The sequence below is a fragment of the Taudactylus pleione genome, unplaced genomic scaffold, assembly GCF_031769625.1.
Source record: "Taudactylus pleione unplaced genomic scaffold, aTauple2 ptg000627l, whole genome shotgun sequence".
Classification (NCBI taxonomy): Eukaryota; Metazoa; Chordata; class Amphibia; order Anura; family Myobatrachidae; genus Taudactylus; species Taudactylus pleione.
In genome coordinates, this window is record NW_028285029.1 from 5417517 (window position 1) to 5489605 (window position 72089).

A 72089-nucleotide genomic window follows, 5' to 3' on the forward strand; every position below is an offset into this window, starting at 1 on the left:
GAGACAGAGAAAGATTGGTCAGAGAGGTAGGAGGATAGCCAGGAGAGGGTTGAACATGCGGCAAAGCAGGAGCCTAACCACATATGTCTGGTAGATATTCTGCTCCCACACTTGCTGGCAGACTTCATGCTGGGTCTATGTTCAACATTTAAATAGAACAACTGTGTAAATTATCTTTATATAGGTAAAGATGAATCTGTATGACTGAGAGATAAGAACGCTTAGTTTTAAAACCAGCCACAGTGAGTGGCTGATAAATGCTGGAAAATCTGGTCAATCTAATAGAGATATAAACTATGTAAGAATAGGTATTACATATATTTATCCCATTGTTTATCCAAATGTCTTAATAAAAAAGTGCAATTTGATTCCACACATCCATATGTGTGGAATTAGTTTAGTAAATCTATAGTCCTCATAAAAGGCGAGATGAGGAGTGTGGTTGAGAAGATGGGACCTTATAGTCCCTTTGATCTCTGAGGACTCTTCCCCATCTCCCTCTTGGTGTTATGAGGCAGGTTTTATATAGTGGATACAGATATTTATGATTTGATACTAAAATAGGAATTTATTTAATATTCTAAGCATATCAAGGTCTAAGAAAGAGGAAGGAGAAGAGAGGTATATTTTATCGAGAGCAAGTATATATGCACAGAAGAAAAAGAGAGAAGGGAAGAGGGGGGAACCTATACAATATTATAATCTTCCAACATTAGTGTGACTATGCATGTGTCCAGGAAGAGGGTGAATACTGCGGTGGGGGATAATGGGACCAGACAGTCCCTAAGATCCTACATCTGAGTTCATGTTGGAGGATTAGAATATCTCACCTATTATATCACCTTTTATGAGGACTATACATTTACTACACCAATTCCACACATATGGATGTGTGGAATCAAACTGCAATTTTTATATTAAGCCATTTGGATAAAGAATGGGATAAATATATGTAAAACTTTGCATCTAAATATAAGCTATATCCAAGTATATTTGAAATACACTATGAAATGCAATGAATGTCCACTTTCTAAACTAAATAATTATATATGTATCTCAAACACCTGTATATCTCTAGAAGGAAAGAATCCATATACATGTGTTTGTGCCTTTATGGCACACGTTATACCTAAGGGATGCTTGATCCGCTCCGATTGCTTCTTTCTCTTTAGCAACAGTGTAGTCTAAACTAGATAACATGTGTTCATGTTATTTTTTTTAACCACACTCCATGTGGGGTTAATATCCACAGTAAGAAATCACGACGGGAGTGAGGCTTTCTCCTTACTATTCCAATTGGCAATCAAAGAAAAATACACTATAAGATGATCACCCGGTGATACACTCTCACTCTCTGATGAAGCTGTGATAACAGGGAAAGGTGTTATGCATTGTTGCTGGAGGGATACCACTGCAAGGACCTGCATATTAGTCCCATGAACCTTTTTCCAACATCTGGGGTTCCCCGCCTGCACACTTGATCAGATGGTAGTGGGTCAGCAGTTTCCATGGAGCTTCGTAAACACTTGACAAGCCCGATCATACTCGCCTATTGGAACAGCTACACAGTACCAGGTACTATTTACATTGGGGCATTACAAAACTGCAGACCACAGCTGCTGAAATTCCCTGAACCTGGTATTCACTGTGCCACTGGAGCCCATGATTGCTCCAACCCACGGACTTCCAACACATACAATAAGTGCCAAGAGAAACAGAGTCTCCTCCTTTGGGAGATGGTGAAAAATATCAGAGACCTACTCACCACCTCCATGGCCTTTCTGGGCATCCACTGCTCTCCTCCATCAGGTGTGACTACCTCAGGGCAAACAGGTGCCTATCAAATAGTGTCTGCAGACCTATGTGTGCTACTCATGAACTGTCTAAACAGGGATTTGATACATGGCCCACTCACTGGTACCCCACATCTTTGGTTCTATTACATTTGGGACTTTATCCTAAGTCAATAGACTGAATACATATTGCATTGGTTGGACACTATTCACAAACTTCCCTAATTGCTCTGTGGAATCAGTATTTTTATTATTGCATACTTGAAACCATCTTGGATCTAAACAAATTTGTTCTTAACGTGCATACCCACCAGCAATCTCTTTATGTGCAATTGCTGTGACTTTCATATATTGTTCACCAACCTTGTTATTTATTTATATTTGGGGAATATCTTCCCTTGTTTTATATGTGTAAGTATTTTACTATTATACACTGTTGCAGTATTTAATTGTGTTTTAATACTTTAACATATTAAATTAATTTTATTGACTGCTCCAAGTGCTGCATATCTTCTATGTGATTCATATCTATATTATACCAGGACACTATGTGTTTTTTTGTTTCAGCAGCTGAAGCTATTACAAATAGGAATTGCTAGTTCCTGTATTTAAGAGTACTTATTGTACCACAACATATTGTTTTTTCCTTTTTCTTTGGCATGTAAGGATAGACCTATAGATCAAAACTAGAGAATAATTGTGTAGGATTTAACAGTTTTCCATTTTTACCTAAAATAATATTTCCCCAGAAAAACATTGTGAGCATGTTCCTATATAAAGCATGTCCTCTGGTTCTCACTCTCCATAGTATCATCATCATCATCATCTATATATGAAGATTTACTTTTATCTTAGAAGTGATCTATTATCATTAATACAAGATGTTCATAAATTTAAAATCATTTATTGCCAACCAGATTATCTGACTGTTTTCTCCAGCACAGAGCACAACAGTAATTATACTGAACTTCTTAGCAGCAGTCACCTGATCTCTTGCATTATTGTGTAAATGAAGGAAGTACTGTACATGGCCAGGGTGTTCTCTTTATGAAATTAGAGGAAATAAAGTTACAGATTAAGATTGTTATTGGTGAATGTGTAAATGCTGTGACATCTAAGGGTTTGATTCACATAGCCTTGTTAATTTACAGGAAAATGTAATAGCCTCTGACTTTTACCCAGAGCTCTGGGTTAACATGTTTGCAATAAGGGCAGAAAGCCCTATTTAACGCAGATTTCTGGTTGAGCCTTAGGAGGAGGTGAACAGATATCTGTGATAAGTAGCTGCCATTGTGACTAATGGAATTTGGCCCTTAGAGTAGTTATTTTAGACTACTGTCAACATGAGTATAATAATCTATTGCTCTAAAATTACATTTGTATATTCAACTTTTTGCTATTTCTAACTGTTGTTGCCAAATCTGTGACTGGTTACAGAAATAAACCTTTCAGAAATATCATTGGCTTAAAATGTACACTTCTGTCATTCTGTAAGACATCTGTAATAAATATGTGTAAGAATATAAGTTATTGAATACTCTGGTTAGAGGAAAAGACTTGTTTTGTAAAACTGAACTCTCTCTAATTGTCGCTTAGCTACATATGGCTATTAGTGCATGATCCAAAAATATATAAAATCAATAAAAAATATAAACCCAGCACAAAATCAATTAGGGTACTGTATAATGTCCACTTATGTATAATGAACAAAAGTCAATAGTCCATTTATTTCACAAATCTTCTTTCAGCATGTATCTTCTACCAAATTCTTATAACTTTGGAATAAACGTCTTTCTCCCATCTCTCTGTTTGGAAACTAATCTCTTGACTGAAAATTCATATGTAGATAATGATATCCCTCAAAGAGAATTATAGAAATGAGGACAGACCATAGTGTATTATTGACACCAACAATTTTATTAATACACACAAACAATAAAATGCCTGCGCACCGTAGGGAGCCTCCAGACCAAGGCAAGTGTTAATCTAATATAACAGAGGACTTTAACTCCAGAAAAAAGTAAACGTCAATAGGCTGCTTTCACAATCCCCTCAGGTTCCCAAACAGGCCACAGTACTTGTAGTCCCACTCCTGTAGTCACACTAAAGCGTTTTGGCTCGTTGCCTTTATCAAAGTGTGACTCTTTTCAACAAGTACCAGCTTTAAATACCTATAAAGACACCCCCTATACTGATTAGAGAGACAATCTCATAGGTTGCAGTTCAAGCCAGAAATGGCATCATTATGTCATTATCCGGTTTCTGCAGACATATTATCAAACACATCCTTAAATCCAGAAGAACTTTATGTGTATGACTAAAGTGCTAATTTGCATATTTAAAGCAGCAATTACATACCAATAAAAACTTAATAAAAAACTTAATAAAAAACATTATAGCAGCAAATATACACTTATTAATACCACATCCATTACATATATGAGGAGAAATAACATAAAAAGCATAAAAACAAGCTTGGAGAAAATATTTAAAAATCCACAATAAAACCCAATCATAAAACTCATAGAAACCACTTGATTTCAAAATCATTATTTAACCCTTTAGGTTCCAATGTTTTAAAATCATACATACACTTCATTTCAGCTTGTACTAATGCTCATTCAGTTCCATTAGTTCTCCAATTACCGTTGACTTTTTTTATACCAACCATAAATTTAATATTAAATAGGGAACAATTATGTATCTCTTTAAAATGTTGTGATACAGAATGCTTATCAAAACCCTTCCTAATATTACACAAATGTTCAGACCACCTGTCTCTGAGATTCCTCTTTGTTTTGCCTATGTATTGTAGGCCACAACTGCATTCAATCAAATAAATGCAGTTGGTGCTATTACAAGCCATAAAGTCCTTTAATCTTGAATTAATATTTCGTACTATTACAGACTATACTTTAAATTTTTGTAGGTTGGTGTCTGTGTGAAGTATAGACTTTACAAGAACCACATCTGTGAAACCCTATGGTTTTAATACGTCCTGTTTTTTTCTCTTCTATAGAACTTTTCACAAGGTGATTTTTAAGGTTAGGAGCTTTTCTATATATAAACCTTGGGGCCTTAGGTATAATCTCTTTAAGGGCCGGATCCTGTCCCAAAATGTACCAATGTTTTTTGAAAATGTGTTCAATATTTCGAAACTGAGAGTTAAAAGTAGTTATAAATGGTAGAAAAGTTTGGTCATCCATTTCTGTAGGCTTTTTTTCTTTATATTCCAATAAACTTCCTTGTGGTATCTCTTGCATATCTTCTATTATTCCATTGATAGTATTTTCATGGTATCCTTTCATTACAAATTTGTGTTTTAATTGCTCAGATTGTTCTTTAAAAATCCCATTATTGGTACAATTCCGACGTACCCTCTGCATTTGACTTTTTGAAATGTTTTTTAACCATTTTGGATGATGATGACTCCTAGTGTTGATGTAAGCATTACTATCCGTTGGTTTGGAATAGTTTCTCGTACATAAACAACTTCCTTCCCTATAAATGACCAAATCTAAAAAGTTAACATCTTTCACATTAATATTATATGATAAATGAATATTACAAACATTAGTATTCAATGCTTCACAAAAATCTTCCAACTCTTTTTCACTTCCTGTCCATATACAAAAAATGTCATCATTAAAACGGATCCATAAAAAAATATGTTTTAAAAAAGGGTTGTTTTCCCAAATTACTTGCTCCTCCCACCAGCCCATAAATATATTGGCATAGGCTGGTACAAAACGGGTGCCCATGGCTGTCCCATTTATTTTGCAAAAACTACTGCCCTTTAAACCAAAAGAAGTTATTGGTTAAAATAAATAAAATTGCTTCTCTCATAAAATAAAAAAAAATGAGGGTTAAAATCAAAATCTTTTTCTAATATATGTGTGATGGCTTGTACACCCAGATTATGATCAATGATAGTATATAATGAACATACATCTGCCATCACTAAAAAACAATCTGAGAGGTCTTTAATGTTTTTTATTTTCCTTATCACGTCGATGGTATCTTTCACATATGGTTTAAGTTTATTAACCATAGACTGAAGAAAAAAATCCACATAATGTGATAAATTTGATGTAATAGAGTCTGTGCCTGCAATGATTGGACGTCCAGGAGGGTTGTTGATATCCTTATGTATTTTTGGAAGGACATAAATTACTGGAAGTACCGGTTCTTTATTCGTTAAATATTATCTTACTTTTCCCGATATAGTACCATCCTTTTCGTATTTTTCCAGCATTTGAATGAACGTTTTTTCACTTGGATTCCCTCTTAAAAGGATATAGGTATCTTTGTCATTCAATTGTTTTTATACTTCCTTTTCGTATTTCTCTGTATCCATAATAACCACTCCTCCTCCCTTATCAGCTGGTTTTGTAATAATATCTTTATTTTTTTCCAGTTTTAGCATGGCTTCAAATTCCTCTTTACTCAGGTTGTATTTGATGGATTTCTGTGGTGGAATCCTCTCAATTTCTGAGCATACTATTTTATTAAAAATATTAATAAAACAACATCTATTAAAAACAGGGTTAAAAGTGGATTTAGGTTTAAAAACTCCATTCTTCTCATACTGTTCTGTTCTTTTCCAACAAAATATTTCTTTATGCTCAACTTTCTAATAAATTTCTAAATATCTAAGTACGTTTCAAATTTGTTTCATTTATTTACTGGTGCATACTTGAGGCCTTTACTTAGAACCGCCTCTTCACTTTCAGCTAAAACATGAGAACTCAAATTAAATATTTTTGTGCTGGAATCTTTATCTGTCTTCAATTTCTCCAAGCCTCTTTTATTTTTACTTAAACCCTTTCCCCTCTTTCCTCTGTGGGTATGTTTAAAAACTTTCTTAACTACGTTCTCCTCCATCTGGTTGGTTCCTTCTCCAAAAAAAACTCTCTCTCCAGGGGGTCAAATCTATTTATCACAGGAAGACTATCATGGTATGTTCTTTGGTTAAATCTTTGTCTCTGACAGTTGTTGTAATTGCTATTCATATTGTCTTCCCTCTTAAAATCTTTTCTATTGTATTCGTAGGTATGATTGTACGTATTACCGTACCTTTCTCGGTTGTTATAATTCCTCCTACCATTATTTCTCCCTTTTTCCCAATCATTCCTATAAGGATAATTTTGTCTACGTGATGATTGGTATTTCCAATGGTTATCCTTCCTTATTGTCATTGGTGTATTATGAATAGGACATTCCTGAATTTCATCTGACTCTCCTCCTTCACTTGATATACTAAAAATACCTCCTCTGATATTTTTTAGATCACATCTTTGTTAAATTATCTCTCTTTTGTCCCTATTGAATTTCTGCTGTTTTTTAAGATAAGATCTCTCTCTTTTTTCACAATTTTAAATTCCATCTTTCTTTCCATTGCTTTACACTCTGGCGAGTCTCTAAAGGGTACAATTAATGATGTGATCTCTAAAATTTCATTTTCTATACTAGCCAGTTCCTCCTTTCTTTCCTTTACAATTAGATTCATCAATGAAAGGGAGCATGTTCTCAAAATATTCTCCAATTCATCATTGAAATCAATATTTGAAGATTTAAATGCACACGTATTTTTAATTTGTAACCCCTTGGGAATTAATTGTTCTCCCAAATATCTTTCTAGGGTTACCGCTTCCCACCATATTCTACTTTCCTTGGTTAGGACCTTTTCTAGTTTCCCCATAATACCTTCTAGGTCTTCATCAACCAATATAGTGGATTCTTTGTTATTACTCTGTTCAAAAATGGATTTAACAATAAGTTGTCATTTTTCTCTGTACCCTAACATGGTCAGCAGAATTTAAATGGGTAAGAATAAATGTGTACAAAATGGTAAAATTCTGCGCTCTACACTATAGAAAATGCAGCTAGATTAATATGTGGTCCCCACCACACGGGTTCTTTATTCGTTAAATATTCTCTTACTTTTCCCATTATAGTACCATCCTTTTCGTATTTTTCCAGCATTTGAATGAACTTTTTTTCAGTTTTTCCACTTGGATTCAATTTCAGAGCATACTATTTTATTAAAACTATTAATAAAACAACCTCTATTAAAAACAGGGTTAAAAGTGGATTTAGGTTTAAAAACTCCATTATGCTGAAAGAAGATTTGTGATATAAATGGACTATTGACTTTTGATCATTATACATAAGTGGACATTATACAGTACCCTAATTGATTTTGTGCTGGGTTTATATTTTTTGTTGATTTTGCATTTCAGTGTGGTGGGGACCACATATTAATCTAGCTGCATTTTCCATAGAGTAGAGCGCAGAATTTTACCATTTTGTATCCAAAAATATATAGTTGATATAAAAAGTCATTAGCAATGTTCAATCCACTTTCACCAAAACAATGTCTGTAATGTGTAATTATGGAATGTTTATTTATTTTTATATGCTTGAGACACTACTATCATCCCTAGATGTTGAGGAGCTGGAACTGGCACCACCCTCTTGTAAACCCAGTCATAGGGCATATATTTAGGACCTGTGTTGATAATTATACAAACTACAGGTATCAGGAATCCCATCATCCAGCCCATGGATGGCATAATTAACAGTGAAATGGATGGGAGATTGGTTGACTTTCCTGGGTTGGTTGGATATCTTTGTAATATTCAGGAACCTTGTAAGCATTCTATGAGAATAATCATGTTTGATATTACTGTGCTAGTGTTGCAGTACTAATAGGATACTCCTGCCTCCAAAATTTTGCCTGAGCTGTGGCCTAACCCTGGCACCCTGTCCCTGTCAGACTTTCCTCCTCTTAGTAAAACTTCAAATGAGCTCTCAAAATACAATTCTTCTTCAAATCTATCCAGCTCTCATCCTAACCCATTGTTCTTTGCTCCTTGCTCACTGTCTGTGTCAACTCTCTCTGCATCTCTAGGAATCTGACTTCTTGCCTAATGTTATATGCAACCATCTATACACCTTGTCACCAAGCTGAGCTCTGATTGCCAGTAGGAAGCTGAATGAGACATAGCTCCCGGTACTGGTCATTGGGGAGCGCAACATTGAGTCCAGCATTGCTACCAGCATTGACTGAAGGATAACAAGTGGAAATCATTTGTACATGGGGCTACTACATTGGATTCTGGTGAGAATATACTATTCCACATTGATTTAGCAAAACTGGACAGCTCCTTTCATCTATTAATAGATCCACTTGTATCGGCTGATACAGCCCGAATAGGGCAGTCACTGGAAATATGTTTGATTCTGCATTTACAATATTGACTATAACAGTATATGAAGAAGAGTAGCCTGGCCAGCTCATCTATCTTTCTATTATTTAATTATTAATTATATAATTAATTCCACCTGCCGTAAGTGGAACTACACAGCACATCTGAGGCATGGTAAGAATGTTCTAATCACTTTATCTGATCTGTGATTTACGTTACTTCTGCACTGCTAATTGAATCATCTTAAACAAAACAGGCATATTTTAACATTGAGTCTGCATAACTTCTTTTTGCAACATTGTATATGAATTACAGAACTACACTGTTGGTTAGCCGGAGCTTCATGAAACACTTTTTTTTGCCTGTTGACTTCTGGACCTAAATATCCTTTTATACCCAGTGTTTTTCACACAATTTTGCTGCTATTTGTGTCATGGTTTTCATATATCTAAATTTTATGTTTAATAAAATAGATTATTGTTTCTTTCCCTATGAAGGAGTTAATATTGCTGTTTTTTTCTCTTCCCCCTACATCTTTAGCATTCCAAGTACAGAGATTTTATTCTGAGATAGTCGCTGGACAATTTAGTATAGTTAGAGTGGAGTGCCCTAAATGATTGATTGGCACCTGTATCTTATTTATTGTTCTCTCTGCATCTCCCCTTTAGAATGTAAGCTCTAATGAGCAGGTCCCTCATGTGCTTTTCCTTCCTTTGCTTATACTATCATCTGCTCCCCACTGCCTACAATGGCAACTAACCCTTGGTTTCTGCCACCCTACTACATATTTGGTTATTATGACTGCTGATGTACCAATGTATAGCAAACTTGTCCTTGTCCTGCAATGTAAATTGTTTCTTTGTTCCTTGTCTTGCTCATTCTGTATTTGTACTTTGTAAGGTGCTGGAGACCCTTGGAGGCTTCATATAAATAAAGGATAATAATGTAGCTAAAGAGGGGGTAATAGTTGCAAACATTTTTTATGGTTGTAGATGGGAAAATAACATAACATTGACAATGCTAATACACAGAGAAAGTAAATAAATTTATCACTGACACCTTTGCAAATAAACAGATTTAATAAGTTTAATATTTTAATTTAACAACATTTTAACAATCACCAAAAGTTTTTACTAATGTAGTGTTCCTTGAGTATAGAACTGACATAGTATTGGATAACAAATATTAAATTAATAGATCCAGATTAAATAACATAATGCCCATGTGATGTTTTATAGACAATAAGTCAGGTGCTTATGAGACCCATGATGGTGATTTAAAAAGGTTTGAATTTTACATAACTAAGCAATTCTGACCTGGTTCTCAAATGTATAATAAGGTAAATGTGGCCATACAGCAACAATATAAAGTGTAAATGTAAAAAGCATTAATAGGATTTAGTAAGTGTGAGTAGTGTTTATTCTTTAATGAGCAAAACTTATTCAGTAGGCACATTTCGGTCCTGGGCAGGCTTAGATGTAAATTTAGGTATAAAATTATACCTAGATGTAAATGTGCCTGGTGTAATAAACCATATGCATCTCTTTCAGAAACATAAACATATTTCCAGCTTTACATCTAAACATAAATGTTCAATTTTTGTGCTAAATCAGCTGAAAGAGCAGAGCATATGGATTCCAAGATGTACATGGATCAGCATATGTACAAAAATATGAGACATTGGCATGTGCTATTTTTAAACACATATTAAGCTAATTGTGAATAATATTTAGGCCAATTGTCTTGAGGTGACTCTATCATATTACAAGACATTAGATCTTTAATTTTTTTTCCTCTGGATAATTAGTTCTTTTTTGTTTATTTCGGATCTCATCAGTATATAGTAGCATTTAGGGAAAAATATACAGAATACAATTCCAATACATGAAGCTAATATAGCAAACACCTCTACAATTAGTGTTTTTACCCTTACTGCTCAGATAGGCTGGGATGGCACAGACACAAACACTGCAGAACAGCAGCATGCTGAATGTGATGTATTTGGCCTCATTATAGATGTCTGGTAATGTCCTAACCATGAAAGCCAGAACAAAGCTCAAAGCTGCCAGGAACCCCATGTAACCTAACATAAAATAAAAGGCCATAACAGAACCCTCATTACATTGGATGATGATCTTCTCATTGGAAGAGTACATGTCAAATTCTTGAAATGGAGGAGAAACTGACATCCAAAGTACACCATTCAGGACTTGGACAGATGAGCAGACCATCAGTAAAGAATTTGGTAGTTTGACTCCCATCCATTTTCTCCAGTAGCTTCCAGGTCTTGTGGCCTTAAAAGCGATGCAAACCATGATGGTCTTAGCCAGTACAGAAGACACAGCAATAGTAAATATAGTTCCAAAGCAGACTTGGCGCAACATGCAGGTTATATGCTTTGGACGACCAAGGAAAAGAAATACACAAAGTAAACTTAACTTTAGAGATATGAGGAGAGTAAAGCTGAGGTTCTGGTTATTAGCTCTGACAATTTGGCTGTTCCAAAAGGAAATAAATATTCCAATTATGATTATAATTATAACAGAAAATAATATGGCTGTGGCAGAAAACACAGATGTTATTTCCATTTCATATGAAAGAAACTCTTGAATTTTGGAAATACATTGGTTTCTTGCATCATTTGGCCATTCAGTGTTGCTGCATTTCACACAATTTTTATTGTCTATTGAATAAAAAAGTGAAAAATGTAAATATTATTTATCTTCAATTTAATTCTCAGATCTCTATCTCTCCTTACTTTGTTACCTTTCTCTCTACTCATTTCTTTCATTTGCTCTTTACATCTCTACATAGATTGATAAAATGCTTTTAAACATTTGCAGTAGGACCTCATATACCACATAGTGCAGAATATATGTATTACTCCTTTGTTACTCAATTTGTTGTCATATTGTTAAATATGAGGTAAAAGCTCATATTGTGTGCAAACATCCCGTACTGTCTGTTTTTTCAACCAAGACAAGTTAATTATATTATCTAAAGCTCTAACCCTATATGTGCAACACTGTATACATGTTCTGGTGTTTGGTAACTATTACTACTACTAACCTTACTACTACTACTACTACTACTACTACTATTCCTCTTTAATTTTTACTCACTAAATGTTAAGGGGTTGATTTCCCTAATAAGAGTACAGTATGTTGGGCCTATCTACTCCTCAAAAACATATGGCTGATTTACAGTAGAAGACTTGTAGGAGACTCACTTCTCTTCCCGGAGATCTCTGGTCTGGACCAAAAATATACTTTAAACTACTTGGTCAGTGGTCTACCATTTTTCATCCTTAAACTTGAGGCTAACTATGGAGGAGTAATGGGAGGATTAATAGGTCAAGATAGCATTACTCTGTGCTCACAATTGTAATCAGATGTCTTTTTTCAGAGCAGTCATCTTGAAAATTCAAAGATAAGATGGGGCAAACTCCTTTTTCTGGAATACTCTGATCTTGTTCTCATTCCTAAATGAGACAAATTCCACCTGTTTCCTGGTCATTATACCCAGACTGCAGCTTGCCCCTCTGTAACATTTCATAGGCTATTGGCAGAATTTAACCTTTATGATGCATTGAAGAATTTGACTCAAGAGGTTGAGATTATACCATTATTATAATTCTTACTCTCATTCTCATTGTATATCAGTTCTTCTCCTCCACCAAGAATTGGCTTGATCTGATCTTACTCTAATTTTGTGGACATAGGAACTCCGATCTGTAATACCCTCCCACCCATAAAGATCATCTACATGCCTCAACAAATTTTGAGACCAGTATGTTTATAGAGGAGAGCCTATTGATCTTTTTAGAAACTAATTCTCTGAAACATGGCTCCAGATTTTTTTTGTTTCGTAATTAGGGCACTTGTCACAGATATAGCCATTCAAATAGGCTTAAACATCAGCACACTCAAACACAAACTGAAATTAACAGAAAATTTGTTTTGTTCAAGGAGCATAATAAACAGCACAAACTGAAGTCTTTTCTATTAGAATTCAGATGAAAGATCTGATACCGTTCTCTCCCTAGATTCAGAACATCGGTCTTCATAAAATAGTTGCTTATATTTTATCCCTTGTGTAGCAGGACATTATGTCAGTTTCCTGTAATTTCAAATCATTTTCACAGCTTAGAATAGGCCATAAACCCCTAACTGAATCTAATGTCAGTGCTGGCAGGATTAAAATGTTTTATACAAGGTATGTGGTTGGACTTTGGATTCTAAATAGCTGCTTTAAGTAATCCATTACGTGGCAATGCCATTACTCTGTTTTATGAGGCTAGTAGATCTTTATATTTGTAACCCCTGATAACAAAGTTTACTATCATCAAATCTAGTTCATCTTTTGCCACCAGATCAGCACTGCAGATGTGTCTTGCATGTAAAAGCTGCAAGTAGGTTAGGCCAAATTTGAAAGGTGTTTGTTGAAAACTACTGGCATGTTGTAGAGTATTTCTTACAGTAGATTTAGTGAAAAAGCCAGTAATAATTTTCTTATACCTTAATGTAATGCATACATCCAGAAAGTTAAATGTCACTGAATCAATACAGTAAGTAACTGTGATAGGACTAGAGGAAGAGTTGTGCCCTTCTAAAATAGAGGTAAATTCATATCTGGATCTTGTCTATGTTAATAGCAGGTCATCAAAATATCTAGAATAAAAAAAATTAAGAAGATATCTCGATCTGGAGAAAAAATGTCCTGCTTGGCTACAAACATATAGACATTGGATTACGATGGGGCACACTGGACCTCATCACACACCTTAATACCTGTAACTAAAAACTGCCATCATAATAATAAGATAAATTGAAAAACAAATTCAACAATTCCACTACCAACCCTACATTTCGACCAGTATAGAACAGGTTATCTTTCAGCAATAAGTTGAATACATGCAAACCATCACTGTAAGGAGTAACAGTGTATAGACTTGATGTCAATGCTACTGAAAATGGAACCAGCTGGAATAACTTGTAATGCTTCTGGTTTATTTAATAGAAAAGTTATTTCCAGTAAATACTTATGATGATTTACAATGCACGGCTTCAACAGAGCATCCAAATATATAGATACTTGCTATAAAAGCGAACAATGTGCTGCAAAAATGTTCTGTCCTGGAGGACATGCTAAACACTTGTGCAAAATAGGAAGGGTAACAATAATTGTGCTGATAGGGTATCAAACCCTGACATAGGGTTTGGGAGATCATATCACTATCTACTACCTTCTGTAGTATAGCAGAGAGTTCCTCAGAAAAAAATCATTGTGGGATCTGAAGTAAAAGAGCAATAAAATCCTTCATCAGACAATTGTCAAACAATTTCTTCCTTATAATCCGATAAATTTCTTAAAACTATCAATCCACCTTTATCAGCGGGTTGAAGACATATTTCAGTATATGACCCCAAATTTAAAAAGTGATGATATTCATTTCTAATAAGATTAAGTTTTATTATACTGGCTGTGGCAGAAATATTTGCAGTCTCTTACCATATATGGGAGATGGTATGCAATCGGGAAGCCGACTGCCTAAATACCGGCAGCCGGCTTCCCAACTGTCATTTCCCGACAAGGGTGAAATGCTGGGTGTCTAGATGTAGACGCCCAACATTTACCCGATGCTGGGAGACTGGCGCCCGGCATCCCGATTGTAGGGATGCCAGGTACCGTGAGCGGACAGCCATGGAGGGGGAGGGTTAGGTTTAGGGCTCCTGGGGGGACAGGGTTAGGCACCCCCCCGAGAGGGTTCGGGTTATGCAAGGGGAAGGAGGGTAGGGTTTGGCACCCCGGGGGTGACTTAGGGTTAGGCACCCCCCCGAGGGACTTAGGTTTAGACAGCGGGGAAGGGGGTGGTTAGGGTTAGGCACTTGGGGGGAGGTTAGAGTTAGGCACCCCTAAGGAGAGATAGGGTTAGGGGGGTTAGGTTAGACAATACCTACCTATCCACGATCGGGATTTCCAGTGCTGTCGGGCTTCCGCTGCCGGGATCTCTGCTGATGCGGCTGGCGGTATTTCATACCAATTCGATGGGAGACTATTTCCAGCTGAAACACTCAAATTTAAAAAGAATTATGATTTACTGAATTGTGTTTTTTATGGTGTTTCAGATCATGTTTCTACCCAAGTTCCCTGTGTCTGACCACAGCCAAACATTCCCAAACATGCTGAGGAGGTAGTCTATTTAAAACTTTTTTTTAGGACCAAGTTTGCTAAAATTATATCTGTGATTATAATCATGATTCTTGGTAAATACCCATGTTGTATTCCTGGCTATATTTGGCTGATGGTGTATTTATTTCTATTTTATGTTTTTACCTATGTTTTATCAGAGTTTCATGATTTCTCACCCGAATTTTCCTAAATTTCTGAGTTGAAAATAATGGCTAAACACACCAGTGATGTCAATATCGATGAGTCATGGAGCTTAGTAAATTTACTCCTATGATGTTACTGTGTGCAATTTCTCTTGGCGAATGTTATACAGTATGAAGAAGAATGCATGTCCTACACCCTAGGAAAAAGCAGACCTAGAACTATTTCCCAAAATCCTGGAGCATCAGTTGTAGGGTTAATAGATCAGAATAAGGCCTATTCAGCAGAATTCAGAATCAGGCATAATGTGCACAACTCAGAATCAGACCTAATGGGCAAAATGCAGAATCAGGCATAATGTGCACAATCCAGAATCAGACCTATTGGGCAAAATACAGAAACAATGTGCAGATCTCAAAGTCATATCTAATGAGCACAACACAGAATCAGGCTTAATGTGCACAATTCAGAATCAGACCTAATGGGCAATATGCAGAACCAGACCTAATGAGCACAATACAGAATCAGGCCTAATGTGCACAACTCCGAATCAGATCTATTGGTCAAAACGCAGAATCAGTCCTAATGTGTAGAACTCAGAATCAGGCCTAAATAGCACATTGAAGAATCAGATCTAATGGGCAAGATGCAGAAACAGGACTAATGTGCACAACTCAGAATCAGGCCTAATGTGCACAACTCAGAATCAGGCCTAATGTGCACAACTCAGAATTAGACCTAATGGGCAAAATGCAGAATCAGGCCTAATGGGCGCAACACAAAATCAGGCATAATGAACACATTGAAGAATCAGACCAAATGGGCAAAATTCAGAATCGGGCCTAATGGATACAGTGCAAAATCAGTCATAATAAACACAACTCAGAATCAGACCTACTGTGCACAACTCAGAATGTGTATGGAGTTTTAATGATATTGGTTATAATATACAAAAGCATCCTCAAACATTATTGCTGCAGTAGCACCAAACCCCCCCCCCCTCGACGCACCTAGTCCGGTGTTACCCTGCTTGCACTTTGTGACTAAAATGCAATTTTAGTTGAAAAAGATACAATGTAACGTGACTATGATGCACCAGGTGACTGCACTAAATAATTTGATGTCTATGGGTGACTAAGGACCAGATTCAGTATGGATTGCAATTGTGGTCACAGCTGTGATACACAAATCAACTGCGAAAATATGCTAATGCCTGCAAAGGTAAGCCACCATGTGTGCCCACTGTTGTTCTTCTTTTTAAACATCGGTACCATTGACAAACATCGACCACTCGCGCAGAATTTACAGCAGGTCTGAACAAACGCAGATACTACAAGTCTCTTTGCATGCAGTGAGCTCTCAAGCTGCTTATGCAATCACAGTGGCTGATTTATGCACACCTAGGCAACGGCGTTCAAATGGACAGGCACACCTGAGTTTTTCAGACCACTCCCCCATCGCAACTCCCTTTTGCTCATGACCTGTCATTTACTATCCAATGGATTCCTCTGTGTGTGCAAAATTGCAGCATGATCTAAGCGCATACACAGAGCAGCTTATATGCATGAACAATGGCTAACAGTCGCTCGATCTGCATATCTAGTTGAACTTGTGATCGCTGCTGAAATGGACCCTAAGGGGGGTATTCATTATGAAACGTTAACTTCACTGTTGAAGTTAACGTTTCATATCTGAGTTTTTACCTGCATTAAAGTAATGGGCGCACTCCCGCTTATCCCCAAATTCAATATAAAATTATCGAAAACGGGAACCTCCGAAGTTGGATTTGCATAAAGTTATGAATTTTTCCTTAAAAAAATTGTAAGACCCCCCTAAAGTTGTATAAACATGGGGGATCACTATGGGTACCCCCGTTTTAGCCTTTAAATTAAAGTTGGGGATTTAAATAGCCGCAGCAGCTGTTTTTTTCCCGACATTGAAGAAGTGATGCAGAAGAGCACTTAGGTTATTTTTTTCATTTTTTTAAGTGGTCCCATCAAATTTGGGTACATGAAAATGGGTACTAGCATATTTTTAAGTCCCTAAAATAAATTTTAAAAAATTCTGCATATGTGCACCTGCCGCTATAATTTTATTCTTCAAAACACCTGCACATTACTACGGATGTGGGAAGAGGGTAAGGGGGTGGCATTATGTAGGGCTGGGCATCTGCATCTTTTGCTATGATGGCATTGCAAATGCATTCATTAGCATATATTCGCAGTGGCCGGTTGTATGCAAATGCAGCATTGTGATCCAACAGAATATGGCCCTCAGTCACACATAAATACAAATGTCTCATATCACCTTCATCAGTGTAACCTCCTGATGCTCTTAGTTGCATCACATTATGATGCAAGATGCATTTGCAGGAAAAAAAGAAGCTCATCTCATACAGAGTCACATGAGACCCGGTGGCCCATTCATGCCAAGCTTATTCAGACATATTGAGGCTACGTGTATGAGGACAGATCTATATCACATAACATAAGGTTACAAGGTGCTGGGTGCTGATGCTGATTAAAGTTTGATGTGAATTCACATATTTTTTTAATTTGCTTCAAATTCCAAAACAAATTAGTAAAATATTGTACATGTACCAGACTTATTGGATATTTCTCCTTCTGAGCACGGCACACAGTCATAGCAACATGCATGGTATCCTCCCATTGGTGCTTTTCTGTATCCATCCTGACACTTTTCAGAACATTGTCCATGTGGCATCTATTGAAACAGAGAGATGAGGTTCTGCAATTTAACAAAACATTTTATAATTTCTCCTTATTTTAAATGATAATAGCTTAGGATCAGTTTAACCAATCTGCAGATATACTGGCAAGCAGAAAGGTACTGGATAAATAATTTTTATCAATAAAGCAGTTGCAGAAATAAATCATAATTTTTCATCAGTTTCTTTTTTGTGAAACTTTAACTATTCAAAACTAAAACAGAAAGAAAAGTTACCCATGAGATTTGCATACCTCAGCATATTATTTTTATTTTGTCTTTGTGGCATACATATTTTAATTGCAGATGTCTTTGTTCTTTTGTTGTGTATCATTTGTATATGGTTTTAGTTTAAATTGGATACAAAGGAGCTTTAAGTACAGATTGTTAATGGAAAATCAACATGTAGAGATGTTGTTGCCTTTAGTTTAGACCAAAGTACATAGTTTTGTCCAAATTTTTATAAATGATACAGCTTAAAACATAGGCCACCCTTAATGATGGTAGCTGCACCTTTTGATTGTTTTAAGTACCCCATGAGTTTGCCATCACACATAGCTCTTTGGCACACTCTAAATATCCTACCATGAACCAAAACAAAGTATCACTAAAAGTGAATGGATTGAATATTGCTCAAATACATACAAAGTACTTAGTATATTTTGACAAGTTTAGACCAACCATCAATACTTTCACGTTGACAAGAATACAATCTGCACTTTTACTGAGACTCGTTTTTAAATGCATATGACTGAAAAACAATGGCAAATCTAACAAAACAATCAATCTATAGTACTTGTGGCAGGCAAGTTTGGGAGAAGCCTGCACAGATACCTGTGAAGGCTCCATTAGGTTAAAATATATATAAGAGCTAAATAAATTAAAATGTGATTGTCCATCCCCCACAAATCCATAAACAGCCCTGGATCATTCAGCCTGGTTTTGCATGGGAAAAATAGGGAAAAACCTACATGGGTTTTTTTTTTCTATAACCAGCACCAACCTGATCCAGCCTGGGAAATGAATGCTGATAAACCAGCAGGGAGACACACAGTGTAGGTGTTCCACTGCCATAACATTAACCAAACCCAAATGGGTCAGTCCAAAGCTGAAATTCCTCATAAAGTGAATTTATAGTCCTTTATTAAAAACACACACACATTACACTCGTTGCATGCTTACCAAATCCATGGATGACCTCCTCTTTGATCCATGTGGTAGTACAATGGACTTCAAAAACAAAATAATGGACACCTAAGCCCCATTGACATGCACTGTATAGTGTTTAGTGTATTCCTGAAATGACAGACTCACTTGCAGATACACTAATATTAAAATGTAACTTTTATTTATGTTATTTAAAAATTCCAAAATTCAGATCTGTGAAATCTAAAAAATAAAGTTGTGTTATAAAAGAGAAAATAATGAGAAAAATTATCCAAGCTGCTGAAAGTCCCTACCCTGACTAAGTTAATAGTATATTATTAGTATGGAGTCTGTATACTGTATATGTCACAAGGGCTATAGTAAAGTCACATATATAGGTCACACTTAATTCTCTCTATCACAGAAATAGGTTGATAAAATTAACCTATAAATACAGTCTAGCTATCCCCCAAGTATGCTAATTGATGGAAACAGAGAATCTATTATACAAAGAAACCATGTAATGTTTCTATTTGTGACAACATTTCCCTTCAGGCATTCTATGTGCTGGACAATAATGTTTCCATTGGATAATTCACCTCAAGGGGGCATACATTGTTAATATTCATGCATACAGGTCTATATGAGATATACGATAATATAAGCTCTCCATTTCATTCTTTCCATTCAATGCTCATAATATTTGCCTCTTCCAAATTATTTGAGTAGCTACCTTTTATCGTCCCTCTGGCCATAACTCAAAATTCCTTGATAACTTTGCTTCCTGGCTCCTAATCTTCAAATGGGCTCTCAATACAACTTTCTTCCTCAAAGCTTTCCAGTGCTCATCCTAACCCACTACTCCATGTTCTTTCTTCACATTTCAGCCCATCTGTATCACTCCTGTTTGTCTGCCCCTCTCCTTTAGAATGTAAGCTCTCACGAGAAGGGCCCTCTTCCCTCACATGCTTCTCCTTCCCTCACTTATAATTTAATTTACAACAGCACCTAACATTTGGCAGCTGACACCCTGCTGCTACTTTAAGTGTTATGCAGCAATGTTTTTTAAATAATGTATTTGTCCTGCATTGTTTGTACTGTTAATAACTGTTTTTCTTGTGTGCTCATTTGTTTATGTACTCTGTAAGGTGCTGCAGAACCCTTGTGGCACCATATAAATAATAATAATTAATAATAATGTTATAACATTAATAGATTAGATCAACTATTATATCTCTTATATGGAACCGTATGTATGAATAGTAACAATGTATGACCCCTTGAGGTGAATTATCCAATGGAAACATTATTATAAAGCACTGTACTGAAATATATACAGTATGCATACTAATAATATACTGTTACCTGCAGTTAGGGTAGGAACTCTGAGCAGCTTGGATCAATTTACTCACTATTTTATCTTTCTTTATAACACAACTTTAATATTTTATATTTCACTATCTAATCGATCTGATTTTGGAATTTTTAAGTAACCAAAAAAAAGTTACATTTTAATATTAGTGCATCACAATATGACAATTCTTTATTTCGCTTTATTGTGTAATCTTCAAGTTGTCATTGATAGCACCCCCTGTGAATTGATTTGTATCATACATATATGAGCACACTTTTGGGGACCTTGAATCTATCATTACACAATTACATTAAAAAATTCACAAGAACAATACCTGTGTGGATGGTATCTCCAATAATTTCTGTATCACTTGCAGATACTGTCCTTGAAATCAATGGGTAAGTGCTTATAGGCTGAGAGAGCTTGAGAGTGTCTTTCTCAGCCAATCAGTGCTTTTCTATTGACTTCAATGACATTGGCCACAAGTGAACCTGTAATTAACTGCACATCCCCGTCGAGGCCAGGACTGGTTCCTATGTAATCGGGAACCAAATTTTTTTTTGTGGTACAAAATTTCTAAGGAGATCCAGCAATGAACTCACCAGTTTTGGACTGGTTATTGTTATTTCAGGGGGGAAACTTGCTGTGTCTCTTCCTGCTATAGCATTATCACCCTGGCTGTTTTAGCCCAGTGTTGATTATAGGAAAACAGGGTGGACTTCATACAGTTACTCCTTTCTTTACCTGTACCAGCCCAGGCTAAAAGGTCTGGGGCTGGTTATGGATTTGGGGGTGGAACCAACACCATGTTTTTTAAATAAATTTGTTTGGAATAGGTTGCCATCAATTTTGTAATTATGTCTGCTGTCTGCTTTTACCTGAAAGAACAGAATTGATGGCATTTAGATCTGCAAAAACTGACTGAATTTGGCGTTGGGTTCAAGTAAGGCTGAAACCTGAAGATTATAGTCAGTTTTTTACACAAACATGATGTTGATAACTGCGAGCTATAAAACAGTTAAAAACACATATTTTAGGTACAGTCTACTGGATGATTAGTCCCAAGATAAATGAAATAAGTATAGTCACCTTTCTGCAGATATTCCATCCTTCATTTGAAGTAAAAAAAATGTTCCTGTTGAAGTATTTACTCTATTAATGTGAAATGACCTGGTTCCTCCAATCACATGAATTAGGTTCAACAATACAGCCCCCTCAATGTCAATGCAGTGTCCTTGATGGCATATGTAAAACACAATATTGGGACACAAAATAGTGTAAAACCAAAAACATTTATTCAATGTATAAAATACAATTAAATGGCCACGTACCATCAAAACCCTTTTATGAAAGGTGCAATCAAACACATATAGGGGTATAATGCTCCTTCTATAGAGCAGTACCTTCCCTGTGTTTGATCTGGATACCCACACTTCAATCAACTACACAAACACGTTTCAGCCAATCACTGGTCTATTAAAATGCAGGTAATACATGGTATACATAATGTTTATAGAAACCACTTGAGTTCAAACTCGGCACTTAATACATGTGATTCAAGGGTTTTTGTTTCATAAATTAATCTCATTTCAGTTTGGGCTAAGAAGGTTTCTACCCCCTTAATGCACCAATTCCCTTCCACTTTCTGGATACCCATAATGTATTTATATCACTTTGTTGACCCCTGAAGCATTTCTGAAAACTGTTTGGACAGGGAATGATTCAAAACCCATTTCTTGATATTTGTGAGATGTTCAGCCCATTTCTCTCTAAGTTTTCTAGATGGTTTTTCTAATGTTTTGTAACCCACACATAGATTCAATCACATATATACAGTTCATGCTGTTACATGTTATAAACTCTTGAACTGTAAACGTTCTATCATTTGTACTGGAGGTAAATGTCTCCAATTTGGAGATCTGTTGTGTGTGTTTGGTACACACAATGCAGGACCCACACCAGTGAAAACCCTTAGTTTTTATTCTTCCTGTTCTATTTTCAGGTCTCGCACTCTTAACAACTCTATTACTAATATTGGGAGCTCTCCTGTATGTAAACATGGGTTTAGAGGGTTTAGTGTCCTTCAAGATGGAGTCTTGTTGTAATAAATACCAGTTGTTTCTGAATATCTGTTCTGTTGATGTATATCTATTATTATATGAGGTGATTAAATGAATAGTAGGTTGTCAATACTATTGTTTTTACTTTTGTATTCAAATAAATCTGCTTGTGGAGTGTTTTTCATTTCTTCAATAGTATTATCTATTAATACGCTGTCATATCCATTTACTGTCATTTTATGCTTCAATGTTTTCACTTGTTCATTAAAAATATTCCCTTCCGTGCAGTTTATTCATACCCTACGAATTTGTCCTTTTGGGATGTCTCTAAGCCATCTCAGATGATGATGGCTATTAACATTGATGTACGAGTTGCTATCAGTGGGTTTTTCATAATTTCTAGTGGCTAAGAGATCATAAGTTTTTATAAATTACCAAATCTAAAAAATGTACTTCCTTCTGGTCCACATTAAAAGTCAAAGATATATTAAAATTGTTTTGATTTAAGAATTTTTTTAGATCCTCCTCTTCCCTATTCCAAATAAAAAATATTTAATATATGAACCTTAACCATATTGTTATATTTATTTGAATAGGGGTTATGATTCCATATCACCTGGTCTTCCCACCGTCCCATAGATAGATTTGCGTAGGAAGGTGCCTACTGCCCATCGCAGTTCCCTTATTTTGTTTTTAATATTGACCATTAAACCAGAAATAATTATTGATAAGAATAAAGTCTAATGATTCCTTGATGAATTCTATTTTGTATTCATCCAGTGGGTCCTGATTTTTCCGTTAATTTTTTTTTCCAATTTGTTCATTATACTCTCTTTGTCTTCATTGTACATTCTGTACTCTCATTATTCAGTTGCTTATCTTCTACCATGAGAGTACATAACTGTACGATGAAGACTTAGAGTATAATGAACAAATTGGAAAAAATTCTGAGAAATGAAAGTAAGGCATGGTGGGAAATAACAACACTAGAGTAATACATAGCAGAGGAGTTAATTCCCAAAGGATTTCAAATCCATAAACCTTGTACTTTTATAACAGAGAATGAAGATTTTGAAAAAGAATGGCAATTAATTTTGAATAGCTGTGCTTTTTATTGATTAGTCTCATCATTAAAGAAAGGAGGACAGACATTTTAAAAGTTGAGAAACAAATGAATAAATTCACATCCCTCATACATCCCTTTAGGGAATTAAAAGAATAAAATGATCTAGAGAAAGAAACAAAAGGTAGAGTATTATGTAAAGAGAATGATTTAATTAACATTAAGCAGAAGAAATATATTAGAGAAATGAGAGAATCTCTAAACATATTAGAAGTGGAAGAAATAGAGAATCACAGTGACATTGAATTGGAGACCCACAAAAAATGCCAATTCATACACCCAGATCCGATTACTCCCCCACTATAAGAACTTTAATGAAGAACAATAAGGAGGGAAGACATAGAGATCATCCATTGAATTATCATAGACCCTTATATCCATATGTTCTATTTCTAAGAAATATAGGAGAAAGATATCAACAAAATAGTAGGAGGGTTAATTATGAGGACACTAGGGAGACAATAAAACCAGACGATGATGGGTATGAATGTCCAAAAAAATCATAGAGAAATAGAAACTATGAGGTATCCACATACCATACATATCATCACCTTCCCACTTCAAACTGCTATTAAAAATTAGATAGATAAGTTTTTTTGGAGAGGGACAGAAAACTAAAAAGATGGATGTAGAAAATTAAAAGAGACATACAGACAGAGGAAAAAGGGGGAAAGGTACAAAAAAGAAAAAAATTGGAACCTTATCCACCTGCAAACCAACTGAGGAAATACAAATAGAGAACACTACAAAATTTTTAATTTAAGTACATACACATTACAGAAGGATGAGGAAAACATACTAAAGAAAGGACTAAAATATGCTCCGGTAAACAAATTAAGTAAATTTGATATCTATATTGATATACAAAAATTTGTGAGAAATATATCTCAAAGTATTTTTTATTAAATAAAAAAATGTGCAATAGTGATATAAAAATGTTTTTAAACCTAAATCCACTTTTAATCCCACTTTCAGCAGAGGATGTTTTTTAGACAGTTTTAATAAGATTGTGTGTTCTGAAGTTGAAAAACTGAACTATAAGCAGAGCCCAACTCATATTCTAAACAAAAAGGAATTTGCAGTGCTACAAGATTTAGAAAAGAACCATAATCTAACCATTAAACCAGCTGATAAAGGGGGGGGGGTAGTGATCATGGATACGGAGTAGTATATCTTGGAGATCATGAGGCAACTGAGTGACAAAACAACATACATGCCAATTGGAGGAAATCCTACAGAAACAATAGAAGAGTTTTATAAACCTCACAAAAATGCATGAAAATCAAGGCACTATTAACACACAGGAGAAAAAGTATTTGATAAAGGAATATCATGTATTGCCTGTGATATATATCATCCCAAAAAAAAACATAAAGATGTGACCAACCCACCAAGGTGGCCCATTATAAAAGGTACGGATTCTATTACCTCTAATTTGGCATACTATATTGACTTCCATCTACAACTGGAAGTGAACAAAGCAAAATCTTATGTTAAAGACACCATGGATACTATAAAACATCTAAATAATATTATGGTATCCAACAGTCACTTCCTCATGACAGTGGATATTTCATCCCTATACACCTTAATAGACCACAAATTAGGCATTAATGCAGGTGAATACACACAAAGGAAAAATCAGGACACACTGGATGAAAACAAAATAGAATTCATCAAGGAATCATTAGACTTTATTCTTATCAATAATTATTTCTGGTTTAACGGTCAATATTATATACAAAAGAAGGGAACTGCGATGGGCAGTAGGGTGGCACCTTCCTATGCAAATCTATTTATGGTATGGTGGGAAGACCAAGTGATATGAAATAATAACCCCTATTTAAAAAATATATCAATATGGTTAAGGTTCATAGATGACAAATTTTGTATTTGGAATGGCGAAGAAGAGGATCTTAAAAAGTTCTATGAATACTTAAATCAAAACAATTTTAATATATCCTTCTTTTAATGTGGGCCAGAAGGAAGTACATTTTTTAGATTTGGTAATTTAAAAAATGTGCACTCTCTTAGTCACTAGAAATTATGAAAAACCCACTGATAGCAACTCATACATCAATGTTAATAGCCATCATTATCCAAGATGGCTCAGAAATATCCCAAAAGGACAAATCCATAGGGTATGTAGAAACTGCACAGAAGGGAATTTTTTTAATGAACAAGTGAAAACATTGAAACATAAATTTATCGTAAAAGGATATGATAGGGTATTAATAGATAATACTATTGAGGAAATGAAAATACTCCACAAGCAGATTTATTACAATACAAAAGTAAAAATAATAGTATTGAACAACCTACTATTTATTTCATCACCTCATATAATAATAGATATAAATCAATAGATCAGATATCAGAAACAACTGGTATTTATTAAATCAAGACCCCATCTTGAAAGACATAATACCCTCTAAACCCATGTTTACATACAGGAGAGCTCCCAATATTAGTAATAAACTTGTTAAGAGTGCAAGACCAGAAAAAAGAACAGGAAGAATAAAAACTAAGGGTTTTCACCGGTGTGGGTCCTGCAGGTTTACAAATTGAAGACATTTACAAATGATACAAATACAAATGATACAGTATAAATGATAGAACCGTTAAAGTACAAGAGTTCATTACATGTAACAGCATGAACTGTATATATGTGATTGAATGTATGTGTGGGTTACAATACATTGGTAAAACATCTAGAAAACTTAGAGAGAAATGGGCTGAACTAGAAATATCATACAGAAATATAGAAAGGGGTTTTGAATCATTCACTGTCCAAATATGTTTCAGAAGTGCATCAGGTGTTTACAAAGGGAATTAAATACATTATGGGTATCCAGAAAGTGGAAGGGAATTGGCGCATTAAGGAGGTAGAAACCCTCTTAGCCAAAGCTCAAATGAAATTAATTTATGATGCAAAAACACTTGAACCACATGGATTAAATGCCGACTTTTAACTCAAGTGGTTTCTATAAACTCTATGTATTACCTGCATTTTAATATATGTTTTAATATATGTTTTATTATACGGTTTTACAAATATTTTTATATACACTGTTATATACATTGTGATTTTACTGTGCATATTATGTTATCATATTTGTATGGTTTTACATGGTTTTAGCCTGGAAGAATTATTTCTGTTTTATGGGTGGGAACCTAACCAGAAATATATCAGTGGTCCTGCTGGATATTGTGATGTGTTTCATCACTCATATACTTACCATTTCCTCATCCACTGTTGTTAATACAGAATGCCAATTGTCATTTTAGATTTAGAAACCGCATATAAAATAGCGCATCTAAGTTGAATATATAAGTAGGCATGGTCATAAGAGGCGTTTTGCATATAAAACACTCGTAAGTGGAATTAAATCCCAGTGATCTCACGGACAACAGGTAAAAATACTTGTTGGATGCAGTAAACCCTAGAGTACACTCCTTTGTCCAGTTGTAGTTTGAATTGTAATTCTATAGAATAATGTTATTGAGAGAACAAGTCTCCCTAATGAGAAAAAGGGAGGTGATTACAACACTGCCTATAAATACCTGGTTAAACATTACCTCCATATACACCTTGAAAAAGAGCAGTGAATGGTCAAAACGCGTTGATGTAGGAGATTGAAGTGCTGCTATCCAGATTAATTACAGGGAAGGTACTGTTTTATATGGGGAGCATTATACCCCTATATGTGTTTGATTGTACCTTTCATAAAAGGGCACTGATGGTACGTGGTCATTTTATTGTATTTTATACATTGAATAAATGTTTTTGGTTTTACACTATTTTGTGTCCCCATATTGTGTTTTACATATGCCATCAAGGACACTGCATTGACATTGAGGGGCTGTAGTGTTGAACTTTATTCATATGATTGGAGGAACCAGGTCATTTCCCCTTAAGGGATTAAATACTTTAACATGAACATTTTTTAACTTCAAGTGAAGTTAAAAAAATCTTTAGAAAAGTGACTATACTCATTTCATTTATCTTGGGACGAATCATCTGGTAGACTCTACCTAGAAAGAGCACTTTTAACTGTCTTATAGCTTGCATTTATTTATGGTGATTGGTGAGACTCACATTTGTTTCAAGCTGCCTTTTTGAAGTGTGGAGAGCAAACAAGTAATTTTATTGTATGATGTTGATAACTGTTAGTTTTAATCAGTTTTGAAAATGACAACAAACCAATGCTTATTATATTTAGCTCTATAAACTTACTATACTACTATATAAACAACCTGGAAGGGTTGATTTCAGGGAGGCATGATATGCCATGTTTAATGGAATTGACCCAATATCCATGGATTATGACATGAGGTTTATAAACTTATTTAGAAAATATAGAATGTGGACCTAACTGTGATCTCTTTATAGTAATAATGTCTAAACATTCAATGAAGCTTTCTCAGTGCAGAGAACCTATGGAGACTGTACCAGCCATGCCCATGTCTGTTGAGCAGCCTGTCAGGTGATTGTATGCCACTGGCTGTAGCCTATCTTACTGCTCACAACTCTGTACTATATACTTGCCTGCTTCCCCATCTTCTGTGTTCTAGGGGCTCCATACCTCTCCAACTAGTCAATCACTGTCTACCACTGTATCTGTGCCCATGCTCACCAGCTCCCAGAGGACCAGGCTCACCCTCCTCATGGCTCTTTACTACTGGTGTGATCTTCTCCTGCCTACCTCTGTAGGTGGAGCCATGGACTTGATTTGCAGGCCAAGACTTGTGACTCCACAATAACAATAATGGAAATGTGGCTGATGTGACAAAAGTTGACCTCCTGTTTAGTGTGTTTGTATAGCTGCTCTGCCATGGCTCAGTCCTGGTTCAAAAAACACATCCGTCTACTTATTTTTATTTATTTATTTTATTTATTATTTTTATTACTTACTTTTTTTCTGGGCATCTGTGTGAGGTGTGGACTCTAGAGCTGGGTGATTGTCTTTGCTCTCTCTGACTGGCAGTTATAAAACAAAGTTGCAAAGTAACAGAATTTACAGAGTTTAAACCATCAGAGTTTGTAAAATATCTGAGAACCTCCTGAGAGAGCCTGCAGAAGTTATAGAGTTATTCCTCAGATAAGTCTGCTGTTGGGACTAGTTTGGATTGAATACTACTATGTCCTTGCTAAGCTGCAGTTATTTATTTATAACCTGCATGATTGTTACCCGCTATATTGTTACTGCACTGTGACTGACCTCTGGGTCTCATAATCCTGCCCAGCTGGTCTAATGCTGCATGGAAAACTCATGATTTTAATACTCTTGTGACAGTGGTCCTTGGTTATCTGAATTAAATGATTCACTAGTGTTAGGATGCGGCTTTGGATCAGCCTCTACTTAACTCTGCACTTGCGTCCTTGGGCTTAGGTGTTCAGTTGCTGGGAGTGGACTTGAGTGGCGGCTGAGTATTCTCCCTGGAGTCTGCTAGGGCTTCCATTCATGCATCCTTGTTCCCATGGTGGCAGGCATGGGAGCAGCCATGTTATTCCATATCACCTGACAAGTATCTCCCAATGGCAGTCCTGAGGTCACTCAGCTGATCTCCTGATCCAATGACCAACTGCCTAGGGATATTTAGATCTGACTGCAGTAACAGGAAGTAACCATATGAACTTCATTTCTTCATTTACTTCATTTCTGCAGTGTTCCAGTGTCTGAGTACTATTTCTTTACTCCAGGCTCCCTGTTTTATTCAACTTATAGTGGCTTCCAGCAATTATCTCTGCAGAAAGCAGTTCAGCTCTCAAGCTGATTCCCTGAGTTTCAGCTGTTAAGCTGATTATCAGTGTTCCAAGTTCACCTCTCATGCTGATTTCTGGTGTGACAGTTCACCTCTCAATGCTGATTTCCTGTGTTATATGTTTCAGCTGTTAAGCTGTTACCAGTGTTCCAAGTTTCACCACTCCTGCTGATTTCCCTAAGTAACATGTTTAGTCCTCTCATTGTTCTCTAGTTTTTCTTGGAGCAAGTCTCCATATTGATTCCAGTATTTCTCAGAGCAAATTTGTGGCAGGATCTCTGATGTTTTTTTACCACCTTCTGTGTGTGGACTTACTATACATTTTCACAGCAAGTCAGTCTCAGGATCTCCTGTGTTTCCCAGAGAAAGACTGCATCTGGTTTATTACCAGTATTTCCAGTGCCAATTCATTTTCAGTGTATCCCAGTGCTGTCCCATTTCTAGTTATTTCCACTACTTCCTCATTGCTAGAATTTCCAGTGATATAACATTTTTACTAACTTTCAGTGTTTTTATGTTTCCAATAATTCTCAATGATATTTAATTTCTAGTGTTATATCCAGAGGGCCAGGACCTGCTCACTTGGTGCAGCAAAACCCAAAACCAAATAGGATGGGTCACTGGTGAAGACCACTAAGTGGGTTAGACTCCACGCCTCTGAGCAGGTCCAGCCAAACCTGGGTTTGGCCACAATAGGAAGATATTATCACTGTCACCCCCATCAGTTGCTGCTCTACCAACCTAACTCCCCATTTCCTGACCTCTACAGAGGTAACCTTAGTGCCTGGTTGTGACAAACTAGGGTGTTTTGTCTCTACTAAACCATGATGGGAGTGATGTAATTGGTATGATTCCATTGTCATCCACCAATGTTTTCTAAGTATATAATTTCTGGCTCCACGTGGGGTAATGATACCTACACAATATTGAATATATCTCAAGCCATCTTTCAAGTTTACAGCAACATAAATCTCCTGATTTAACTTTCTGGATTTGTGGATCATTCTGTGTTGCATCCTAAGGTCCCTTCTTTTCTCATCATCCATCTCCCATCATGCCTCCCAAAAAGATTAAGAAATGTGTCCCTCCCAAACTTACTTTTAGCAAACCAAGGGCCACCCAACCTATAGGACTTTCATCCCCAGGTGCTGAGTTAAGAACTGTAGCTGCTGTTATTCCTGGGCCCCTAGGCACCACTATACTTTTCTTGGACTTTGGTGTAGAACAAGACACTGATGCTTCACTTACTGTTAAAACTCTATGCTCAGTACTCTTTGTATTCAGAATGCACCTTACCCAGAACTTACAGCAGCCATCAGGAAGGTTAAAATTGATTTATCCACTATTTGTGCCTGGACCAATGATTGAAGCATAATATGGATAACTTGGTCACATCCCATTTCAGCACATGATCATGTGTAGTCAGAAATTGGGGTTTTTCAGTAAAAAGTGGCAGATATGCAGAATCGCTCAAGGATAAACAAAATTAAGATCATTTGAAACCTTGATTCAGTCTCCAACTCTGAATTAAAAGATTATGGGCCTGATTCAGAGCCGCTCGCTATTTGCAGTCATTCGTTCTAAAACAAGGGGTGGATATTCAAATGAACCATTCGCTAACTGCGGTCTGTTCACGCCTCTAAGTCTGAACGAGCGAGCAAAACTTGCGGTTGTAATTTTGAAAAATACGCTCCCTGGCCACTCGCATCCTACGTCATGTCCGCTATTTATTAGATTAATTGAGTACATCGAACAGTGTATGAACTGCTCGCTATTCTTGTGGTTGGTTTTTTCAAACGCTATTTTGCGAGCAGTTCGGAGTAAAAAAAAACCAAGTGACGTGGTCAATGACGCTGCTGTATTAATTATGCACTCCCTTAAAACGCCCGTTTTGACCTTTAAGCACACCTGCGTTCAGATCTCCACTCCCCATTTTCAAGCCACTTCCCCTGTTACCACCCACATACACCTCCTCCTGTCACTCAAAATAGCAGGCATTCGCTATATAGTGAACAAACGATTTTCGGCTGCACTGACTGGTTCGCGCATGCGTATTACAAACCGTACTCGTGCGCAGATGTACGAACATCGGTCAGAACGAGCGAGGGGCCCCTTACGAGCGGCTCTGAATGAGGGCCTATATTTTATCCCTTTTTGGTAAGCTACATCCAAATGTCAAAGATAAAGATCTCCTGATAGATTGGATACATCATCTCCTCAGGCCTTGTTCAATCTCGAGCTCTCTTCACAAGGATACTCTGCTTTGTATCCATTTCTTTATGGTTAAATAACGTATCCTTCAAGCTGCATGGATGGCTTGGGAGTCCAATATTTTAGGTGACCTTCATCTATTTTTGACTTCTCCATACCTAACCATCTCTAAGTGCAGATTTTTTGCTCCTCTTACTTTGGCTCTCTGTTCTCAAGAGATCTCTTACTGATTGGGTTTCTTAATAAAACTGATAGTTTAATACAATTGATCAACATAGATGATCTCCTTGTTCGATGCTGAACTTAGATATTCCAGTTCAACTGCCATTAGTTGTGGAGAAGGAAGCCAATATACAACCAGATTTAACAATCTATTTGTTTGTTCGCTATTGCAGCTTTTCTTTATGATTTTTAGTTTTTTATATTATAGGATAGCATATTGTGGCAGAGATAGCATGCCTGAGGTGTGTGTGAGTGTGCAGGGTTGTTGATGGAGAGAATCCAGGCCATGTGTTTTGGCCAGTGTTGAGAAGCAGCTGATTGCAGACACCTGTCAGATTATTTTAAAACTGTATTAGGTAGTGTAATCAGGGCTCCTGGTGGTGGATAAGCTGCCCAGTGTCATGTTCAGAGTGGGAATTGGACTAAGGGCCTAATTCAGACCTACTCACGAGCGCAGAGTGCTCGAAAGCGGGTCAATGTTGGCCAAGTGCGCATGTGCACGATGGAGGCGGCTCCGTTGTGCACATGTGCAAGACCCGAATAACGACGGCCAAGCTGTCGCTATGGGACTTGCACCAAAGGGGGAGTGCTGTCAATGGTGAGTGACAGCATGCCTCCTTTGGTAGGCGTGCCAGCGGTGTGGCTGCCCAGATGGAGGTGTTCCCATGGGTGATGTCAGTGGGAGTGCTTTTGGCTCTGATAGAGCCAAAAACACTCCAGGGCTTGCGGCAACAAGACTCTGCCACAAGGGTCTCATCGCAAGCCCAATGGTCGAAATGGTCTTGACCATCGCGACCATATTTTTGGCCGCTCGCTATAGCTGTGGGTGGTCACCACAGCTATGCAAGCAGCCAGGAGGCCGCTCTAAAAACTAAGAGGGATGGCCCTGATTCAGAGCGAACACTCTGTCAGAGCATCCAGCTCTGAATCAGGGCCTAAGTGCATTAAATCATTGAGAGCAGTTTCTTCATTTTGGAATTAAGCTGGATGTAAGAATTATTTGTTTATGAATATTTCAGCAATCACAGGATGATGCAGAGAATGGAGATCCAGGTGAAACCAGACCACCATTGGGTATTCTGATCATGACACCTGGAGACACTGGATACAGGAAATAAGTATCAGTGCTGAGTAAGGTCACTGGTGAGGGAGGACTCTTTAACATAGCGCTGTAGTGGTTAGGATACCGGAACTGAGATGGTTGACCAACTGGCAGAGGCATAATGAATCATAGCAGGTAGCAATGATTTCTTCAACTGAATATTGCACACAGGATTCTAATGAGACAAAGGAGGACAGAGAACTAGCACACTGATTGAAATGGGTGCCTCCAGAGAGGAGAATCCACAAGTTAACTTTCTGTAATAGCTAGCAAATCCCAGGATACAATGGGTCACCTTGATAGCTGTTGCTTCTGACCAGGATTGGGTGGCCATAACCTTCTCTTGGTCCATTTGTAAACTTGATGTGGTGATGATGTACCCAATGAAAGAAATGGAGGGTACCTGGAAGACACATTTCTCTAATTTATATAACAACTGTTTGGCATGTAGATGTAAAAAAACTTCCTTTACTTGACTGTAGTGAGACGATACATCCTGGAAAAAAATAAGATGTCATCCAGGTAGACAACCATAGACTGACAGAGCAAGTCTGTGAAGATTTAATTGAGTGGAGGAACATCACAGGGGCATTGCAGAGACCAAAGGGCATAACTAGGTATTCATAATGCCCCCTCCATTCATCTCTGGCTTGTATTCAGATAAAACTATATGCTCCCCGTAGGTCGTTTGGTAAATATCATGGCTCCGATGACTCAGTTGAAAAGCTCAGTTTTGAGAGGCAAAGTGTAACTTTTTAATATAATGTCATTGAGGCCCCTGTAGTCAGGCTTTGACTGGGCTGCCAGGGATTCAGTGATATCCCCAGTGGGCCCCACTGATTTGTAGCCATGCCTGCTATCAGGGGAGGGCGTGGCATTCTGTGCCATTTTTATTTGTATGACAGGTCAAGTGCAGCTGCTTTCTGGGATATCATCAGAGCTGTGATTAACCTGGCTGGCAGCTACATGCAGGGGACTGGAGCACAAAGGAATGTAATCACTATGACTCAGCACTTCAGTGCACTAGTAGATAACTTCCACCAGTCTCTGCAGTGGGGTCAGAGGAGCATGCTCTGACCTGAAGTATAGCAGCAGCACAGCCTCATGGGTGTGACTCACATTGTGAGACTGTGACTGCTGCTCTGTTAGCTGCCTTAGGATGCTGCTGGTGAATACACTGTGTGGGCTCCACATGAGGCATAATGTTTGGGGACTAAAGGTGGCCTAATGTGTGGGGACTAGTGGTGGAATAATGTGTGAGGACTACAGTGTAGCATAATATGTGGGCACTACAGGTGGCATAATGTGTGGGCACTACAGGTGGCATATTGTGTATGGAATATAGTTGGCATATTGTGTGTGCACTAGAGGTGGTATAAAGTGTGGGCAGTCCAGGTGCCATAATGTAGGGGCACTACAGTGTAGCATAAAATGTGGGCACTACAGGTGGCATAATGTGTGGGGACTACAGGTGGCATAATGTGTGGGCACTACAGGTGGCATATGGTGTATGGAATTTAGGTGGCATATTGTGTGTACACTAGAGGTGGTATAAAGTGTGGGCAGTACAGGTGGCATAATGTAGGGGCACTGCAGTGTAGCATAATGTGTGGCACTACAGGTGGCAAAATGTGTGTGGACTACAGGTGGCATAATGTGGAGAAACTACAGTGGCATAATGTGTGGGCAATACAGGTGTAATAATGTGTGGGGACTACAGTGTTGCATAATGTGTGGGCACCACAGGTGAAATAATGTGTGGGCAATGCAGGTGCCGTAATGATTGAGGACTACAGGTGGCATAATTTATGGGCACTAGAGGTGGTATAAAGTGTGGGCAGTACAGGTCGCATAATGTAGGGGCACTACAGTGTAGCATAATGTGTGGCACTACAGGTGGCAAAATGTGTGGGGACTACAGGTGGCATAATGTGGAGAAACTACAGGTGGCATAATATGTGGGCACAACAGATGGCATAATGTATGGGGACTAAAGGTGGCTTAATGTAAGGGGACTACAGGTGGCATAATGTGTGGGGACTACAGGTGGCATAATGTGTGGGCACTACAGGTGGCATAAAGTGTGTGGAATACAGGTGGCATATTGTGTGGGTACTAGAGGTGGTATAATGTGTGTGCAGTACAGGTGGCATAATATGGTGTAGCATAATGTGTTGGCACTACAGGTGACATAATGTGTGGGGACTAGGTGTGGCATAATGTGTGGGAACTACAGTGTAGCATTATGTGTGGGGACTACAGGTGGCATAATGTGTGGGCACTACAGGTGGCAAATTGTGTATGGAATATAGTTGGCATATTGTTTGTGCACTAGAGGTGGTCTAAAGTGTGGGCAGTCCAGGTGGCATAATGTAGGGCCACTACAGTGTAGCATAATGTGTGGCAGTACAGTGTAGCATAAAATGTGGGCACTACAGGTGGCATAATGTGTGGGGACTACAGGTGGCATAATGTGTGGGCACTACAGGTGGCATATGGTGTATGGAATTTAGGTGGCATACTGTGTGTGCACTAGAGGTGGTATAAAGTGTGGGCAGTACAGGTGGCATAATGTAGGGGCACTACAGTGTAGCATAATGTGTGGCTCTACAGGTGGCAAAATGTGTGGGTACTACAGGTGGCATAATGTGGAGAAACTACAGTTGCATAATGTGTGGGCAATACAGGTGTAATAATGTGTGGGGACTACAGTGTTGCATAATATGTGGGCACCACAGGTGACAATGTGTGGGCACTGCAGGTGGCATAATGATTGAGGACTACAGGTGGCATAATTTATGGGCAATAGAGGTGGTATAATGTGTGGGCACTATTGGTGGCATAATGTGTAGGGAATACAGATGGCATAATGTGTGGGGACTACAGTGTAGCATAATGTGTGGGCTATACAGGTGGTATAATGTGTTGGTATTAAAGGTGGCATAATGTGTGGGGACTACAGTGCAGCATAATATGTGGGTATTACCGGTAGCATAATGTGTTGACACTATAGTGTGGTATAATGTGTGTGCACTATAGTGTGACATAATGTGGGGGCACTACAGTGTAGTGTAATGTATGGGCACTACAGGTGGTATAATGTAGATGCACTACACTATGGCACAATATGTGGGGCACCACACTGTGGCATAATGTTAGTACATGTGTAGAGGTTTCATTTATCCACAACTGACCAGCATTTCAAGGGTTACTGGGTGTCTCATCACTCCCTCCCTGACCCCTCTATGCTTATCACTACCTCTCTGCACAGCCTCCCTGACCCCTACATGTGAGTGTATGCATGTGTATATATATATATATATATATATATATAAAATATATTACACTCCCTCCAGTGACTCACCACACCCCTTTGTGGGCCTCTATTATTACATTCCCCTATGGGCCCTTCATGCTCTAGTCCACCACTGCCTGTAGTCTATACATGGCTAAAGACTGCCATCTTTTTTCTTCACAGACAAAAGAATACTGCTCCAGTGGGTGATGAAAACAGGGATATATATCCCTTGAAAGAATCTCCTTTATATATTCAGAAATGGCAGTTGGCTCTGGGATGGATAAAGGAAAAATGTAACCACTGGGAGGAAACTTGCCAGTGACAAGGTCCATCGGGTAATTCCATTTCCAAAGGGGTGGAAGTTTCTAAGCTTCCTCTTAACTGAATATATCCTGGAACTCACACTGACATGACAATGCATGAAGTTGCACCTACTGTTGAGGCCCCGCATGCTGTTTCTGGTCTTTGTATTGTATTTTTGCTAAATTTACTTTCTTCGTTATAGTAAAGCAAATGTCAACTAGCATTTTTTATTCCATTTCAGATGTTGAGGATGCTGTACTTGAAGAGATTTTGGCAGAAGTCAGTCCACCAGCTGCCCCACAAGAACCATCTGGGCTACCCATTCTTGCCAACGATTACATTTTTTACCTCATGCATGAGGAAAGCCAGAGGAATGTGGGAGCAGAAGTGGAGGATGTGCAGCAAAAGCTGCATGATATTCACCCAATCTATCGTGCAAGATCTACTGATTTGCATAATTATTAGTTTGAGTGTGATATGACACAGATGCATGTAGCATGGACCAGGGAAATCCGTACTACATGCATCTGTGCCATTGACACAGAAGCATGGACAGGATCAGTGAGATCAGTCTATGCTGCTGTGTATTTCCATGACACAGATGCACGCACGGACCAGGAGATCCATGGTACATGTAATTGTGTCATTGACACAGAGCACGGACAGGATCACAGAGTCCCACCTGTGCTGATGCTGATAAAAAAATCCCTTTGTTAGAAAAGAAAATACATGGTGTGCCCCCCTTCAAAGAGAGCAACCAGCTGCTGGCTTTTAGTGATCCCGTGCTGCTTTTGTGTAAATACAGGGGACAAATGATGTAATGGGTCCCCTGTATTTAAGTACAACCAGCCCTACATGCCAAAATATTTTACAGCAGCAGAACAGATGGATTTCCCTGATCCTGTCTGTGCTCTGGGCTGTTTCAGAGCCGGACACTATTTGCGCTCGCTTGTTCAGAAAAAGGGGCCGGCTATTTAAATTGAGCGCTTGCTCTTTGCGGTCTGTTGACGCCTCTATGTCTGAGCGAGCAAACGAAACATGCGTCGCTATTTTGTAAAGATGCCCCCTGGCTGCTCGCATCCTACGTCATCTCCGCTATTTATTTGATTAATCGAGTACATCAAAAGGCATCTGAACTGCTCGCAGTGCTTGTGGTAGGATTTTCATACCGCAATCATGCGAACAGTTCAGGCTAAGAAACAACCAAGTGACGTGGTCGATGATGCTGCTTTGTTAATTATGCACACCCTTAAAATGCCTGTTTTGACCTTTTGGCACGCCTGCGTTCAGATCACCACTCCCCGTTTTCAAGCACCTTCCCCTGTTACCACCCACAAACGTATCATCCTGTCACTCAAATTAGCAGGCACTCGCTATTTTGCGAGCGCTCGATTTCCGACCGCAATGACTGGTTGGCACATGCGCATTACGACCCATATGCATGCGCAGATGTGCGAACATCGCTCGGAGCAAATGAGCGGCCGCTTACGAGTGGCTCTGAATCAGGCCCTCTGTGTCATTGACATGGATGCACATAGCACAGATATCCTGGTCCGTGCATGCATCTGTGTCATTGAAATACACAGCAGCATAGATAGGTTTCACTGACCAATCCATGCTTCTGTGTCAATAACACAGATGCATGTAGTATAAATTTTTCAAACACTATATGATGTTTGTAACATCATATACAATAGGTCAAAATCTTACTGAAGGTTAGTTGATCTACGATGCTGATACACAAAGCTGGGGACGTGCATTAGCGTCGTAATCATACTGGAATATACCACTTTTTACACGATTTTTCGTTAAGAATGATCGAAAACGGCCAAATCATGTAAAAAATCGCACCATGTATGGGCACTTTTAGACCAAATTGAGGTATCATTGGAGCTGAGAAATAAGCTCATGCTAAGGATGATTGCTAACCAGGAACAGCAGAACCTCTTCATGCATAACAACATGCGGAATGTCTCCGCTCTTCTCGCCCAATGTGTGAGGGAAATAACAGCCAGGTTCCCATTACAAAACCCTGCACCACAAATCTCCACTAAAGCCACAGCCACTACCACAGGTGTAGCATCCCCCAGCCCTGGCCAGGAGCATCCAGTACAGGGCAGGCTACTTGCAGATCGAGTCAGCGATTGGCCTCTGCCACATTTGTGAGTACACTTGCCAAGAAGCTGTCCTTTAAAAAAAATTTTTTGGTGATATATTCTGTTATTTACTGTATAGTATTTTGCAAAGGTTAGATTTTAATTCAAACAATTAGTTCTGATTCCTTTGCTTTGACTTTGTAGCAAGATTATTTGCTTTTTGCAGATGTTTTTTTGTTCTGTTGATTTTTATTATTAAATTTCATGAATCTAAATTGTTGTTTATGAAAGATAATTATTTCTAGACACAATATGTAAATGTTTCAATGCTTTATTTTTGCAAAATATTATTTGGACGTGATAGTGAAATCTATACATAATCAAACACTGAAAAAAATTTAGAGATTGCTATTGATAAAACATATATGTGCATATTTGAGTTTAATATGTGCAAAAAAATGTAGGACCTCAAGGACCATTAGTTTGTTACACAGATCAAACTTAACACATTATATGTAACTAAACAAACAATGATGTAACATATGGGTTGGTTCCCTGAAAGTGTAATGTATACATACTGTATATTCAACATACAGTGCATCCAGAAAGTATTCACAGCGCTATACTTTTCCACATTTTATTCTGTTACAGCCTTATTCCAAAATGGAATTATTCATTTTTGTCCTCAAAATTCTACATACAATACCCCATAATGACAACGTGTAAAAAGTTTTTTTGAGATTATTGCAAATTTAATAAAACAAAACATTAAGAAATCACATGTACATAAGAATTCACGACCTTTGCCATGAAGCTCAAAATAGAGCTCATGTGCATCCTGTTTTCACTGATCATCCTGTGGTAAATTCAATTGATTGGACATGATTTTGAAAGGCATACACCTGTTTATATAAGGTCCCACACTTGACAGTGCATGTCAGAGCACAAACCAAGCATGAAGTCCAAGGAATTGTCTGTAGACCTCAAATCTGTGGAAGGGTGCAGAAAAATATCTGCTGCTTTGAAGGTCCCAATGAGCACAGTGGCCTCCATCATCTATAAATGGAGGAAGTTTGGAACAACCAGTGCTCTTCCTAGAGTTGGCTGACCATCTAAACTGAGCGATCGGGGGAGAAGGGCCCTAGTCAGGGAGGTGACCAAGAACCCGATGGTCACTCTGTCAGAGCTACAGAATTCCTCAGTGGAGAGAGGAGAACCTTCCAGAAGGACAACCATATCTGCAGCAATTCACCAATCAGTGAATTCACCAATCAACAAAAGAGAGGCCAGACGGAAGCCACTCCTTAGTAAAAAGCATATGGGAGCCCATGAAGTTTGCCAAAATGCACCTGAAGGACTCTCTGGTCTGATGAGACAAAGATTGAACTCTTTGATGTGAATGCCAGGTGTTATGTTTGGAGCAAACCAGGTACCGCTCAACACCAGGCCAATACCATCCCTACAGTGAAGCATGGTGGTGGCAGCATCATGCTGTGGTGATGATTTTCAGTGGCAGGAAATGGGAGACTAGTCATGATAGAGGGAAATATGAATGCAGCAATGTACAGAGACATCCTGGATGAAAACCTGCTCCACAGTGCTCTTAACCTCAGCCTGGGGCGACTATTCATTTTTCAGCAGGACAACGACCCTAAGCACACAGCCAAGATATCAAAGGAGTGGCTTCAGGACAACTCTGTGAATGTCCTTGAGTGGCCCAGCCAGGGCCCAGACTTGAACATCTCTGGAGAGATCAGAAAATGGCTGTGAATAGTCGCTTCCCATCCAACATGATGGACTTTGAGAGGTGCTGCAAAGAGGAATGGGTGAAACTGCCCAATGATAGGTGTGCCAAGCTTGTGGGATCATATTCAAAAGACTTGAGGCTGTAATTGATGCCAAAGGTGCATCAACAAAGTACTGAGCAAAGGTTGTGAATACTTATGTACATGTGGTTTCTTTTTTTTTAATTAAATTTGCAAAAATTGCAAAAAAACTTTTTACACATTGTCATTATGGGGTATTGTGTGTAAAATTTTGAGGAAAAAATTAATTTATTCCATTTTGGAATAAGGCTGTAACATAACAAAATGTGGAAAAATTGAACACTGTCCGGATACACTGTATATAAATATGAAACAGGGTTGTGGCCAAAACATACACACTGTGTAATGACCATACTGTGGGCCTGATTTAGCATGAATTGTATCTGCGGAAGCATATGCAGATGGCCCATTGTTGCGCACTGCGCATGCATTGCAGTGTGCATGCGAGAATGCAGCTCGGTGACAGCTCTGCGATCATGCAGAGCAATCGCAGAGTAAGTGACAGATGGAGAGCATTTGTTGGTGGAGATGAGGGGATGGTCAGAGAAATGCAGACATGCCAGTGTGGGTGGACACTGTTACAGGGGCGTGCATAAATAAGCCACAGCATTAGCATACACAGCTTGAGTCCTTACCGCATGCAGGAACGTTAGCAATTTCTGAGTAAGGTCTGACCTGCTGTAATTGTGCATGAGGCTCCGATGGTACTCAATGTTACAGATATTTTTGGCTGGATTGCAAGGTATTATGGATGTGAGATAGGGGAATTGGGCATCTTTCTGTTGGCCGTGCAATAACTTGGTGATTACAACATTAGCATATTCTCACAGCAGACGTGTGCGCGATTGCAGCTGCAATCACATTAGTGATGCTGATCAGGCCTTGTGCCCTGGAGACAAAACATTCACATACTGTGCACACCTTCACATTAGAATGCATTGTGCTGCAAAGTAATGCATAGCATTGTGTTAAGCGGAATTACTTCAGCAACTGAATGCACCTGCATGTATTTAACTTGTTAGTAGTTGGACCATTGGGCCTGATTCAGACCCACTTGCGAGCGGTATGCGCTCGCAAGCAGGTCAATGTTGGCCCAATTTTCATGCACACGACGGAGCCGACTCCATCGTGCGCATGAGCAAGACCCAGATAGCGATGGGCAAGCCGTCGCTCCGGGTCTCGCTACAAAATGGGCATGCTGTCGATGTTGAGTGACAGCACACCTCCTTTGGTGGGTGGGCCGGGGGCATGGCTGCCCAGATGGAGGCGTTCCCATGGGAATGCCTCCATCTGGGGCCGGCCCCACTGACATCACAAGTGATGTCAGTGGGAGTGCTTTTGGCTCTGTCAGAGCCAAAAGCACTCTTGGGCTTGTGGCAACGAGACCCTACCACAAGGGTCTCGTCGCAAGCCTGATGGTCACGATAGTATTGACCATCGCGACCATCATTTTGGCCACTTGCCAGGAGCCCATTAAAAAAAAAGAGAAGGACAACCCGGATTCAGAGCAAGCGCTCTGTCAGAGCGTCCGGCTCTGAATGAGGGCCATTGATCCTTCTGTGCTGCATTCATCATTAACATCAGTAACATAAACTATGGCAGCCTTTAGCTACCTCAAAAATAATGCCACAGATGATCAGTGTTTGTTAAGTGGAAGATCACAAATGTGTGAATACAACACCCACTACCCGCCCCATTCATGCTCAAATATGCAAAAATTGCGAAAGCTCCTGAGAGTCATACCCAGTAAACTGCCATACTTTGTTGTTCTGTACTGATGTCATTGTGATTCATCAATGCTAGCAGCAGTTCACATGTGCTCATAACATTTCCCCCCATTTGATGTGCTTGTGCAGTGTGCAGATAATCACTCATTGCGTGCGTGCATTATCACATTTGCAAATAATGCTGAATCAGGCCCACAATTCATAACTTTGTCTCCTTGCAATCAATATATTTCTTTTTGTCTCTGAGCCATTGACCTCATTGCTGTCACAAATTGGGTCTTAGCATTCCTTACATACTTAGACATTCATTTATTTCAATTTCCAAGACATCCCAGGGATGCCTCCCTGTGATTAACTCATGCAACTGTGTGCTCACCTGGTCGGTTAGACCATTTGCTATCAATGACCTATTATTTAAACCAGTTCCTGTGAGCAATCAATTGCCTGAAAAATGTGTTCCTACCTAGAATAGTGCTAGGCTCCTGTATCCTGTGATGGTGCCCTCTGTGACTCTATCTGTTACTTTGTGCATTCTCACTATTTGCCATCTGTAGTATCATCACCTGCCAGCACTTCAACTTTGATGTTATATGCAGAGCAGTTTCTTCCACACTGGTCAGCCAGTGAGTTTACAACAGTTGTAGCATCAACTGTCAGCACTGCAGCTTCCACGCTGCATACAGACCAGTCTTCCATCAGCAAATGTGTTATGTTACCTGTCAGCACTGCAGTTTTCATGCTGCATACAGACCTGCTCCACCCACTTTATTTCAATCAGCAAGTATAGTGCTTTTTATCTGCTGCTGTTTATTGTCATCAATCAGTCTGACAGCTTCCATGCTGCATACAAACCAGTATTCCATCAGCTGCTGTGTTATGTTACCTGTCAGCACTGCAGTTTTCATGCTGCATACAGACCTGCTCCACCCACTTTATTTCAGCCAGCAATTATAGTGCTTTCTATCTGCTGCTTTGTACTGTCACCTATCAGTCTGACAGCTTCCATGCTGCATTCCAAACTTGTTACACCTTAATGAAGATCGGGTGATTACAGCTGTGGTCTTTATTCCCTCTTACTGCTGGGACAGTGCATGTAAGTTAATAATGCTGTTTTAAAATGTGCTTGGTGGTTGTCTAGATTATCAGGTTATACTATTGTGCTGACCTTGTATTGATTTCCCTGTACTGTGTGCTATTGTAAGAATGCTGGTTCCAGGGCTAGGGTTTAGTGTGCACTATACAGTCTGTACACTAAGGTGCCTAGTATACTGTGGGCCTGATTCAGCAGCAATTGCAAATGCAACTATGTATGCAGATCGAGCGACTGTTAGCCTTTGCACATGCATTTGCACAGGAATTAAACATGCACGAGGACCTGCCACACAGCTAGTGTCTTACAGTGGTTGGATGAGCACGACAAGTCTTCTAAGTACTTCCCTGGCCCCCTAACTCCCCAGACTTTATCACAAATGAGCATCTGTGGGACCACCTCGATCATTGTGTGCACTCTATGCATACTCCATCACGCACCCTCCTGCAGCTATGAGATGCACTGCAGTCAGCATGGCTCCAGATACCTGTGCCAACCTACCAGCACCTTATTGAGTCACTCCCAGGCCATCTAGCTGCTATCTGTGCTGCACATGGCAGTTACTCTGGCTATTTGCTGGTGGTCATAATAACTCCACTATATATAAGAAGACAAATATCTACTATTGATAACCCTAAATCTCTATACCCAAATGTCACTCTTTAGTGCTACAAGTTGCATAACAAAAAATTGCTTTCCAATCCAATTGTGGTTCCAAAGCACAAAAAGTTATATTGTTCAATGAAAAGTATAACTCGCTGTGATCTAGACAATTAGCACAAAAAACAAGTAAAAACAAAGGTACAAGCTGATACTTATGCGTGCGCACTGGTCCCAGTATACAGTCATATATCCAGAAGCCTATGGTCATCCAAGAAGAATGGCTGTATACTATAATCAGTAATCAGGTTATATACCTTACAGAACAAATAAACTAGTTGATAGATTTCTATTGGGTCTTGCTCCTGGACATTCTGGTATGATGCAGGTCATAGGACAATTCATACAGTGTCACTAGTGGTATGTCCCAGTTCCTCAGACATTGCTTTGTGTGGTATTCCTGCTGAATAACCAATTTAAACTAGTCAAAAGATACTACATACAGATATAATTCTAACCACTAATTTCCTATATGTCATAACTTGCAGACGCATGATGCGATCTCCTTGCCGATAGAACCGGACATCTGAAAATAAACAGTGATTTAGAATGGTACCAAACAAGACTTGTCTACTAGCTTATGAACCTTAAATATCATATACTTTACATTTCACAACATAAGCATTTGCTAAAAAAAAACCTCTAATATTAACCTTAATGCTTGGGAACCTTGTTATAAGTGATTACATGTGTGAGTGTGGGAATATTGTGTAAATTCGCTAGTATGTGTTGTATGACTGTGTTTTGTGCTTATCTGCTTTGATGTACAGTGCAACTATGCGTTGTGCGCCTTGTATGTTTTATATGTATTATATAATGTGTGTATAGGGTTTGATTGGACTTTCAACATTATGTGGTAGCAAAACAGATGCACGATGCTAATAATTAAATATAGCATCATACACAATGGAATTGTACTGAGGACGCAAAATGTCTTTGCCAGAGGTGACACAAAGTGGTGTCGCCAAATATTAATTTAAAGATTTGGTCTCAGGCAATCATCCAGCTTCGACACTACTAATGATTTGTTTGGGGAGAGAAATATGAATCAAACACAGAAACAGACCTAGGGAGTCCCTGTACATCACAGAGGCAATAAGCTCCCATGTCTTCAGATTTAATAAACTCAGTATGTCATACCATTGTATACTGGCACAATTTGATCACTAATATATATATGGCACTCCAAGGTATAATCCAATAGTTCTTTTTTGACTGATGTCTGAATAAACACCTCAGTATTTACATTACACCCTGGGGTGCAGTTTATTTAATTGTTGTATTGCCTTATCCTGGTTCATTCTTTTGCTATTTTTTTTGGTGTGCCCATTTCTCCTATGAATATATAAATATATATATATTTTTTTATGTTAATAGCAAGTAAATTGTGAAAAATTAATCTTCATTTAAACAAAAACCAGAGTTCAGTGTAAAAGCAGGCCAATATTTTTTTTCTATTTTATTGTGTGAACTTTGATCTATGGAAATCTGACCAGATTTCATCCCCTAAGTATGTTCCTACCATTTATCATGGATACATCTCTGCATATGGTTCTGATGAGTCATTTTCTTGAAGATATATTGTACTATTCAAAAGTTATTTATCATAAGGGAAATTGGGTATATAACAGACATTTCAGTTCCACATTAACAATACTTATGGAGTCATCTAAGATTTGGCACATGGGGAATACTGTATTACAGTGTTTCTGAAGTTTACAATTAAAATTTGGATGAACATACTAAAGTTTAAAATGAATATCCATTTAAAAACATGATGTCAATGTTACATTACAACATACCATTTCATTTTTCCAATGTATATTCCATGGCTCAATATGTAACTGTGTATCACCTGAAACAGATCCATCATATTTTCCAACTTTTTTTTAATAAATGCTACCAACTTCTGTATAATTAAATGTTACCCAATTCTCGAGCTCTAATGTTGAAGATAATTCTCCTTTTTCATCAAAAAAGGTTTCATTACCATATTCATCATTATAATGAACCTTTTTTATGTAGTTGTGAAACTTTCAAAGGAAAAACAAGAGAGAGAGAGACAGGACATGAACAGATATAATCATTTATGAGCATAATAAAATATATGATAAGTAAAATAATACAGCAGACTGATATAGATTTAAGACATAGCAATGATGGAGGACATTATTATACAGAAAAACTATTTATACTTATTAGCATATAGCATAGTTTCCAATTAAAATTCAGCAGAACTTTACCACTTTGGATATATGAATACATAAGTGGATCAGTGATTTATGTGGAATTTCTCTTTAATAAAATAATTTGGAATTTAGCTTATATATCACAAATGTTTGCTGAAGTCACTAAGCTTCTTATATCACTCAGAGTGATTTGTCAATTTATGCCAATTATGGCACATACAGTTGAACATGGCCTGTCTGCATGATTCAAGTATTCAGTCAGAATAATTCTACTGCAAACAAACAGATCCACAACCAAAACAATACCTAATATTCTGACACCAATCAATATGTACCTGATAGTTTGATACTGAGAGATACAGTATATACATTGTATCAACAATCTGCAAGTGTTGTATCATTATGTAAGAACTGTATCTATGATCAATATGTAATAATAAAGATTATATGAAATCATTATGCTACTAGTAGAGACCCATCAAAATTAGGGATGAGCGTGTCCGGTTCTCAGAGAACTGGACCCACCTGAATGTCGGGGATCTGGAGCAATCTGAATGAAGCTCGGATCATCCTGCCTGCCCCGGATACCTCTCCCGAGGCAAAACCTTGCGATCTGCTGTCGGATCTTGAGGTTTTGCCTCAAGCAGCCATCTTTGAAAATCTTTTTGCCTTCAATGGGTAAAGCACTCTTTGTCTGAGAGAGCCGTCTGTCATGGCTCTCAGCCAATCAGCGTTAAGCCCATTGAATGCAGGAAAAAAGAACATGGAGCTAGTTCCCAAGGCCGGCACCCCCTGCTGCGACACACCTGCTTCTGGCACCCCCCAATTCCGGCACCCCCGCTGACGACACACCAGCTGTTGGGACTCCCACTGCTGATACTGCCGGCAACCCCGCTGCTGACCCCATTGGCTCCCCTATGCTGCTGACACCACTTGCACCCTACACTGAGAACACCCCTACAGTGCCAATACAGCCAGCAAACGCACTGAAGACACCATTTGCACCTCTGCTCTGCTGACACCGCTGGTACCCTTCACTAGGGACACTGCCAGCACCGGAGCACTGCCATTCAATTTACTGAGAACACTGTCAGCAACCCCTGCACTGCTGACACAGCCAGCAAACATGCACTGAAGACACTGCTGGCACCCCCACATTGCCAACACTGCCGGTACCCTGTACTGAGGACACTACCGGCACCCCTGCACTGCTGCCCAACGTACTGAGGACCCCATCAGGGACCCCACATTGCTCATACTGCTGGTACTCCCATACTGAGGACACCACCATCATCCCTGCACTGCTCACACTGTCAGCACAAATGCACTGAGAACACCGCTGGTACCCTTACTTTGCTGACATTACCGGGAACCCTTCACTGAGGACACTGCCAGAACCACAGCACTGCCATTCCATGTACTTAGTAAACTGTCAGCAACCCCCATATTGTGACACAGCCAGAAAACCTGCAATAAAATCACCACTGGCACCCTGCACTGCTGTCCCATGTACTGAGGACCCCATCAGTGTGCCCCACATTGCTGAAACTGCTGGCACTCCCATTTTGAGGATACCACCAGAATCCCTGCACTGCTCAAACTGTCAGCACAAATGCACTGAGAACACCGCTGGAACCCTTACTTTGCTGACATCACCGTGAACCCTTCACTGAGGACACTGCCAGAACCACAGCACTGCCAATCCATGTACTTTGGAAACTCTTCAGCAACCCCCATATTGCGACACAGCCAGCAAACCTGCAATAAAGGCACCGCCGCCACCCTGCACTGAGGGCACTGCCGGCACCCCTGCACTGCTGTCCCATGTACTGAGGACCCCATCAGTGACCCCACATTGCTGAAACTGCTGGCACTCCCATACTGTGGACACCACCAGCATCCCTGCACTGCACACACTGTCAGCACAAATGCACTGAGAACACCGCTGGTACCCTTACTTTGCTGACATCACCGGGAACCCATCACTGAGGACACTGCCAGAACCACAGCACAGCCAATCTGACACAGCCAGCAAACCTGCACTAAAGACACTGCCGGCACCCTGCACTAAAGACACCACAGACACCCCTGCACTGCTGTCACATGTACTGAGGACACCATCAGCAACTCCACACTGCTGACACTGAGGACACCACCAGCACCCCTGTCTTGTCAACACTGTCAGCACAAATGCACTGAGGACACTGCTGGCACCCCTACTTTGCTGACACCAGTGGCACCCTGCACTAAGGACACTGCCAGCACCCCCACACTACTGCCCTACATATTGAAGACTCCGTCAGCAACCCTGCACTGCTGCTGCTCCAACATCGAGGGAATCCCTGCACAGCTGACACTGTCAGCACTCTTGCACTGAGGACACCACTGGCACTCCCACTCTGCTGACACTATGCACTTAGGACACTGCCAGGGCCACCACTCTGCCAACACCACCACATTGCCAACACTGATGGCACTTCCGCATTGAGGACACCACTGGCACTCTTGCATTGAGGACACCACCAGCACCCCGCACTGCTGACACTGCTATCACAGTAAGTGAACTATTGGTGTATCCAACCCATACTGTATAACACACTGTGTCTGTGTTGGAACTTGGAAGCTAAACTGTCACATGTTCATGACACCCACTGTGTCACTAAGATCAGTCAGCCAGCCAGCTGGATGCAACCTATTGGCCTTAACTAGATGAAAAAAAATATTGTGAGGTGGTCAAAATTGATTGGGAATTACTGGAATTAAATACTATTCAGGTTAATAATACTGTAGGAACAAAAATAGGCCCAATTTATTTGATTTTAGTTGTTTTTATGATTTTTTTAAGGAAAAATCCACATCCAAAATCAAAACATGAAAACAAAACACAGAGGTGAGGTTTTGGCAAAACCAATCCAGATCCAAAACCAGGGGAGATCCAGATCCAAAACCAAAACACCGGGGCCGCGCACATCTCTAATAAAAATCAACAGTTTTTTAAAAAAAAAAAAAAAGAAAAAACTCATATCAAGCAAATACTGTAATGTAAATTTTATTTGTGATTAACAAGTAAATGTAACAAATTCATTCAAAGACATCAGTAAAGACAATATATTGAGTCCATTCATCTGCAGCAGATATTCCAGGTACATCTTCAGGAGTGATCTTTATTGCAGCAGAATACTTTGATCTTGTTTGAGATAGGGCAACATAGACCATACCATGTGAGAAGGTTGGTTCTAGCAGGTATATTCTAACTTTGGCAAGTGTCTATCCTTGACTCATTCATGATCTTATTCAAGGACAATTAGATTGGAAATTGAATCCATTTGATTGTAAAAGGGAAAGTGCTATAACTTGGATTTAGCAGAATGCGTGGCAAGGTGTGCAATTACCCCTTTTGTTATCTCACACAAACTTACAACATAAATTGTATTTCAGAAGAGCTATGTTATAATCATAAGTGTGCCACTGACTAAAACTTTTCTTGTGTCCAGGTTCCTGATGAGCATCACAACTGCACCCTTTGTCAGTTGTAGAATGTGAGATGGAAGTCCACTCATCACGATGGGGAATCGGTATGAAATACTGCTGGCAGCATGGCCGGCAGTTTGATTCCCAGCAGCGCCTGGCCGACAAAAGCAGAGTTCCCAGCAGTGGAAGCCTGACAGCACTGGAAATCCTGATCATCACTAAGGTAAGTATAAACTAACCTAACCCCCTAACCCTCCTTAGGTGTGCCTAACCCTAACCTCCCCACCAAGTGCCTAACCCTAATCCCCCTCTAAGTGCCTAACCCCCCCTTCCCTGCTGCCTAAACCTAAGTCCCCCAGGGGGATGCCTAACCCTAAGTCACCCCCAGGGGTGCCTAACCCTAACCCTCCCAGGGGGTGCCTAACCCTTCCCCCCATGGCTGTTCACTCGCGGCACCCAGCATCTCTTTGATTGAGATGCCAGGCATCTGTCTACCAGCATCGGGAAAATGTCAGGCGTCTACATCTAGATGACTGACATTTCACCTTTGCCAGGATATGACAGTCGAGAAGCCGGCTGTTGGTATTAAGGAAGCTGGTTTCCCGATTGTATACCCTGTGATGGTGTGCAAAAACTCAGCTAGCGCACACTTTCACTCTCCTCTTTAGTCACAACTGTGCCGAGACTGTGGAAAATGAGGTCTTCCTCTGGAAGTTGTTTAATGATCTTGTCGATCTCATAATAATGGGAATTATTTGGGCAAAGGATTGCTCTATCTTTCAGTTTGCCCGCAAGCCCACATCTGAGGCTTTTGTTAGTATGACAAAAGACTTGGTAAAATCTGGAGACTTTAAAACTGGGCCTTTGCACAAAAGTTGTTTAATTCTGGTAAATGCAGACTGACAGTAGCCAGAACACACAAGTTTACTTGGGGTAGAATTTTTCAAATGACCTGTTAACGGAGCTGCTAAGGTACAAAACTGAGGCAAAAAAAATCTATAATAGCCTTCCTTACCCAAAAAAGACCTTAACTCTTTCTTGGTAGTTGTAACCGGGGCATCAGCTAGTGCCTGTACTTTGCTCACAAGGGGCTTCAGACAACGCCACATACCCTAAGTTCTTTGTTTCATTTTTACCTACAGTAGAACACATTTCTTCAAATTAACACTTAAAATGGGCATTCCAATGCTGACTATATAGGACAATATCGACCATGTATGCTGCAGCATAATTCTGATGAGGACAAAGCACCCAGTCTATTAACCTCTGAAAAGAGACTGGGGGGCCATGTAAGCCATAAGCCAATGTTTTCCACTGAAAAAGGCCCAACAGAGTAGAAAAAGTACTTTTCTTCCTAGCTGCCTCTGGCCACTCAATTTGCAAATATCCCTTTATAAGATCAATGGTAGAAATATATCTGGCTAAACCTGATCTATCAAGCAAGTCATCAACCCTTGGCATTGGTTAGGCATCAAATTTGGACACCGTTAATTTTGAAGTCTATGCAGAATTCTGGAGAACCATCTGGTTTCAGGATCAATAAAATGGGGCTACACCAGTTGCTAGATGACCCCACAGTTAACCCTTAAAATCAACATATCTTGTACTTCCTTGGAACTACCTCTTGGAAGCCTATAAGATCTCTGTCGAACTACTACCCCTGGGGTTACAATGTCAAGACTAAATGGAACTCCATTGTTTAGCAGAAAAAAAAACATTTGACAACTCTTTAACAAGGTACCCAAAGGGAAGATTTTGCTTATCTTAATCCAAAGGTTCAAGAAGTGGAGAGACCCCATCAGACTGTGGAATCTGTGGACCGAGGTTACTATTGGCCATTACCAGGGTCCACAAAAAAACACCTCTTGATCCTCTCATGCTTTCAACAGGTTAACATTAGAGATATGCATACCTCCATCTGAGTCAGGTTGAGAGACTTCATAAGTTACTCTGCCAACCTTTCTAATTTCTTCAAATGGCCCTTGCCACTTTGATAGTATTTTGCTTTCCTGAGTAGGTAACAACAAAAGGACTTTATCCCCAGGAAAAATAAAATATAATTTAGGTTTTATAGTTATTAAGAAGTTTTTGAGCCTTCTGGGCATTTGCAAAATTTTCCCTTGCCAATTTACAGAGTAGGTCATTGCAATTACACATCTGTAGCACATATTGAAGGATGCTTTTGCCCTTTATTGGTTGTTCTACCCATGCTTCCTGCAGAAGGTAAAGAACACCCAGTGGCTTCTTCCGATAAAGAAGCTAAAAAGAGGCAAAGCCAGTATAAGCCTGGGCACTTCCCTGATTTCCAATAACAAATATTGTAAATGATCATCCCACCTTTTTTCTTTCTCTATTAACTTCTTTACCATAGACTTTAGTTTACAGTTGAATCTTTTGACTAAGCCAATTGTTTGGGGATTATATACTTAAATTCTGACAGATTAATTTTTAACACCACCTGCTTTAATTTGGACATAAAGTTTGTCCCTTGGTTGATAAGAATTTATTTAGATAACCCAACCATGGAAATAAGCTACAGTAACTTAGGCACTACCTGCTTGGCAGTAGCAATGCTTAAGGGAATTGCCTGCAGATAAGGGGTGCCATAGTCAACCACAACTAAAATTAATGTAAAACCTTTTCACCATGGATCAATCAGACCCACTAAATCAACCCCTATTGTTTCAAAGGGGACCCCCTACAATGTTGATAGGGATCATCAGGGCAGGACACGGTCAGTGCACAGATGTCTATTCAATCTGAGCATGTGAAACAAAACCACAATACTTCAGAATAAACACCTGGCAAAAAGAACTGGGAGATTATTCTCTTCACCTACTTATCCCACCCAAAATGGCAACCCTAAGAAACTGCAAGGGCTAGAGCTAGAACTTTTTTACAGGGTCTGGGACCACAATATGTCATATCATCTCCCCAATTTGCTTGTTCCTGTCTAGTTGACATATAGCAAAAAATGGGGATATTTTAAGGCCACATCCACTTTTAATCATATATAAATATATATATATATATATATATATATATATATATATATATATATATATATATTAGACATGTGTGCAGACCCCCATGTTTTGGTTCTGGATCTGTATCTCCTTGTGTTTTGGATAGAGACGAGTGGGTTTGGTTCCCTGAGAACTGAAACCACCCAAAATTATAGGATCTGAGTCAGATCCGAGTCGACTCGGATTTTCCCACTTGACTCAGATCTTAAAACTAGGCAAATCATCATCATCCTGCTGTCAGATTCTCAGTTTTTGGATTATATAAAGGTCCCGCAATTGCCACCATTTTTCATTCCAGCTATAGAGTGTGAAGAGGGAGGGAGTTAGGAGCTATGCTGTGCTGTGATGCTATGCATAGGGGCTGGCTACAATTGTTATTGCGTAATGTTCAGAGGGGTTGGATGTTGTCCATATAGAGGCTGGATGGCTGTTATTGTAATTGAGGTTATCCTGTCCATCCAAGGGGCCTGGCTTTCTGTTGTCCTTATATAGGGGCTGGCTGTTGTCCTGTCCATGGGGCTGGCTAGCTCTTCTGCTGTGTTGTCCAGTGAGTGCTCTGCCCATAAGGGGTGCTCTTCACCCCCAGTGTGAAAAAAAATGAATGTGTGTGTTAGTCATACCTGTCATCAACATAGGTGCACTGGGGTGCTGTTCTGCTGTCTGTCAAGGGGCTGCTGCCTCTTTCATGGATATTCCTCTCCCCAGTGTGAAAAAAATAAATTGTGTGTGGTTGTGTGCATTAGCCCCAAATTAGTTGCACTATAATTGCTAGTTGACACTGCTGTAAGACCACAGTGAGTACAGAGGACAGTTACTTGACAGGAGAGCAGGATCCACATACCAGTCTTATAGCTGCTGGCAGCAGTCATGATGACAATGCAAGGGTGGTAACATCATCTATGAAGGACATTGTACCAGGGCTTAAGTCAGGCCAGAAAGTCATGCTAAAAAAATCTACTTTTACCCTGTGAAAGCAAAAAAAAATCGAAAGCTAAATCTGCTTTAGATAAACATAAAATTGGCAATATGCCATTCACTACACGAAGTAGCAAGGGAAGGATAAGGCCTTGGCCTATTTTATTGAATTAAGCCCATCTGCATGTAGGAGAGGTACAAAACAAATTACAATTGTTAAGACATGTAAGAAACAACAACCAACTGTGTGCTTCAAAAAAATCACAAATCCCTGAGGACAGTCTAAGTGTGTCCGCGGTTGCCATGTGTAAGCCTGACCTTTCTAATACTGTACTTGAAGAGGATCCTCCTTCCACCATTTGTGTGCCCTCTGCAAATGTGGGGATGAGCTGCACAAGTCAATGAGGAGGATATTTATGTAGTTGGCGATAACAACAAGGATGATGAAGATGTTGAGGATGAGGATGTTGATGCTGAGGATGTTTGTGTAAAAACTGTAAATCAGGCAACAGTTGTTGCCCATAGTGGGAAAAATCCAATTGTTGCCATGCCTGGGCAAAGAACCAAAAAATTAACTTCCTTTGTGTGGAATTATTTCCACCCAAATCCATACAACCTTTGCCAAGCCATTTGTAACCATTGCCAAGTAACAGTGACCAGAGGTAAGGATCGTAACCATCTTATAACCTCGTCCCTGTTATATCACTTGTAGCACATTCATCAAATTGGAAAGGAAATTTTAAATTCTAAAACTTTGGTGACAACAAAGAGAATAACAATCAATCTACTGCCACCTAGCTGCTCCCTTCTATATGGATCCATGTGCCTGTAATCTCCACCACCAACACCTGCATCATCATCAACATTCTCATTCATGATTGTAAGTATTCCTGCATCCAATTTCATAAGCATGACTGACTCCTCTCCTATCCAAGATTCCTCAGAATGATCCTTGAGTGCTACGCCTGTTGCTGCTACTGGGGGTGGATCTTCATCTTAGAGAGGGACCAAGAAGACTACTACTAGTAGTATATTAAAAAATACTATTAAACAGTCCTTTGATAGAGGAAGTAAGTACAACAGCTGTCACCCAGTTTCACAGTGGATCACTGACGCCATGATGGCTGTGCTAGTATTAGATGGTGAAATAATAAAAAATGAGGATGATACTGCTGATGAAGTTCAAAAGGAGGATGAGGGGGACATTTGTGTCCTATCTGATGCTAATGAGGATGTTGATGATGAGGATGTGGTTTGCGGAAATCTTCCACCAGTGGCAGCAGTTCATGCTAATAATAAAAAGAAAGCCAGAAAAGCCACGTTTTGGGTGTGGAATTAATTTAATCTAAATTCTGAGAACAGTTGTGAAGGCATCTTTTCCATTTGTAAAGCCAAAGTTGGCAGAGGAAGGGACAATAACCATCTAGGCACCTCCTCCCTGTTAATTTATTTGCAGCGAGTTCATGCAATTTGTTTAACAAAATTATAATAATTTGTAAATTAATAACATGCATTTCATTATCAGCTACCAGCAGTTTGGACCAGTACATGCAATCTCCACCACTAATTAAAGGTAGTCCTTCCAAGAAATGTTTTGTGTGGTTCCAAACAAACCAAGGTGTTCAGCCACAAAAGTTACAGTCCTAGTCGCTAAAGTGCTCGGTTTGTTAAACTGAGCATATCCTTTTTAATATCCCACATAAGAGTGGGTGGGAGAACAATTCCGTCTTGCCCTTCTTTTCTTTACTTTTTGCACAATTTGGGGCATTGCTGACTAACATTATTATAGTTTATTAAACTGCCATCCTGTCTGCCACTGCTATGTGGAAATGTTTCATAGATGTCCTATATATTTCTAAACTGCCATGTATTTGAGCTGCTACTCTCCTGGTTACTAAAGCAAGCCAGCTCGCTGCAGCCTTTGGCCTATATTTGTGAAAAATAATGAAATCAACATTGTGAGCTGTGAGGTGGTTAAAAATGCATGGAAATGCCTAAAAATTATTGTTATCAAGGTTAATAATACCTTAGGAATAAAATTAGGCCCAAATTATGTGGTTTTAGCATTTTATATAATTTTTTGGAAAAAATACAGATCCATAACCAAAACATAAACACCAAGGAAAATGATCAAAAACCAGATCCAGATACAAAACCAGGGGAGATACAGAACCAAAACCAAAACACGAAGGTTGGCGCACATCTCTACTTTTGGATCTGGATCTGGTTTTGGATCTTTGGTGTTTTTGTTTTTGGATCTGTATTTTTTTCCAAAATATGATATAAATAGCTAATACCACACAATTTTGGCCTGTTTTTGTTCCGACAGTATTGTTAACCTTAATGACAATAATTTTCAGGCATTTTTGACCACCTCACAGCTCACAATATTGATTTCACTATTTTTCACCAACATACAGAAGGTCAAAGGCCTACAGCAAGCTGGCTGGCTTAAATAAGCAATAGAGCAGTGGCACAAATGCATAGCAGTTTTAATAAAATATAGGACATCTATGAAACATTGCCAAAGAGCAGTAGCATACAGGATGGCAGTTTTATAAACTATAATATTGTCAGTCGGCAATTCCCCAAATTGTGCAAATTGTAAAGAAAAGAGATGCAAGATGGAATTGTCCCTCCCACCCACTCTTATGTGAGATATTAAAAAGGACATGCACAGTTTAACAAACCAAGCACTTAAGTGACTAGGACTGACAATTTTGTGGCTGAACTCCTTGGTTTGTTTCGGCCCCCACAAATAATTTTTTGGAAGGACTACCTTCAATTATTAAGGAGGAGGTTGATGATGAGGGTGTTGGTGGTGGAGATTGCATGTGCTAGTCCAAACTGCTGGTAGCTGATAAAGGACTGCTTGTTATGTTAAATTGGAATAGTTTTTAAATAAATAACAGGGAGGAGGTGCCTAGATGGGTAATGTCCCTTCCTCTGCTAACTTTGGCTTTACAAATGGAACATTTGCCTTGAAAACTGTTGTCAGAAATTAGATTAAAATAATTCCACAACCAAGACGTGGCTTTTATGGCTTTATTTTTGAAATGAGCAAAAACTGCTACCACTGGTGGAAGATTTCCGCAAACCACATCCTCATCATCAACATTCTCATTAGCATCAGATAGGACACAAATTTTCCTCTCATACTCCATTTGCACTTCCTCCCACCTATCATCCACATTTTCTACTATTTCACCATCTAATACTAGCACAGCCATCATGGTGTCAGTGATCTGCTGTGAAACTGGGTGACAGCTGAAATACTTTCTTCCACTATCAAAGGACTGTTTAATAGTCAATTGTTTTATTTAAATTACTACTAGTCTTCGTGGTCCCTTTCTGGGATGAAGATCCAACCCAGCAGCAGCAACAAGTGTAGCACTCAAGGATCCACGTATAGGAGTGGAGTCAGTCATGCTTATGAAATTGGATGGAGGACTGCTTCCAATCACAATTGAGGATGTTGATGATGATGCAGGTGTTGGTGGTGGAGATTGCAGGCACTTATATCCAGAGAGAAGGGAGCAACTATGTGACACTGGATTGATTGTTGTTACGTTTTTTTTAGCCAAGGTTTCTAAATTGGAAAAACACTTTTCAATTTAATGAATACACTGAAAGTGACGTAACAGGGAGGAGGTAACTAGATGTTTATGGTCCTTACCTCTACTTACTGTTACTTGGCAATGGTTGCAAATGGCTTGGCAAAGGTTGTCCAGATTTTGTTGGAACTAATTCTACACATGAGAAATTTATTTTTTTTGGTCACTTGCCCAAGCATGGCAACAATGGGATTTTTTCTATCGTGGGCAACAACTGTTGCCTGATTTATAGTTTTTAGAAAAAAATCCTATTCATCAACATCCTCATCATCATCATTTGTTGTTATTGCCAACTACATAAATATCCTCCTCATCCTCCTGGTGCAATTCCACAGAGGCATCCTCAATTTCTATGTCAACATGTTGACTTTTGCTGCTCATCCCCACATTTGCAGAGGGCACACAAATGGTGGAAGGAGGATCCTCTTCAAGTATAATATTAGAAAGGTCAGGCTCACACATGGCAACTGCGGACACACTTGGACTCTCCTCAGGGATCTGTGACTTTTCGGAGCACACAGGTCGTTCCAGTGTCTTACTCATTTTAACAAATTTTTTTTGGACCTCACCTACAAGCAGAGAGGCTTAAATCATCACAACAAGAACCAAAAGTCATAAATAAAAGCAAAGGCCTTATCCATTCCTTGCCACTTTGTGTAGTGAATGGAATATTGTAATCTGTTTGTTTTTCTAAAGCTAACTTAGCTTTAGATTTTTTTTCTTTAACAGGGTAAAAATTGATTTTACAGAGTCTGACTTAAGCCCTGGTGCATCAGCCTTCAGAGATTATGTTGACAGCCTTGCATCATCAGCATCATGACTGCTGACAGCAGCTACAAGACTGGTATGTGGATCTCGCTCTCCTCTCATGTGACTATCCTCTATTCTCACTGCAGTCCTACAGCAGTGTCACCAAGCAATTATAGTGCATCCAAGTTGCGGCTAATTCACACAACCACACAAAAAATATATATTTTTAAAACTGGGAAAGGGCACCCCTGAACGAGGCAGCAGCCCCTTTATAAATGATACAAGCAGCACCCTTGTGCAGCTACGTTGCTGATAAGTGTGGCTAACACACAGACACACAAAGAAAACCTTTTATTAATTAATTTTTATGAGGGCAATTGGGGGAGAGAGCCCCCATGAATGAGGCAGCAGCACCTTGATAAATGACACAGGCAATACCCTGCACAGCTAAATTGCTGATAAATGCAGCTAACGTGCAAACACACAAAGAAAATAAAACACTTTAATTGATTTATTCATTTTTTGGGGGGAACTTGGGTGGAGAGTACCCTTGAATGAGGCAGAAGTCCCTTGATAAATGACAAAGGCAGCACTCCTGTGCATCTACATTGCTGATAAGTGTGGCTAATACACACACACACAGAAAAAAAAAATTTTTTTTTGTTTACTTTGGGGGAGAGCACCACTGAACGAGGCAGCAGCACCTTGAAAAATGACACAGGAAGTACCCCTGCACAGCTAAATTGCTGATAAGTGTGGCTAATGTGCACACGCACACAGAAAAATAAAACTTTTTTTATTTTTTTTCAAACTTAATTTTAAAAGCAACCCCTGATGGACAGGGCACCCCTTGGACAACACAGCAGGACCCCTTTATGGACTGCAGTGACATAGGAGCCACGTAAGCCCCCCTCTTCTGTCTGCAGCACAGTATAGACAACATAGCCCTTATGGCCAACAGGCACAGCCCAGCAAGCCCCTATGGACAACAGTAGCCAGCCTTTATAGACAACAGGAAGCCCCATATATACAACAGCCTGCCAGCCCCTATGACTACAGCTGTCAGCCCCTATGCATAGTAGCCAGCCCCTATGCACAGCAGCAGTACAGCCCCTACCCTGCATCCTCTTCACTCAGTCTCCACAGCCAGAATGAAAATGGCAGTGAGCATGGGGAAACTTTATACAATCCAAAACACATGAGAATCCAATACAGTGATGATGAAGTTTTGTTTCGCTTTGTGATCCAAGTCAGGTGGGATAACCCGAGCCAGCTCAGATCTCGGCTTGAATAATCAATTTTAGGTGGGTTTGTTTCTCAGAGAACCAGACTTGCTAATCCCTAATATATATATATATATATATATATATATATATATAACAGTGGGTTGACTATAGAACGACTGGTTTATAAACGTGGATAGGTCATGTAATTATTCAAACCAATTCTGTGGTTTAAAAAATGAATGAAAAGTGCCAGTGCTTAATGAATAAATAATGTAACAATTTAATCAATACAAAATATACAGTGATAGAAGAAAAAAATAATAAAAACATACAGCATATACATAAAAACACATTTTTGTGGAAGGGTAAAATCAGAGAAAGAAAGTCTAAAAAACTAAGCACTTTAAAAATAGAGAAATCTTTTTTAAGGTTAAAATATATAGCTTATCTGAGCAAGGTGGATACAGATTAGCATATTCATAGGTTCAAAAGGCAAGGCAAGCTCTCTCCCCCAATGCGTTTCGTCCTGCGGACTTCATCAAGGGGATACTAGTGTGTTGGGTCATAATCTTATTTATACCCCCATATAAGTTCATCAGAGGTTATGAGGCCGCATCACTTCCTGTTTGTCCAAAGATGTTCTATTACCCTAACCCAATTCCACATAGTATGAGCACATTACCACTATGTTGTTAAGGTAAACTATTAAGTGAAAACTTTGTTTTAAACTTTCAAAAGATCAGCAATAATGAAAACAATTCGTTGTGTGAGGGCAGCATCCGCTTTGCCACCTTGCACTTCCACCCTTAGTAATTTCATCACATCCTGTGTGTTGCTGCTTCTTCCCGGGGTTGGGGTAAGCCGGGTATGTCACTTCTGCCCTCGTGGCTGCATTTCTCTCGATCACGTGGGCCCGCTGTCATCCATCACTTCCGCCCTTCTCCTTCCAGTCCATGCGATGGATGTATGATGACTTCCGCCCGCCGCATCAGCGTTGTTTGTTTCCATGGGAATTTGAATAGCGTATATCCAGCTTCCTGGGTTCTCCTGGCATGAAGCGCCCTATTGTTCATATCGGACTCAACTTCCACCCACACTTTGGCATATAGATAAAAATGTTGTGCCGCAATCTGTGACTTAAGACAAAAACGTTCATTAGATTCCATAATATATACTTTGTAAGGAAATATTCAGGACCGCACATTATTAAATTATTATTCAATTTATAATTCAGACCCTATTTCGATATAATCATTAATTATATTGGCCCAAATATAGAGCAACGGGTTTCACATTCTATTTTATTTAAAAAATGGGAGATTTTCTTTGAGGAAAATGTCAAGAAATCTAGAGTCAGAAGAGATTTCCCAGAAACTTCCTAGTTTTGATTATGTTTGTGTGGCAGGGTTCATGTTAAGCCACAAGTCTGATTCCAATGTTCTTTTCAGATGCTAGTTCTTTTCATTTCTTTGTGATACTCCAGATGTATTTATAGATTTCCACTGACACCATATTTGAATGCTTCGCTGTCTTCCAAAGATCTTCCAAGTTCAAATATTATTGCGCATATTTTCTTGTATATTCTTTCGGGCTCCATTACTTATACTCCCATAGAGGATTGTCACCCAACCGTAGTTTTGCAGCACCTGGTATTCCTAGGGGGTCATTCATCCTAGTACTAACCAGGCCCACAGGAGCTTCACTTATAAGTTCGGGAGGAGTTGGGCATATACCCAGTGGTATGGCTGCAATCAATGGTGGTGGATATATCCTCTATGCCTACCACACCTGAACTTCTCAGAGAAGTCACCCTCCAGGGAACTGATCAGGCCCTCCACAACAATCCACCATATCCCATAGTGGATCGGTATTGAGGTACATTAAGAAGGTGGGAGGATGCCATCCCAAGAAAGGCGCAATTTCGTAACTTTCATTGAATCCTTTCGGTGCCAATGTATCCAATTCAAATAACCAGTACATCTCACACCTTGAGAGTAAGTTTCCAAGATCTCCTCCTCGTTCTCCTAGTGTTACGTGTTCAATAGCTTTGAACGTGATGTCTTCTGGATTAGAGTTATGAACTTAGGAAAAATGTTTTGAAACTGCATGTCCCTCTATTTTATTACGTATATTGCGGATATGTTTCTGGATCCTTAGTTTCAGTGGTCTCTTGGTTTTACCCACGTATTTAAGTCCACAGGTACATTCCAACAAGTAGATGACAGACGTAGAGTTACAATTCATGAAGGTTTTAATCTTATACTCTTTAGATCCCTCTGAGTTCATGAATGTTTTTCTCTTAGGATGAACAAATTTACAAATATTGCAGTGGCCACATTTATAGCAGCCATTGCATTGGAGCATTTTTGACACTTTTATTGTTTCCTTTTCTTGTAACATGCTTGGAGCCAATAAATCTTTCAAATTTCTTGACTTCCTGTAGACAATTTGTGGTTGGGATGGTAGAATATTTTTCAGTACTGGGTCCATCAATAGGATATTCCAATTTTTGTTAAATGCTTTCCTGATTTGTCTGTCATGACCATTGAATGTCGTGACAAACGGTATATTTTCTGGTTTGCCTGGTACTTCCACTTTATACTTAAGAAGTTCTTGTCTGTCCAAAGATTTTGTTTTTTGGAGTGCAGTTGTTAAAATAGCTTCAGGATATTTCTTCTCTCTGAATCGGTCTGCATATACTTCAAGTTGTTCTTCGCATACCTTTTTATCACTGCAATTGCGTCTAATTCTGTGGAATTGGGAGTAAGGAATATTCCTCTTCCATTTATCCAGATGGCAACTTTCAAAGTGCAAATAACTATTCGCATCAACAGTCTTAATGAAGTTCTTAGTACATATTCCATCTCCCACTGATGATAATACCAAATCCTGAAATTCAACTTTGAAGGTGTTAAAATTCGATGCAAATTTTAAGTTCATATTATTATCTGAAATATGCGTTAAAAATTGATTAAAATATTCCTCTGTACCATCCCATATAATAAAAATGTCATCAATGTATCTTTTATATAAAATGAGGTTGGTCTTAAATGGGTTGTTGGTATAAACATAACAATTTTCCCAGCGAAGCATTCAAATATGGTGTCAGTGGAAATCTATAAATACATCTGGAGTATCACAAAGAAATGAAAAGAACTAGCATCTGAAAAGAACATTGGAATCAGACTTGTGGTTTAACATGAACCCTGCCACCCAAGCATAATCAAAACTAGGAAGTTTCTGGGAAATCTCTTCTGACTCTAGATTTCTTGACTTTTTTCCCCAAAGAAAATCTCCCGTTTTTTAAATAAAATAGAATGTGAAACCTGTTGCTCTATATTTGGGCCAATATAATTAATGATTATATCGAAATAGGGTCTGAATTATAAATTGAATAATAATCTAATAAAGTGCGGTCCTGAATATTTCCTTACAAAGTATATATTATGGAATCTGGGTGGGTGGAAGTTGAGTCCGATATGAACAATAAGGCGCTTCATGCCAGGAGAACCCAGGAAGCTGGATATACGCTATTCAAGTTCCCATGGAAACGAACAACGCTGATGTGGCGGGCGGAAGTCATTATACATCCATCGCATGGACTGGAAGGAGAAGGGCAGAAGTGATGGATGACAGCGGGCCCACGTGATCGATTGAAATGCAGCCACGAGGGCGGAAGTGACGTACCCGGCTTACCCCAACCCCGGGAAGAAGCAGCAACGCACAGGATGTGATGAAATTACTAAGGGTGGAAGTGCAAGGTGGCAAAGCGGATGCTGCCCTCACACAACGAATTGTTTTCATTATTGCTGATCTTTTGATAGTTTAAAACAAATTTCTCACTGATTAGTTTACCTTAACAACATAGTGGTAATGTGCTCATACTATGTTGAATTGGGTTTGGGTAATAGAACAACTTTGGACAAACAGGAAGTGATGCGGCCTCATAACCTCTGATGAACTTATATGGGGGTATAAATAAGATTATGACCCAACACACTTGTATCCCCTTGATGAAGTCCGCAGGACAAAGCGCATTGGGAGAGAGCTTGCCTTGCCTTTTGAACCTATGAATATGCTAATCTGTATCCACCTTGCTCAGATAAGCTATATATTTTAACCTTAAAAATGATTTCTCTATTTTTAAAGTGCTTAGTTTTTAAGACTTTCTTTCTCTGATTTTATCCTTCCACAAAAATGTTTTTTTATGTATATGCTGTATGTTTTTATTATTTTTTTCTTCTATCACTGTATATGTTGTATTGATTAAATTGTTAAATTATTTATTTATTAAGCACTGGCACTTTTCATTCATTTTTTAAACCACAGAATTGGTTTGAATGATTACATGACCTATGCACATTTATAAACCAGACGCTCTATAGTCAACCCACTGTTCTATAAATTTTTTAATACTTTTACCAGTATTTATTATTGACATTGAGCAGACGCCCATATAGAAAGGTCTTGGTTTACATGAAATTCACACGGTTTTGTTATATGGTATATCACTCTTAAATTATTGTATTTATTACTGGCACCGTTCCCACCTATTGTTTTGTTCATATATATATATATATATATATATATATATATAAAAACCAGGTATAATTACAGTTAGTAAAGTGCTTCAGTTTATATTCCATTGTGTTATCAAAGTTATGGAATTATCATCAGTTGGGGTGTGTAAGTTTTCAGATATTGTGATGTCCTCATTTATAGAATTCAACACATTTTACCATGGGGTATTGAATGGTTCCACTGTCCTTCTCCTTACACCTGCTAGGGGCTAGAAATTCCTTAAGGTTTCTGTATTTGAGTATATTCGCCAGAATGGGATACGTTTCTAAAATATTAACATTTTTGATGACGGTTTTTCTAATTCTATTTTCTTCACAATTATATTGTGTAAAAAGGGAACAAACTCATCTGTCTTTTCTTTATCAACTTGAGTCTTAGTTTTGCAGAGTAGTTGCTGTCTATTCAGTTGTTCACTCCAGTAGATGGCTATAGAAATATTCTCTTAGGGATATCCTCTTTTTCTGAATCTAGTAGCATAGATGTTAATTTGTTCTTTGTATATGTCAAGTTACTTGCAATTCATCTTAATTCTATAGAATTTAGAGTAGGGGATTTTATTTTTCCAGAGTTTTGCATGGCCACTTTTATAGTAAAGACTAAAGGCGCACATCCCCTTGCCGATTTTAATGAGCGATTGAATGATAATGATATTATTATTGTTCAATCACTCATTAATATGTGCATGAATCGGGCACTAAAATGTTGGAAATGACCAGCGATGTGCACTCCCGCTGGCCATTTCTGACATCGCTCATCGCTCAAACCTGCTAGTCAATCTGCTGATAACAGCAGATTGACCATGTTCAGGGATGATGGAGGGTGCCTACACTGAATGACTTATCATTCACTGAAGGCACTGCAGGATATGTGGAACGATGGTACAATTATGATGTTATAATTGTACTGTCTTTCCTGGGTCAGCAAGTGGATGTGCTGCTTAAGATTTGTGGTAACATCTTTGATGTAAATTTGAGTGATTATTTCATTGCCTTCACTTGTGAGGATCAAATACAAATTTTTTTCCTGAGATCTGCTGATGTGATACATCAATTTAAGATTATAATCTTTGTTATGGATCTAGTCAATTAACTTTTTAAAATGTCTTCATCCCTCTCCCATATAATAACAATGTCATTAATATGTTGTTTATAGAGACATACATTATCCAGGTATGAGTTAATAGAATACATTTAATTATTCTCCTACATCCCATTTAGATGTTTGCATAGCTAGGTGCAAACACTGTGCTCATGTGTCCCACAGGTTTGAAGATATAATTGATCTGAAAACTTTCAATTATTGTGGGTTAGGCTAAAATGTATTAATATATATATAAAATCTTTATGGGAGCTGTTTTGGTCTGGGTCCCTTTCCAGGATTTCCCTGCAGGTTTAGATACCTTTTCCATGTGCTCTTGAGTTACAGATGTGTCCTACTACATCGTTGCTGCACCCATTAGCAGATACTTGCACTGCATTTGCACCAATGCCTACATAGGATTGCATGGTGCGATTGCTTTTGCCATAGCGTACCATAGCATATGCTGCTGCGGCTAATTACATATCCCGATTTGTGCACACATTTGTAGTGAGATCTGCAAAGATGTAGCTGGACACATGAATATAGTGATTGTACATCTATGGTGGACCAGATAAAAGCCTTTTCCTTTCTCTGTTCTTTATACAATTTATTACAGTAGTCATGTCTTTCAAGTAGGTGATACGTTTCTTAACATGGTGACCAAAGAAAACTTCCACATATTCTGAAAAAGATGCTGTTAACGAATCTATTCCAGATATGATTTCAAATTCTTCCTGTTTTTTTTCGGTTCAGAACCCTGAAAGGACTGACCAGTGTGGGGGATAAAAAAATTGATTTTGCCTTATGAACCCAGTAGATTTTATTTGAGGGGCTCTTACCTTGTTGGTTGTTATATGTGGTTCTAAACTTGTGGCTCATTCTATTCCATGCTTGTTGGTTGGGCCTTGTATAAAGAGCACTGGGATCTCTAGTCTTGTGCTGGACCAACTTTTAATTTTTTTCATAATCCTGTCTATCATTATTTCTCATGACCTTCACTTCTCTAATTTTTCTTATTCAGAAGATTTTGAATTTCTTTCCTTATGTTCATTAATAAGGGACTCATTGTTTTAAAGTTATTTTCAATAAAAGTGCAGTTTTTCTTTTTTCTTTAATAATTAAATTATTCAAATTGACAGTGCAATCATTTAGAACTTTATCCCATTCCTCTATCAATTTGGCATTATCTGTACCAAAAGTGAGATTTTATTATCAGTCTTTGTCTTCTAGATACCCTATAAACTTTGAGGAAATTCTCAATTGCTTTAATTTCCCACCGTAATTTGATCTCTTTAATCAGTTTTCTCTAAGTCCCAAAACAATGAATCCATATTATTGTTCACAATGGTAGAACTAGGTTCTCTTCTCATTAAATACACCTGTTTTAGTGTGAGCTGTGTTAGTGGTGTGTGCTAGTAAGTGGTAAATCATCTTTATTTTATAAATGATCAGTGTTTGTGTGTCCATTTTGTGGTGCAGGAATGCATGTAGGAAGATATTTTGGGGTCAGATCAGCAGTTAGGAATAGGGGTCCCCCGCTGAGTTAGTAGAGGTGGTGGAGGAAGAGCCTGCAGTGTGTGCCCTAGACAAGACCTGAACAGGGTGAAATGTGTTTTTTTACCAATGAGAACATTTTTTTACAACCTTGAATCATATTACATTTACCCTAATGAACACTAGTGCCTTATTGGTTGTATAAATTATTGCATACTGTATTTTGCTCCAAAGTGCAATGTTAGTGAGTCCTTCTGAGTATGTGACTGTTACTTATTGCCTATAAGTGAACATATCTTTCTATCAGCATCAGTCAAACTGCATCTCTTCCAAACTAAAGTTTCGTTGACCCTTTTACCTGAGTCTCATTTTAAACATCCATATTCATATATACTCCGGATTTAATAAATAGTGACACTAATTGTATGTTGAGTTTATTCAGTGCAATGTAATATAATAATAATAATAATAATAATAATAATAATAATAATAATAATAATAATAATAATGATAATCACTCATCATATAAACTCACATGGTTCTCATTTACTTTATATTTGTTTCTCATTCCATTATTGCTTAAAAATAAATACATATCATGCAAAGCTTGAGCCAGAATATAAACAGCACTATACACTTGGTAGGCCATTGGATCTTCATAATAATAGTCAAGACTTTGAAGATCCGTATTAGTGCAATTTCAAAGGGTTATGTTAATAAAAATTGGAATAAGCAAATTCTTAATAAGGTGTTTAGACCAACAGTGAAATTGAGTTATCCAGATATCCTCCAGTAATGGATCAATTGATTGAACTGATTGACTGACATAATTTAGAAATATTTCTACCTTAGGGATAATACATACAGGAAGTGAAAACACAAGGCTGCCATTAATGAATATTCCATATTTCTTGTGAAAAGCAATTTTGAACAATGATGACCATGAAGCTGTAAGAATAAGAGTCTTATTGACAATAAATTGACCTATTCTGTGGATAAAATGTAAAAAGTGCATGGCATATGTGCCACAAATTATTATAATCTCAGCAGTAAAATGAGAAATATTCTCCATTAATGAAGTTTTAAAATTGTCATCAATATTAACCATATTTAACCTAAATTCAATACATATCCCATGAGTGATTAACTCCCTGCTCAGCTGTTGGAGCTCCTGCTCTCCAGTGTCATCATCTGATGAAATTATCACAACCCAGTTCCTGCCAAACAGTTTCAATAACTTTACAATTGCCAAAAATTGCATCTTGTCATTGTGAATTGTTCGAAAAAAATGTGGATAAATCATTCTGTCACTCAGCAGAGGATCTCTTGCTCCATAACTGATCTAAAAAGAACATTAATTTATAGATAGTTGACATAATAATCAATTATAACAGTTTTTTTTTCATAAACGTGTTTAAAACTGTAATATTGTTTTTTAATACTACAGGGGAACATGTTTGAACAAACAACGGTGCACATTTTAGTTTTCAAATTTTCTCTGCACAAATACTTGGTAAATCCATTTCTTGGATCAGAGTTGTTCTGTGCATGTTGAAAATTGTAACATAAGACAGTCACTACAAAATATTGATACTTTTTAAATCCTGGGTTAGAGCCAACTCTTTATTATTCTCTTCACTAGTGCTAATTGGACCAGATGTGATGTTTGTAAATTGTCAAAATAAGAGGACATTGTCTCTGTCATGTGTTACATTTCAATTCATTTCAATTCATGTGTTACATTGATTCATTTTTATTGATTTTCAGAAGACAAGTGTATTTTTCCATATTCAGTGCATCTTGTATGGAGCACAATAGGCTTGATTCTGAGGGCCAAGTCTGCATCTTTATGCTAACATCATGGTCGATCTTATGAATAGTGAGATGCCCTCTTGCAGCATCTTGTGGCAGTACAAATTTGAATATTTATTATGAACATAATTCACAACCATAGTGGTTCAGAAGTGGCAGTGTAAATTATAAATGATTGCCAGGTTATAAAAAACAATGTAAATACAAATCTATTCTAACTGAAGCCAAATACATAATACAAACCCAAGTGCTGTAGATAGACAGTTTTTCATAACTTTACAAGGGCCATAGGAGGCAGAAGAGCATTGTAATCAAAATGGAATAGCTGAGAACACAACAAGTTAAGCAATTAATTGAATCAGAGGTGGAAAGGCAGTTAACACTGTAGCAGGAACTTTCACTGGCATAGGGATGGTCATCGACCAGCAATGATTTCAAAACATCAATAGAGGCCACCAAATGTTAACTATTTTGGCCATTGATGGTAGAGAAACAATTGTTCTCCATCATCGATGAATGAGTGGGTGCTAATGTTTTTCCCTTGACAGTATGGAACTTAGCCCCACCCCCTGGCAGCCACTAAGCCACATATCCAGTTTTGATTTTCCCATGGCCCACCGCGACCACAGTAGTGATGGCCATCATTGGGGTGCAAACAATTTATAGTACACCATATATAGTTTTTGTGCCATCAATTGTAATCACCAATGGGTCTGTAAGCCACCCTCTGGGGAAATTCTATAAGTGCCTCCACCCAAGCTAGTTTGTATATGTGTTCATCGGTCAGCTTGGGAAAACCCAGAGGATTATGGTGTACAGTTGTAAATTGAAATAAAATGATTTATAGATAATAATACCCATTTAGTTACAACATGTCATTTTTTTGGCAGATCCATTACTACTACCAAACAGGGCTCTTCATCCTTAGGTAAATACCCATTCTATGCTAATATAAATATAGGTTAATTTGTATATCTTGCAGAAAGTGTAACAGACGATACAATTGAGCAAATGAAACATACATTACTAATATACAATTGAAATCAATATGTTAATACTGACATTGCAAGACTTCTAATAAAATATGTGTACATAAAACTATCCTATCTCATACAATGCCTTGCAGTATATACATGCAATACGATAATCACAGTTGTGTGTGTCCAATGTTTATACTAGTGAGACTATATTTGGCAATTCTCACTCGGAAAAGGAAGTTTCATTCTCCCTATTTACATTCCTTACAATACTACTTCACTGTCTGCGTAGCTGTTGAGCTAATTCAGATGAAATAGTATGATTGATCTCATTATCCCTTTGCTGAAAAATATTCCCAAAACTTATAATGTAAGTACTGTATTGATCTTGAATTTGGCTGAAATGAAACTTCTTCCTCCAGTAGATGATGTAATCATTATATTGTGGATGATATATTGGATACACCAGGAGAGAGTAAATTCAAGAACTGACAGTCTATAATAATATACATGTAGTGCAGGATCGCCAGAATAATAAGTCATTAAATTTCTGACAATATAATTTACATATCACTCTCAGGTAATTGGTAACAGATTAATAAATTAGTGGTAGGCAACACATCAATATAAATACCATATAATTCTCTCTTGGCTTTTAGTGAAAGTATCGATCCACTCTCTTTAAGACCTGGCCCAATGATCTTCCAACTTCCTCTGCTCTATCTATCAACACTGGAATGAGGTAATATTGATAGCTGAAAATCTCTTGAAAGTGCTATGTCCCTCAACTTCCCCTCTTTGGCAGAAATAATTTCCTAGTAATGTCCTAGTAGCCTCTTCTGATTGAAAGTAAACAATGTTTGCAGATTGTAAATATGGTAACTATAATAAGCGCTTATAGGTCTGCAATCATCTCCTCCTCTAAGCTGAAATTCTACTTACACAACTCAGCTGTTTAATTCAAAAGTGGCAGACTAGTGACCTGCTGCTGACTGGGCTATGTTAATCAGATTCACTGACCATCCTTGCCTTCAATCAGAGCCGAAGTTCTGTGATGCCTCCCAGTCTCACCTCAGACCCGCCTCCTATCAGAACTAAGTGGCTGCAGCAGTGCTCCCTCGATGCTCTCACCGGACCACTGGAGGTGTCTCTCCACAGCTGTCTGTTTATTTGGTTACCCCTCTGATCAAGAACCTCAAACTGCCACTATGTCCTCACTGGCTCCAAAAACCTGTCCCCTCAGCACCGCTAGCCAGCTCTCAAGTAATCTGGTATAAGGATACAGGTCAGTAGGCTCTCAAGGGTAAACCAACCGCTCTCCAACTGCCATAGCATGTCATCCTCCTTCCCACTGACCACACTGATCCCTTCTCTCACTTCAGGCATTAGCCCCACTCCTGTGCCATTTCTAAATCCTTCTACATGCATCCAGAATAATACCAACAATATCCCATTTAGTGCACACGGCTCAAATATGTATAGAAATGAGTTGCCCCACCACTTTACAATATAAAGGCTTTCACCAAACAAATTAACAAAGTGGATAACAATAATACAAATAAATGGATTCAATTATATACAATAAAATATTCATATGTTGGGTCTTTTTATACCCCATTCTCTGGCCCCTGACATATCTGTTAACACTAAGGAACTCATTCAAACCTGGTCACTAAGTTGCACTCACTCTGGGCGATGGTCGGCCATCTGCGCATGCATATAAGTCGCAGTGTGCATGCGCAAAACTAGTCACTGTGATGGTCAATCGTGCACTTGTTGTACATAGACAGGATTCTATTTTGAGTGACAATCCCATTTGTGGTGGGATAACAGGGGAAGGAGCTCGTGAATGGGGGAGTGGTTCTGTGAATGCAGGCGTGTCTGACTGTGAAAACTGAGTTTAATGGGAATGCATAATTAGCAAAGTAGCATCATTCCACACATGGCTTGGCTGTATTTCTGGCTTAACTGATCACACTACTTGCGGTGGGGTAAGGCTATCACAAGTGCTGTGAGCAGCTCCAATGGCACTCAATGTTCCCAATTATTCACACACTTACTGGAGATGATGTGTGCTAAGAGTGAAAATGGTCATCCTTATGCTCAGGTGTGTGCTCACTGCGTTCACTCTCAAATACATAGAGGGCATCCTTAAGCCTGTCAGTGTGATTGTGGGATTTTCATACCTGGCCCCTTTAGCCAGCGAGACAGCGGAGCTTAGCTACCAGGTCTGAATGAGCTCCTAAGTGTCTTACAGGTTCATAGATGGTAACATTTAATGGACACCCCACTGATGGCTATCCCTACACTGGGATGGAGTCTAACCTCTCCCTGTCTAATTAAACCCCCCAGCTAATCACAAACTTATGATCATATGACCACTGCAGAGTTCAGCTTGTTCAATTAAATATTAATCTAAACACAGTTGTAGTTGTGGCAGTTGCAGCATATTCTACCAAATAGATGAAACTTTTGGGGTATAATTTTATATCAGTAGTAATTAATTTTAGAACTATTTTACAAATATATGTTCATAGTGTTGAACATGACAAAAGGTTGTATTGAAAATTTGTCATTTTTCTCTGAACTCCTCAACATTGTATGGTTAAAAGAGTGTCAATTATATACTCATTGCTTGTTTGGACTTTGCGCTGTCTATAAACTGTAATAGACACAGAGAGAAAGAAGACTAGTTTTTTGGGGCAATGCTATGAAAAATAGTTTTAAATTAAAACTTAACTTTTAATAAATTAGTACATAAAATTATAGTTGATACAAACAAAAGACAAACATCATTCACATCTAACATATAAGTGACAGTCATAAACTGAACATAAAGTTACAGTCTGTCGATGCAAATATAAAATGATTGAATCAATTATGTGCCTAATTGGCTTTAATAATGA